Source organism: Papaver somniferum, chromosome 6, assembly GCF_003573695.1.
Source record: "Papaver somniferum cultivar HN1 chromosome 6, ASM357369v1, whole genome shotgun sequence".
Taxonomy (NCBI): Eukaryota; Viridiplantae; Streptophyta; class Magnoliopsida; order Ranunculales; family Papaveraceae; genus Papaver; species Papaver somniferum.
This window is the reverse complement of record NC_039363.1, coordinates 164,778,289-164,850,377: the sequence shown is the minus strand read 5'-3', so window position 1 is coordinate 164,850,377 and position 72,089 is coordinate 164,778,289. Positions and strand designations below refer to the sequence as shown.

At 38.0% G+C, this 72,089-nt stretch overlaps 2 long non-coding RNA genes and 1 pseudogene across 3 annotated transcripts; 2 read left to right on the top strand and 1 right to left on the bottom strand.

The window, feature by feature from the left end:
• The first annotated feature begins 19,308 nt into the window (after window positions 1–19,308).
• LOC113290000 lies at window positions 19,309–21,550 on the top strand. Of its 2 annotated transcripts, none has more exons than XR_003331317.1 (3): window positions 19,309–19,490; window positions 20,142–20,298; window positions 21,066–21,550. It is a non-coding gene; the product is annotated as an uncharacterized LOC113290000 (long non-coding RNA). The 2 variants fall into 2 exon arrangements; XR_003331316.1 differs by lacking the exon at window positions 21,066–21,550 and adding an exon at window positions 20,395–20,669.
• A 25,695-nt stretch (window positions 21,551–47,245) lies between these two features.
• LOC113289999 lies at window positions 47,246–48,917 on the top strand (annotated as a pseudogene).
• Window positions 48,918–49,134: 217 nt separating this feature from the next.
• Window positions 49,135–52,180, bottom strand: LOC113289998. Its single transcript, XR_003331315.1, has 2 exons — window positions 51,771–52,180; window positions 49,135–49,688 (listed from the first exon to the last, which is right to left on the bottom strand). It is a non-coding gene; the product is annotated as an uncharacterized LOC113289998 (long non-coding RNA).
• Between the last annotated feature and the right edge of the window lie 19,909 nt (window positions 52,181–72,089).

The window sequence follows — 72,089 nt, the reverse complement described above, 5'->3', positions numbered from 1 at the left end:
AACCGCCCTACTTTATAACACTTTCTTGTAACAGGCGTATTGCACGCCGCACGCTGTAAACCGCCAGACCAATACCCTGATGAGTATCCCCTAGTTTATGACATGTTTTGATGTCTCGAGTGTTTTCATGGAAAACATGAAGCACTTTGCTACGTGTGGCAAGTTAAGAATTGAGAGGCTTGCCGTAGAAAAATAGCATGTGATGCTATTTGGCTCGTCTTGGCCGGTCGCCTGCAACTTGCCACATGCCTGCCAACTCGGTGGTGAATTTGGATGGCTGAGATTGCATCTCATGAGGAAGGGTAACCGTTGATTATGGCTACCTTCTGTTAGCGCCTGACAACTTTGTCTGTTTAGGGTTTGGCATGCCGAAACCCTAATTAGCGCCCCTTACTAAAATCGTTGTAGAATTCTCGTACGAACTCTTATTTTGACGGTCCGCCCCTTCATTACGGTTGGAAAAGAATTTCCTATCTCCCCACGAGGGAATTTTTGGTTTTGAGCTCGTATGGGAGGTGAAAACAGCCTGACAATATATTTCAGGAAGAATTCAAGAGGGATGTTGTGGGCCCGAGGTGGCATAGTTGCGCTTGTGACATGGAGGCATGGCCAAGATGGGATTTGGTGTCGTGGCCAATTTAGGGTTTGGTTCCGTGGACAAAGAATTGGCATCGTAGCCAAATTAGGGTTTGGTGTCGTGACCAAAGAATTGGCACCGTAGCCAAATTAGGGTTTGGCGGCACAGCCAAGGTTTGGCGTTGTGGCCAAAGAATTTGCATCGTCGCCTAAAAGTTGCCACAAGTCTTTCAGTTTGGTGGCAAACTTGGACGGCTGATATTGCATCTCAGGAGGAAGGGTAGTCGTTGATTATGACTACCTTCCGTTTGGCATGTGCGCCTTGGATGCGCGTCTGGCATGTTTTGGCATGCGCGTTTGGCATGTGCGCCTTTTATGCGCGTCTGGTATGTTTTGGCATATGTGCCTTGGATGCGCATCTGGCATGTTTTGGCATGCGCGTTTGGCATGTGCGCCATTTATGCGCGTCTGACATGTTTTGGCATGCGCGTTTGGCATGTGTGCCTTGTATGCGCGTCTGGCTATGCCAAAGGAACTATGGAGACGCCGTAGTGTGGAAACTCCACGGGAGTAGGGATTGCCGTGTGGTGGCTATTTATGGCAGGTTGCCACGAAGTGGCATATTACCGCGACAGAGTGGCATGTTGGCATGTTACCGCAGTAGAGTGGCATGCTGGCATGCCGATCAATATGTTGGCGCGGCTGGGCGCGTTTGGACTTTAATGTATGGTGGAAAATTTAAAGCAACTTGGTTGGCCATGAAAAGGGGGTCGGCCAAACATAAGGCGCGGCTATGCTTCTGGTGAGAGTGTGGCAGCTTTAGAGCGACCTGATTGGTCGATTAAAAGAGGGCGGGCCAAGCATGGGCCGAACCATAATTTATGTGCGCGTGGCGAGTTTAAAGAGACCTGATTGGTCGAGGGAAATAGGGACGGATTAGGATGGGGCGTGGCCAATGGAAAGTGGCGCCAGCTGGCCTATGGCATGGCCACGCCTCCCTTTGCTGCTGCGGTTCCCTGTATTTCTGATTCTGGGCGAGGTTTTGCACCTTCTAATCCATGGCGGATTAATTACCTAGTTTTCCTAGGCTTAGTTTTGACAAGCAAGGTCTGGTATACTGCGGGAGGCGCGAAACCCTAACTTCTGCAAGTTAGTAAGGTCTGGTATATTGCGCGAGGCGCGAAACCCTAACTTCTGCAAGTTAGTAAGGTCTGGTATATTGCGCGAGGCGCGAAACCCTAACTTTTGCAAGTTAGTAAGGACAACTGATTGAATTCTATGTGTTGAAACAAAGTTCTTTTAAGTCCATTGCCAGATAGCATCATGCTTTTCTGATTTGAATACCTTATGCAAAGACCTTATCCTTGATACTTGGAGATTCGTGCTACTCTGCTGCGAGTGAACACAAATCGTCATGCCTTATCAACATTAAGAGTTCAGCCGAAGAACATAGCATAGAAGGCATTCAAAGGAACTTATATTAAGTGAATATAGGCGAGGCGCCGAAATTTACAGAACATCTGGGATGGTTGCTACATTCGCCAGTCTGGATAAATTTCATGTAAATATGTTGAATGGCTCAATAAATATGTCGGTGGAGAGGTTAGCACTCACGGCACCGTTTCCTTGCAGAGTGACATCACATCAGATGTAAGGTTTTATGATTTTAACCCTAAGCTAAAAACCATCATCAATACCTATATAAGGACAATCCTCTCTCTTATCCAAATACGATCAATAAAATACAACTTTATCTGTCATGGCATCAAGAGCCATGGAGAAACCTAGTCGTTCCTTGAATCCTTGGACCTACCCAAACCCGCAATTAAATCATAATCCTAAATCATCTTTACAGTTCACACCCAAATTTACAATATTTACCTAATTTCTTCAATTATGTAACAGATATATCCAAACCTACCTCAATATGTTTCCTAATTTTTATCAAGCAAATAAGTGCAAATCCAAATCAAAGATTGTTATTATTCTTTTTTTGTTGATTAAATTTGGGGTTATTTAACATTTGGTACCCAACAAATGTCCAACACCTAGCTTTGGTACCCAACATTTGAAATATTAAGGGTTAGTGCATTGACCAGTCAGAGACTGTCAAGTCAAACCGTTGACTCAACATATTAATATTTCTATAATTGTATTTGTGTTATTACCTTACTAACCTTATAAAGAAGGCTATTATTGGGGCGTCACATTCCATAAGAGGGGCGTCACCTAATAGGAATAAAATGGGTCACCAAAAATCCCTTATCTAAAATAATTTTGTAATGACTAAACAAACCTTATTTAATTTTAATTTAAGTAGATAAAAATTAAATTAATGAATTTTGTTGTTGTTGATGGTGGTTTTTAGCTTAACTTTAAAATCGTAAAACCTTGGTCTGATGTGACGTCACTCTGTAAGGAAACGGATCTGTAAACACCAATATCTCCACTAGCACATTTATTGAACCATTCAATATGTCTGCGTGAAATTTACCTAGACTCACAGATGCGACAACTACCCCAAATACACTATAAATTTCGGCACCTTGCCAGTACAAGAATCACTGGGTACCTTTATATATATACATACTATGTTCCGCGACAGAACCCTTAGTATTGGCTGGCATCATCTTCACTCATGCCAGCCGCCCGTGCCAAAGGTATTGGTGTGCCAATGGAAAACACACAGAAACTTGCAAGTATACAAGGCCAAGTTTATAGAATAGAAGGAAAGCAGGGGAAAGTCCACAGGGAGTGGGAGCACTATAAGAGAAACCTAAGCTAACAATGGAGACAGTGAGCAAGACAAAGTAATATGGCATACAAAGTGGCAGAAGTAAAGAACCAAAGCAGCAAGGTAAAGCAAAGCAGCAAAGAAAACAGCTAAGAACCAAGGCTTGGAAGCCAAGGGAAGAGGGAGATTTTGTGCACTGTTTTCAGTGCACAGAGACTACAAATTGCAAGACAATAGGCGAGCAACACAGCTAAGAAATATAAACTGAATTTGAAGCAAAGCAAGACTGAAAATTGTAAGTGACTGAAGAGGATATTGTGGCTAAGCCAAGGCTTAGATTCCACCTTGTGTCCTAATCAAATAACATATTCCTAGGTTGAGTTGAGTCCTATGCATACAATAGAAAGGAAAGAAAATCAGCTTGCTAACAGAAATACCCCTAGTATTGACTGTCTTTTGACAGCACAGTCAATCACAGGCAACCAGAGCACTGCTTTCTTCCCAATGCTCAAGCAAAACAGGGCATATGGCATCCTATCCTAGCAATTTACCATTTGACAATGCACCAAGGCTTCATCAAAGCCTCAGCTTGTTGCTAATTAGCTCATACTACACATGATAATAACAATAACATTCATAATATATGATAAATTAAACACAATAATCAACATTCAAAATAAATCAAAACATGCACAACTTTCACTGTTAACTGCATAAGATGAACTGAAATTTGGAATTGCATGAATTTTGTTTCAATTTTCTACTGGCTAGTCCAGAGATCATCCCCCTCTACCCCTCTACATCACCCCCTATTTATATCACCAAATACCCAATTTTTCCGAAACCCTAGAATTGAAATTAGGGTTTTCAATTTCCGAAATTTACTCACCAAAACTTTGAATTGACGTCGCCCCATGTCTTCTCTGCCTCTCTCGGTTCTTCTCCTGCTCCCAATCGCTACAATTGCTCCCTAATTTGAGGTGTTTTATCAACCCTCACCTAGGTCAGTTGGTGAGAGAGGTTAAAGCACTTCGAATTAGGGGGATGGGTCGTGTCGGGTAATGATGGAGATGGTGGTAGAAATGGTGGTGACAGGAGCGATGGATGATGGAAGTAGCAGGTGGAGGTGATGGTGGTGGAATGGGTGTTTCTGCAGAGGAATGGGGGAGAAGAAGATGGAGGTCGATATGGGTTAGGGTAGGGAGCTGTTTGGCTAGGTCATAGGGTTCGAGTATTAGTGTGTTAGGCGGGTGTATCAAGATGTGTGTACTACGAGCTGAAGCCGCTGGATATGGAGATGGTAGGTGGATCGGACGGCTAAGAAAGAAGCAGCTTGTAGCGACCGTAGGATGTAAAATACAACGAAGTCTACGGTGCGAGATTAGGTTAGGTGTTGTGTGTTTAGCGGAATCATCGGGATTTGATGAACAGGCATAGGAGCGACCGTAGGATGCTGAAATGCTTCGATCTGACGGCTGAAATTCGAGACGGGCTTGGATATAGAAAATGGGTTTGGGTGAGGGTTTTGGGCCTTGGGTATGCCAGGCCCATATCTTCTTTAAGAACAATTCTTCCTCTTCAAGCCCACTTCTAGCTTTTTGGTCTTGTGCACGACATTCTTCGCGGCTTCCTTGCGTAATTTCTTCCGGCTTTTCACCACTCTTCAGCTCTTTTCCGCTCCGCAAGTTATCCAGACTTTATTTATTACCTAAAAATGCAAAATTAAGTAAGAAAAATATTTATTCTTGAAAACAATGAAAATGCAGAATATGGGATATAATGTAGAATTACTGCGCAAAAGATGAGTTAAATGCCAACAAAAAGGGATAAAATTATACAATATTAGGCACTCATCAAATACCCCCAAACCTGAATTTTACTTGTCCTCAAGTAAAACAAAACTAAGGAAATCCTAACTATACCACTGTCGCTGGTCTCTCGAATGCATTTAGCGTATGCACTAAGCCTTTTAAACCACTAAGTGTCCCTAGTGGACGAGTTGAAGTCTCGTGAAGGTTTGCTTAGAACGTACCTACAAAGTTCTAGGTCAAAATATAAGTTCAGATTCCATCAAATGTGACATGTGCAAAACAGTTTAAGCTCACAGCAAAATGGAGATGTCAATCTAGCTATCAAAGGCACAATCCTAGCACTGATAACAAAAAAAGACATGTGATAAGAGTGTAAAGTGTATCTACACATGTGTAAAGAAAGATCGATTTATGACTAAATCACCAAGAGATAGTTTCTCAGGCTAAGAACCAAGGTCGAAATCTAGCTAGCTGTCCGGACTTTACGAGAATTGTGAATGAGTTGGAGGTATTTCACAATTACTCGCGTTGTACATCAATGGCATAAACCCTCCTTGCTTATTACAAAAACAACAAAATGACTATTTACATGACTCTTATTTACATTGACTATTCTCTTTTATTTTTGGAACAAGAGATGATGGAATTGATAAATACTTGATTTTTTTGTATTTTTCTGATATTTTTTTCTCTTTTTTTTTTTTTTTTTGAAGGAAACACTTTTGATACATATACAAAAGGAGACAAAAGATTGCATGACACTTTGCAAGAGGTAGCCCTTTCTGATGCACCCAGTTAAATTCGATGGTTGTCTTTCTTAATGTAACCTCCACCTTCTATCCCAACCAACCAAAGAACAAGCTAGTCAAGTTTCGTTCAGTATTATAAAGTGATTGGCAATCGTAACTTCCTATCCAACACCTTGAAGATCGAGGCCATACATGTATTGGTAGATCGTGCGCGTGCAAATTTCTTATCACTATGTGAATTGTGCTAGAATCAGGGTGCCTAAATATCTAGACTAAGACTCCTAATAATTACATATTTGCACAAGAGTCAACATTTCAAGGTAAATGAGCTCCATTTTTATGATTTTTCATTTTTTAATTTTTTTTGAATTTTTTTCGATTTTTTCAAAAGAAGATTTTTTCAAAAGAAGAAGGAGTTCGTTTTCAATTATAGCATATTATCGTGGTATCTACTCTATACCCCCAAACCTAAACTAAACATTGTCCTCAATGTTTCAAAATATGGAAAGAATTATAAAACAATATATGAAGAGGAACATGCTGAGTAGAGTAAAAGGAGAGAGAATACCCGATTGTACGGCGGAAGCTCGATTAAAACTCCGTTATTCAAGGCAAAAATCCATCATATTAGGAGTCACAATGGATGAGCACAAAATATATACAAAAGGAAATTTAACTAACACATTATCTACAAGAAAATTTGGTTTTTAATGGGATTGGACTTTTTGGGAAAAAATTTGGTTTTGTTGGGAAACATTTGGTTTTGATGGGAAAACGAAAATTTTTGGTTTTTAGGGAAAGATTTGGAAAACTTTTTGGTTATTTAGGGAAAGAGTGGACCAGTTTAGTCCACATAGACTGGGTCCTCCAGGTTGGTTGTTTCAATGTCGGGTGGAAATGGCTCAAGGAATGGCTTTAATCTCTGCCCGTTGACTTTGAAAACGTTCTTGTTGGAGACATCCTCCAGCTCTACAGCTCCATGAGGAAAAACTGTGCGTACTAGGTACGGTCCCTTCCATCTGGAACGCAGTTTTCATGGAAAAAGATGTAATCGGGAGTCATACAGCAAGACTTTCTGACCAGGAGTGAAGGATTTGCGTAGAATACGCTTGTCATGAAACATCTTCATCTTCTGCTTATATAACTTGGCACTATCATAAGCCTCATTTCTCAATTCTTCCAACTCGTTGAGTTGAAGTTTCCTTTGAATTCCAGCTTCGTCCAGAGAGAAGTTCAGCTCTTTGATTGCCCAATAAGCTCGATGTTCTAATTCCACAGGTAGATGGCACGGCTTTCCATACACTAGACGATAGGGGGACATGCCAATTGGTGTCTTATAAGCTGTTCTATAGGCCCACAAAGCATCATTCAATCTCAATGACCAATCTTTCCTGGACGGGTTGACCGTCTTCTCCAGAATGTGCTTAATTTCCCTATTAGAAACTTCTACTTGTCCACTCGTCTGAGGGTGGTACGGAGTAGCAACCTTGTGAGTTATGCCATACTTGCGTACTAAAGACTCAAAGTACTTGTTACGAAAATGTGAACCGCCGTCACTGATGATAGCTCTAGGGGTACCAAAACGTGCAAATATGTTTTCCTTTAGAAATGAAAGTACCACCTTGTGGTCATTTGTTCTGGTTGCTATGGCTTCTACCCACTTAGAAACGTAATCAACTGCGACTAGGATGTACAACTTGCTGTCAGACATGGGAAATGGACCCATGAAGTCTATCCCCCAAACATCAAAAATCTCCACAATCAAAATGGGGTTCAATGGCATCATGTTTCTCCTCGAAATGCTTCCTAGCTTTTGACAGCGTTCACAAGCAACACAATAATCATGGCAATCCTTGAACAATGATGGCCAATAGAATCCACACTGCAAGATCTTTGCAGCGGTTTTCTTGGCACTGAAATGGCCTCCACATGCTTGGTCATGACAGAAAGATATCACATCTTTCTGTTCAGTGTTGGGGACACATTCCTAATGATTTGGTCTGGGCAGTACTTAAACAAATATGGGTCATCCCAAAGGAAATGTTTAACTTCAGCCAGGAATTTATAGCGGTCTTGTCTCGACCAACGTGAGGGCATCCTACCTGCAGCGAGGGTAGTTAACAATATCAGCAAACCAAGGAAGGTCTGAGATAGACATCAGCTGTTCATCTGGGAATGATTCTCTAATCAGCTCAAATTCATCAATAGACTCTAAAGTTAATCTAGACAAATGATCAGCAACCACATTCTCACAACCTTTCTTATCACGGATTTCGAGATCGAATTCCTGTAATAAGAGTATCCATCGAATAAGGCGAGCTTTAGCATCCTTCTTGGAAAGAAGATACTTCAAAGCCGCATGGTCTGTGTATATGATGATCTTAGACCCTATCAGATAAGATCTAAACTTGTCTAATGCGAAAACGACGGCAAGCAATTCCTTCTCGGTAGTTGAATAATTGAGTTGGGCATCATTAAGGGTTTTGCTAGCATAGTATATCACATATGGTAGTCTATCAACTCGCTGTCCTAAAACAGCACCAACAGCATAATCAGAGGCATCACACATAAGTTCGAACGGAAGCTTCCAATCGGGTGGTCGGACTATAGGAGCGGTGGTGAGAAGGGTTTTTAATTCCTCCCATGCCTTCACACAAGCAGCATCGAAATTGAAGGCAACATCTTTGGAGAGAAGACTGCACAGAGGTCTGGAGATTTTGCTGAAATCTTTGATGAATCGCCGGTAAAAACCAGCATGACCTAGAAATGATCTGATCTCCTTCACAGAGCAGGTTGTGGTAGATGTTGAATGAGGTCAACTTTAGCTTTATCCACTTCAATTCCTTTTTCTGAGATGATGTGTCCTAGAACTATTCCTGAATTCACCATAAAATGGCATTTTTCCCAATTTAGAACAAGGTTCTTTTCTTTACATCTGGATATCACGAGGGCAAGATGCTTCAAACATTCGTCAAACGAGGAACCAAAAACAGAGAAATCATCCATAAAGATCTCGAGAAAACTATCTATCATGTCAGAAAAAATGCTCATCATGCAACGCTGAAAAGTAGCAGGTGCATTACACAACCCGAAGGGCATACGTCTATAAGCAAACGTCCCAAATGGACACGTGAATGTAGTTTTTTCCTGATCTTCTGGAGCAATGTGAATTTGGTTATAACCGGAAAAGCCATCTAGAAAACAGTAGTGACTGTGTCCAGACACACGTTCTAGCATTTGGTCAATGAAAGGGAGCGGGAAGTGATCCTTCCTTGTTACTGTGTTCAACTTCCTGTAGTCGATGCATACTCGCCATCCTGTGGTTGTACGAGTAGGGACTAATTCATTCTTGTCGTTCTGAACTACAGTAATGCCTGACTTCTTAGGCACAACTTGAATGGGACTAACCCATTTGCTATCGGGAATTGGGTATATGATACCCGCATCAAGTAGTTTCAGGATCTCTCCTTTGACTACATCTCTCATGTTAGGATTAAGTCTCCTTTGCATTTCCCTAGATGGTTTGGCATTCTCTTCAAGGTTAATGTGGTGCATGCAAATGGTGGGACTAATTCCTTTGAGATCTGAGATGGTCCATCCTAAGGCCTCTTTGTGTTCCTTAAGTACTTCTAAAAGCTTACTTTCCTGTTCCGTGTCTAAACATGATGAAATAATGACGGGTAAAGTATCAGAAGAACCTAGGAATGCGTACTTCAACGTACTAGGCAATGTTTTCAATTCAAGCTTGGGTGGCTCAACAATGGATGGAATAAGCTTGGAATCAGAGAGTAAGGGTGGTTCCACTTCATATTTCCTTTCAGTGATGTCCATTTGAGGTACAGATTCGAGCAGAGATAGGACGTCACTACAGTATGCATCATCATAGGAATCTGGGTTAAAGTTCTCCATACATGCTTGAAAGGGGTCGACGGATAGAATGTTAGTCAACGAATCTTGCATTAATCCTTCAATCATATTAACTTCATGCACATCATCATCATCAAGATTCACAGGTTGTTGACTAATATCGAACACATTCAATTCTACCGTCATGTTACCAAAAGACAGTTTCAACACTCCATTACGACAATTAATGATCGCGTTGGACGTAGCCAAGAAAGGACGTCCTAAGATGACAGGAATGTGACAGTCTGGGTTTTGTACAGGTTGAGTGTCTAAGACAATGAAGTCTACGGGAAAATAGAATTTGTCAACCTTGATCAAAACGTCTTCGACCACTCCACGAGGAATCTTGACAGATCGGTCTGCCAGTTGTAGAGTGATAGATGTTGGTTTCAACTCCCCAAGACCTAACTGCTCATAAACAGAATATGGCAGTAGGTTAACACTTGCACCTAGGTCTAATAACGCTTTATTGACCGTGTGTTCTCCTATAGTGCAAGAAATTGTTGGACATCCTGGATCCCTAAACTTGGGTGGAGTTTTGTTCAGAATGATGGAACTCACCTGCTCAGCTAAGAAAGCACGTTTTTGCACATTGAGCTTGCGTTTTTGAGTACACAAGTCTTTGAGGAATTTGGCATAAGCAGGGATTTGCTTGATTGCTTCAAGAAAAGGAATGTTGATGTTGACTCTCTTGAACAGATCTAACATCTCATTGTAATGGGTACTTTTCTGTTGATAGATCAATCTTTGAGGAAATGGGGCAACAGGAGAATGAGTTGGCAAAGGGACATTCACAGCAGTAGAATTGTCAGGCTTTCCAACTTGCTCAGATTCTTTGTTTTTCTGGGGTTGTGGAGACAGCGTGGAATTTGTATCAGATTCATTAGGTTCGCCCACGTTGTTCTCGATGACTTTACCACTTCGGAGGGTGGTAATCGCATGGACTTGATCGGGTGAGGTTTCAGTGCAGGATGTTGTGCCTGTTTGAAATATCCTCTTTGTATTTTGTTGGGGTTGGCTCGGAAGTTTACCCTTTTCTCTCTCACACATTTGATCCATCTTTTGATCTAGATTTTTCTGACTTTGCATCAAACTCTGGAACATTTCCTCTAGGGTGGATAATCTCTTGTCGGTATTGTGTTGAGGATATGATTGTTGTTGAGAGTTTGATTGTTGTTGAGGGTTTCTCGGGTGTTGATAACCTTGATTGTTCTGATATCCCTGATTGTTTTGATAGCTCTGATTGGGTTGAGATGGTCCTCCCTGAGTGGGTCCTTTTGACCATGAAAAGTTAGGGTGGTTTCTCCATCCTGGATTGTAGGTCTGTGAATAAGGGTTATGCTCTGGTTTTTGAAACGTGGCATGTGCCTGTTCAAGCCTAGATTCCTGGACTGCAAGCAAATCGGGATAATTTTGGAATTGATGGTTGGGATCGTTACAAGCGGCACAAACAGACGAAGCGACATGTTCTCGGAGAGTAGTGGTGGAAGGTTTTGAATTTTTATGTAGTTCTAACTCTTCTAATCTCCTAACTATTGATGCCATGTTTGCTCTTCCCTCGAAATCCGCTTCAATCCTAAAAGCCTTTGCTTCGGATGTAGTCTTTCTGGTTTCACGGATGGATTCCCACTGTTGCGTCTTTTCAGCTACTTCAATCAAGAAGTCCCAAGACGCGTCAGCAGTTTTATCTACGAATAGACCATTACACATCGACTCAACCGTTGTTCGGGTGGACACATCTAGACCTTCATACAAAATTTGCACAAGTCTCCATTTTTCAAAACCATGATGGGGACATTGGAGCAATAATTCATTGAATCTCTCCAGGTATCTAGCTAAGGTCTCACCTTCTAATTGCACAAAGCTATTCAGACTTTGACGAATTGTCGCAGTCTTGTGGTTCGGGAAAAACTTTTTGAAAAACTCCTTTATGAGGTCATCCCATGTCATGATGGATTGAGGATGTAAAGCATAAAGCCAGGCCTTTGCTTTATCTTTCAGGGAGAAAGGAAAAAGCCTTAACTTTAGGGTTTCGTCGGACATTTGAGTGAAACGCAGAGTTCCACAAATTTCCTCGAATTCTCTCACGTGGTGGTACGGGTTTTCATTCTCAACACCTCTAAAAATAGGAAGCATCTGTATTGTGCTTGATTTCAGCTCATAATGGCCATTAGCCTCGGGTAGCACAATACAAGAAGGTTGACTGGCTCTAGTTGGGTACATATAATCCTTGAGGGTACGGGGTTCTCCCATTGTTTCTGGTTGATCTGGACTGTCTCCCTCAGAACTTAGAATTTCGATAGGTTCGTCTGGGTTAATTCTAACAAGTCTGTTTGTTTGGTCTCTGTAGGTCACAATCATGTCCTAGTAGGTACCTTAACTAACATGTTGGTCAGACAGAGCAATCGGAAACAATTTGGCCCACAAGGGTTACGAAGATTTGGATTTGAATGGGTGTTGGACTAACAAGGGATTTTGGTTTTTGGTTTAAAATTGGGCTTTGGAAAAAAAAAATTTGAACTAAACCTAGCATAAATTAGCACAACTCATAAAAGAAAATAAAAACAATAATAATAATTAAGACAAGCCCATAAAAGAAAAAGAAAAAAAAAACAAAAAAAAAATAATTACAGTCCCAAATATGAAAAAAAAAAGAAAAAGAAAATAAATAAAAATTATTACAATCCCAAAGAAATAATTAAATTAATTATTACAAGCCCGAATTTGAATTTAAATGAGGCCCAAGTGGGTTAACTCATGGGTTAGGCTTACTTGGTTTTTGGAGGGAAGCCCAAAAATAGGCTTTTAGTCCCCTTTTAGTTGCACAGCCCAGTTGGGCTTTAGGATCGTCCTAAGCAGCTCACGTTCAAGCCCAGCAACAAAGGTTGGAACAGAGCCCAGCAGCAGAGGGTGCACAAGCCCGGCAGCAACAGAGCCCAGCTCAGTTGAAGTGGTGAAGCCCAACAGTAATGGTGGCACAAGCCCACCTCAGTTGGATGAGCCCAGCAGGCTTTGGCTTGGCAGCAGGCTTTGGCAGCAGCAGGCTTTGGCTCGGCAGCAACAGCACAGCATAGCTTGGCAGAGAAGGCACCAGCAGCAGCAGCACAGCCAAGGTGGTACCTGCAATGATCACAGAGTGCAAAGATAGTCAGGCCAACCCTGCAATGATCACAGTGCAATCATTGCAGTGCAATGATTGCAGGCAAGTATGCAATGATCTGCTGCAATGATTGCAAGCAGCGGGTTGCAATGATAGTGAAGCAGGCCTGCAATGATTGCAAGGCAGAGATGCTAATGGAACTCAGCAGTGGCAACACCACTCCCCGGCAGCGGCGCCAAAAACTTGGTGTGCCAATGGAAAACACACAGAAACTTGCAAGTATACAAGGCCAAGTTTATAGAATAGAAGGAAAGCAGGGGAAAGTCCACAGGGAGTGGGAGCACTATAAGAGAAACCTAAGCTAACAATGGAGACAGTGAGCAAGACAAAGTAATATGGCATACAAAGTGGCAGAAGTAAAGAACCAAAGCAGCAAGGTAAAGCAAAGCAGCAAAGAAAACAGTTAAGAACCAAGGCTTGGAAGCCAAGGGCAGAGGGAGATTTTGTGCACTGTTTTCAGTGCACAGAGACTACAAATTGCAAGACAATAGGCGAGCAACACAGCTAAGAAATATAAACTGAATTTGAAGCAAAGCAAGACTGAAAATTGTAAGTGACTGAAGAGGATATTGTGGCTAAGCCAAGGCTTAGATTCCACCTTGTGTCCTAATCAAATAACATATTCCTAGGTTGAGTTGAGTCCTATGCATACAATAGAAAGGAAAGAAAATCAGCTTGCTAACAGAAATACCCCTAGTATTGACTGTCTTTTGACAGCACAGTCAATCACAGGCAACCAGAGCACTGCTTTCTTCCAAATGCTCAAGCAAAACAGGGCATATGGCATCCTATCCTAGCAATTTACCATTTGACAATGCACCAAGGCTTCATCAAAGCCTCAGCTTGTTGCTAATTAGCTCATACTACACATGATAATAACAATAACATTCATAATATATGATAAATTAAACACAATAATCAACATTCAAAATAAATCAAAACATGCACAACTTTCACTGTTAACTGCATAAGATGAACTGAAATTTGGAATTGCATGAATTTTGTTTCAATTTTCTACTGGCTAGTCCAGAGATCATCCCCCTCTACCCCTCTACATCACCCCCTATTTATATCACCAAATACCCAATTTTTCCGAAACCCTAGAATTGAAATTAGGGTTTTCAATTTCCGAAATTTACTCACCAAAACTTTGAATTGACGTCGCCCCATGTCTTCTCTGCCTCTCTCGGTTCTTCTCCTGCTCCCAATCGCTACAATTGCTCCCTAATTTGAGGTGTTTTATCAACCCTCACCTAGGTCAGTTGGTGAGAGGGTAAAGCACTTCGAATTAGGGGGATGGGTCGTGTCGGGTAATGATGGAGATGGTGGTAGAAATGTGGTGGTGACAGGAGCGATGGATGATGGAAGTAGCAGGTGGAGGTGATGGTGGTGGAATGGTGTTTCTGCAGAGGAATGGGGGAGAAGATGGAGGTCGATATGGGTTAGGGTAGGGAGCTGTTTGGCTAGGTCATAGGGTTCGAGTATTAGTGTGTTAGGCGGGTGGATCAAGATGTGTGTACTACGAGCTGAAGCCGCTGGATATGGAGATGGTAGGTGGATCGGACGGCTAAGAAAGAAGCAGCTTGTAGCGACCGTAGGATGTAAAATACAACGAAGTCTACGTGCGAGATTAGGTTAGGTTGTTGTAGTGTTTAGCGGAATCATCGGATTTGATGAACAGGCATAGGAGCGACCGTAGGATGCTGAAATGCTTCGATCTGACGGCTGAAATTCGAGACGGGCTTGGATATAGAAAATGGGTTTGGGTGAGGGTTTTGGGCCTTGGGTATGCCAGGCCCATATCTTCTTTAAGAACAATTCTTCCTCTTCAAGCCCACTTCTAGCTTTTTGGTCTTGTGCACGACATTCTTCGCGGCTTCCTTGCGTAATTTCTTCCGGCTTTTCACCACTCTTCAGCTCTTTTCCGCTCCGCAAGTTATCCAGACTTTATTTATTACCTAAAAATGCAAAATTAAGTAAGAAAAATATTTATTCTTGAAAACAATGAAAATGCAGAATATGGGATATAATGTAGAATTACTGCGCAAAAGATGAGTTAAATGCCAACAAAAAGGGATAAAATTATACAATATTAGGCACTCATCAGGTATGCACCGGCCATGCCAGCCACGCCACCGTGCCAAAGGTATGCCAACCATGCCAGCCACACCACCGTGCCAAATGTATGCAACGGCCATGCCGCCACGCCACCGTGCCAAAGGCATGCCAACCATGCCAGCCACGCCACCGTGCCAAAGTCATGCCAACCATGCCAGCCATGCCACCGTGCCAAAGGCATGCCATCCACGCCACCGTGCCAAAGGCATGCCGACCATGCCAGCCACGCCACCGTGCCAAAGGCATGCCGACCATGCCAGCCACGCCACTGTGCCAAAGGCATGCCAACCATGTCATCCACGCCACTGTGCCAAAGGCATGTCGACCATACCATCCACCCAAACCATGCCAGCCACGCCACCGTTCCAAAAGCATGCAGACCATGCCATCTGCTCCAAGCCGCACCACGCCAGCGGCTCCATCCAAGCAGCACCATGCCAGCGGCTCCAAGCAGCACCACGCCAACGACTCCATTATTAGCCGCACAATGCCAGCGTCTCGAAGCCAAGCCAACAACTCCACACGAGGCTTGCGGCTCCATTTCACGCCAAAGCCATGTCGGTCATGCCACTGGATGCCAAACGGAAGGTAGCCACGATCAACGGCTACCCATCCTCCCGAAATGCAGATCTCAGCCGTACAAGCTTGCCACCAAACAAAACAACTTGTGGCAACCTCTTGGCTACGATGCAAATTCTTTGGTCACGATGCCAAACCCTAATTTGGCCACGCCAAAGCCATGCCACCAAACCAAACGACTTGTGGAAACCTCTTGGCTACGACGCCAATTCTTTGGTCATGGTGCCAAACCCTAATTTGGCCAAGCCAAAGCCATGCCAGCCATGCCGCTGGCTTCCAAACGGAAGGTATCCACGATCAACGGCTACCCTTCCTCCCGAGATGCATACCTCAGCCGCACAAGCTTGCCACCAAACCAAACGACTTGTGGCAACCTCTTGGATACGATGCCAATTCTTTGGTCACGGTGCCAAACCCTAATTCGGCCACGCCAAAGCCATGCCGGTCGTGCTACCATGCCACTCGCTGCCAAACAGAAGGTATCCACGATCAACGGCTACCCTTCCTCTTGAGATGCAGATCTCAGCCGTACAAGTTCGCCACCGTGCCACCAAACCCTAATTTGGCTACGCTGCCAATTCTTGGCAACGACACACTCTTGTCTACGATGCAAATTCTTTGGTCACGACACCAAACCCTAATTGGCCACTCCAAGAGCATGCGCAAGCCATGCCGCGGCCACTCTGCTGGCTGCCAATAAAGGGTAGCCATGATCAACGGCTACCCTTCCTCTTGAGATGCAAATCTCGGCCGTCGAAGGTCGCCACTGAATCGACAAACCTCTCAATCTTAACTTTCCATACGCTAGAAACACGCTACACGTTTTTCATGAAAACACTCGAGACATCAAAACATGTCACAAACTGGGGGATGCTCATCAGGATATTGGTCTGGCGGTTTACAGCGTGCGGCGTGCAATACGCCCGTTACAAGAAAGTGTCATAAAGGTGAAGCGGTTAGTAATGGCAAGAAATAAGTGGTGAAACATATCCTCATTATGGAAACATCACTTACATGCGTTACCCGTTACCACTTTCTTCCACCACTCAATCGTTTCCACTTCTTACGAAGCCAGTGTACATTTTACTACGACTTGTATAAATTGGTCTCACCTATTTCCACCAAACAACAAGTTTTTGGTCAGGAGAACATTACAACACTCAGAAATCACCTGGTAGATTCTCATCTTGGCTATACAGATTTACCTTCTGATACAAGTCGTAAAACAACCACACCTTTCAGAATCAACTATTCTAGCTTCAACACTCTCTTCGCTTACCTCCCTAAGAGCAACCACAGTCATGAGACGGACCAAATACCAAAAGCCAGACTAAAAGCCAAAAAAATTTGGTATTCTGGGTGTTCAAGCGCAATGGGGGACGACCAAAATTTGGTGAAGCGTAACTTATACGAACGCTTGGTGCGAGACGGAACTTATACTCACGTTTCTTGATCGAGCGTCTTTATAATATGCGTCTGAACGAAACGGAGGTATTACGTGCGCCTGATTGAGGCGCAAGTATAGTTCACGCCTAACATGGGACGGTGATGGAAAGTGCGTCTACTGGGACGGAGATGTTATGTGCGTCTGATACATACGGAGATAGAAAGTGCGTATGACTCGGGCGGACATAGAAGGTGCGTCTGGGTAGCCAAAGAAAAAAATCAAAAATGTTCGTGAGAAGTAAATGATTTGAGCACTGCACATTCGTTTCTTGCTTTCTCCTCAAAGCGGGTAGTTTATGATGTTGATATGGATGGGGGGCGTAACTGCTTAGAGCAACCACAGCCATGGTGAAAGAGGAAGTTAACTGGGTGCATATAATCAACGAAAATTAAAACTGGTATCAGGCGCACACTATTCTTCTGCCCATCTCATACGTAACTTAAAGTTGTGTTTCATCCAGACGCACGTATAATCAACGCCCATATCATACGTAACTTAAAGTTACGTTTCATCCAGACGCACAATAAAACTACGCCTGATATTGGGCGGATGTATTAGATGCGTTTGAAGGGGCGGAGTTTATACATGCGCCTGACTCATACGATGTTTATATGCTCGCCTGATTGCATACGGTGATTAAACTTACGCCTGGTTTCATACGCTCCTAATACTTCCGTCCCACTATATATTCTTTAGTCTGGACAGACGACCACATTTGGTCTCAAACCCTAAATTTTGCGACCAAATTTGGGTTTACTCCTCACCACTGCGGCACTCTCTAGGACCACATTTGGGTTTAGTACCCAAATTTGGTCGTGACTGTGGTTGCTCTAAGACCAACCCTTCTCCTTCACTTTTGTGACCAAAGCAAGTCTAGAACGGCCATTTCTTGGTTTAGGCCGGATTTGTACAGATTGATCTCTCGAATCTAAAGTACTCCCCTGCAGTACATTGTTTAGGGTTTAGACTCGTTTCTTACCCACACACGAAATTACTGAAATCAGCAGAAATTGTTTTCACCCTCAAACAGTTGTATACTTTGGTGAATTATGGGACAAAGTTTTTGTGGGAAGAAAAACTGGTCGTAAAATAAACTTCTACGGTTGGAAATAATCCAAACCTAGACGTAAAATCACTTCTACGGTTGGAAATAATCCAAACCCGGACGTAAAATCACTTCTACGGTTGGAGTTAAAAGAAAACTAGACATAAATAAGATTCTACGATTGGAATTAAAAAGAACCTGAACGTAAAATGAGCTACGGTTGGAACTAATTCAAACCTTGATGTAAAACTACATGCAAATAAAATTCTAAGGTTTGAATTAATCCAAACCTGGACGTAAAATCACTTACACGGTTGGAAATAATTCAAACCTGGACGTAAAATCACTTCTACGGTTGGAATTAAAAGAAAACTGGTCGTAAAATCGGATTCTACGGTTGGAATTAAAATAAACCTGGACGTAAAATGAGCTTCTACGGTTGGAACTAATCCAAACCTGGACGTAAAACTACATGCGAATAAAATTCTAGGGTTGGAATAATCCAAACCTGGACGTAAAATTACTTCAATGGTTTTTAAGTTTTTATTTTAGTTAAAGGGTAATCTAGACATTTTGTATATGTGATAGGATATCCCACAACCATTTTTTTGGACATTAAGAATCCAAGTGACGCCCCTCTATTGGAGTGTGATGCCCCAATAATAACCTTCCTTATAAATCATAAAGATGGCTAACATTGACCCAACCTCGGTTAGAGACATATACGTGGCAGAATATCTTCGACCGTCATGATCAAATTCTACCTTTGTCGTCCCCATTAAGAAATCCTTCACTGTGAGTTAATATTATCGAGTTCGTTACGGGTACCACGATTTTTCCAAGTAAAACCAAAAAATTGAGAAAAAACCTGTATCGAGATATCATCGTCTTCTCAAAAAATCAATCCTTGATGGAAAATCCTTAGGGTGTTCTCGGAGTTGGGTATTTTTTTTCAAATTGAGTGTTAAAACTAAGATTTTAGTAACTAGTTACTTAACTCGTTGGGAAAATAGGCAAAATTCCCCAAAATGGGGGGTCACCTTGCCAAAATGCCCCATTCTATTAATTTACCCGTTAAAGAGAGTTGACCCATCCTGACCACTCAACACTGTTATGAAAGGTCACTTTTAACCTTACTACTAGTTTATAACTTTATTTCTCTTCGTGGTCGGGATTCATTCACTTTCTGAATCCGTAATGTAATGTCACAGACAGAGAGGTAGAGATCGAGAGAAGGAGGAGCGAACTAATTGCAGAGAGAGAGTTAGATCGAGAGAGAAATGTGGACCGAGAGATGTTATCGCGAGAAGAGTGAAGGATGCGGAAGAGATTGAAGCCCTAATTCTTAAACAACGAGGAGAATAAGTAACTAAAACCCTAAATCCGTTTTAAATTGTTGTTGATTTTCGAATGGTTTTTCTGATGAGTGTAGTTGAATGTTTATTTGTTCTGAAATTGTCGGTTAGAGAAAGGAAATTAGGTTTCAATTTATTTGGAGATATAGGGTTTCAATTTATTTGGTAATTTCTTAATTCTGAAATTAGAGTAGTTTAATTGGCATACTGGTGAATGTATGGATGAAATGGGATTCACTGAAGCTGAAAGTAATATGCATGATTTGGTTGCTGCATATCAACAACGAATTTTTTTTTGTATGTTCGTTGTTTGTTTCTGAATCTTATAAATTGACATGTGATTGCTTATGGTACTACGATTTCTTTGTTTTTGAATTTTGTAGTTCGCAGTATATGATGTTTTACCCTTAATTGGGTGGTAATTTCGTGTGTACCAATGGATGAGGTATTTTTGTACCCTAAATTGGGTATTTTGTATGTACATGTCCTTTTTTTTTCCCTAATTTTTTGGTTAAATATTTTTAGTTTTCTTCAACATGTACTGTTCAAATTGAGGGAAGATATGTTCTGTTCTGAAGCATCTTTAGTGCTGCCAATTTAGTTCAATCCTGTAATTTGAGTTAGAGTTCCAGTACTTACTTTTTGTTTAAATATCATTCAGGGTTTGGCTCTCCCAAAGCTGTTGTTTTGAATGGAGGCTTCTATGGATTTTCTACAGTTGTTTAGCCGTGACTTATCGTTGAAAATTTTCTCGTATTTGTATGAACCAGCTGATGTTGTTCGTGCTAGTTCTGTTTCGCACTCTTGGCGCAAATTTGGTGAGTATAGTGACCGTAACTATTTAATTTATCTGTTTGCATTCCCCTAATTTCCTATTTTTTTGGTAATTATGCTATGACATGGTTAAACTGTAGGTAATGTGGTGCAATGCATATGAACAAAATACGTAGGTATTGGATGTTTCACTTAGTATTGGGATAGTTCTGTTTCTTGTATATGAACCGATTCTTATATGATTCCCTTTCGATGTAAGGGATCATTGAAAAATTTATGAAGCTTATTTCAGCTTTGTGTCTGATTTCAATTCAGAATTATGAGTATGGTGTGTAAACTCTGATAAAGGGCCATTTTTGTACGAGGAGTGGTGGATTGTACAGAAATTGAACTTTGATAAATGGTCATTTTAGTAGATGAAATGAGATTTGTAAGCATATTGATAAGCCACTGAAATCATATTGATAAGCCACTGAAATCATATCTGTGAAGGGTACCCGTTGGATCAAACTACCACGTGGCAAACATTGGTTCAATCCAATTCGAAAGATAGAAATGCAAAATTTTCCCACGTGAGAGTGTACATGTGCGCGTGTTTGACCACTTAACTCTATGCGACGGAAAAGCTAACAGATTGGGGCATTTTGACTTATTTTCAAAATGCCGGGGCATTTTGGCAAGGTGACCCCCATTTTGGGACATTTTGCCGGTTTGCCCTAACCCGTTTTCAACATTTATTTCATTTTGTTTGAATTTATAAGGAAAATTGAGATTTCTGATTAATAGGTTTTATGTTGTGTGATTGTATCAGGGATATTGAGAAAGATGGGGGTTCTGATGTTGCTCAAGATATTATTCTTGCTTGGGGTGTTAAGGATGGGATAAAAAGACTTTGCCTTGTTTTGTAACATTTTGATGCCGAGAGTAAAACAGATGTATGATTCTGTTTCCGTAAAAAGAAATGGTTCTTTGGCGGAGGTATTTGGGAAGTGTTCTTGTTCTTGAACAAGAACAAATGGAAAAAGGAAAAAGCCAATTGCCGTGAATTCATGGGATATGTTGGTGATTTAAGACTTCATTGAGAATCTTGTAAGGATTATGAGTGGTGGGTTGTGTATGGATTCATGAATACGGGGAAGAAGCTGTACAAGGAATCAATTGAAACTCCAACGATTCCGTCGATCACCACCAGATGAAATACATACATGGTGTTTGTATAAATGCTAACGGACCTTAAAAAACGTTAGATAATTATAATTTATTGTTAACTTTAATTATTTTTTCACAGAACTTTAAGTCAACAGTTTAACTTGACAGTCTGACTGGTCAAGGTATTAGCCATTAATATTTCAAATGTTGGGTATCAAAGCTAGGTGTTGGACATTTGTTAGGTGTTGGACATTTGTTGAACATTTGATGGTACCAAACATTAAATAACCCTTAAATTTGATCCAACTTTGTCTTCTGCCGGTAAGTTTCACCAACATTAATTAAAATCACTATTTATACACTTTTTTCATTCCTATTGAAAACCCCATTTCAAAACCTAGATCAAAACAATAACGATCAAAAATTACCAGTAGCATCTCCAAATGTGTCTCCATCTAAATCAGTACTGATACCTTTCTCCAACATCTCCATCACTAATTGCTGCAACTTCATTTCTGTTACTGTATCCTTTCACCGTCTCATCGTCACCAGCAAACCCCCAATTACTTTTTATTAGAGCATTGTTCGGTTGAACCCACCAAGCGTTGGTTGTCATATTTTAGTATCCAAAATCATAAGTCGCTTGATGAGATTACTAGAGTCAACTTTGTTATGTTAGACTCGGAAGTCTGAAATGTTGAGAGATACAAGTATTACTCTGAAGATTTGGAGATTCTGAAGACGTATCGACAACGGCGATAATATCATACTTGCACCCGAGGTTAGTAATACATGACTTGAATTGTTTCCATTCATATATCGTTAGCTTTCAAGTTGTTTCTGATTGAAAATATAATGTGCGAAGTTATAAATGTGACTCTCTAGTATAATAAACTTCATCATCATATTGTGATTAAAGTTCAAGGAAAAATGTATCAATAAGTGATAAGCGCTTTATATTGGTATGTTAAATTACGAAGTATAATGCTTATCTTTTGGACTTCGTAATTGCGACATCGACATAATCTTTGTAACTCGTTACTATATTGTGGAGTCAACATAGGTTTGATTTCATACCTATAAAACTATGTTTAACTATATAATTTTAAGGACGTAGACGTATGAACTTGTTTCATAGTCGAAAGGAAATCAAAAGGATTATGGTCTCGGTTTCCAATAGAGATCTTAAGTATGGACCGATCTGAACCTATATATGGAATCAAGGAAGAACCAATCCTAGCTTATGATGCGAATCAAGGTAGAACCAATCCCTACCTATACTGGGAGTCAAGGTAGATACGATCCTAACTTGCTTTAGGTATCATGGTAGAACCGGTCCCAATAGGCAAAACCGATTTTTATAAGCCACGTACACTTTAGGGTTTGTGTGATTCGGAAATTGGGTTTACAATACAGGAAAGTTCAAGATGGAGTAATTGAACATGTACTAAAATCTTATTTCCTAATTGTTCAAAGATATTCCTTGATACTCAAGGTGAGATCCCAAACCGAAAATAATGGATAATATTTTTGAGATTTTCGAAATTAATATGTTTTGTTTTACTAGCAATCAAAACATATCTCTGGAAACATATATTAGTTAATTGATAGCTAATATTGAGTTTTCCATTAAGATTTCAGTTATAGAGTTGGATATTGGTTGGATTTGATAAAACCGAATTTAGGTGCTTTATTACATATCTTTTGAATATCTTCGGTTATGGAAATTCCTTGGTGTCCAAACTACCTTGGTTTATAAATACTGAAGTTTGTTCTTCTTACAATCTTATATTGAGCCAGGTAAAATTCATCTTTGTTGTTTCTGGTGTATCCAACTAATAGTATTCTCGTAATACCATCTTGGAGAGAAGAGTAACCTAATTAAGAAAAATATCCTACGACCGCTAGTTTAAAGACTTCTTTGGGATCAAGAAGTGTCTACTAGTATCTTTGGTGGGAAACTAGAATCGTATTATTATTTTAGTTTTCAATTATTGATTTGATTAACTAATTGTATTTATCTCTTGATTTGCACCCAGTTTGATTATTCTTGATAGACTTCTCTTCTGACATAAGGTCACTTAAACTAGATCAAGAGTTTAACGTTGACTTTTGATCATCCATTGTTAACAGACTCCGTTCTTTGTGTGATCGATCATAAGTCAGGAATTAAGTTTTTTATTGTGAAGGTACAAAAGACTATTGAAGATTGAAGACAAGAAGATTTTTCTTATTGGTTTTGTATCTTTGTGCACAAACTTGATCAGTTGGGATCCGACTAAATCTGGTTTATCTTTGATAGTTCAGTATCTGAATCTGACAGTTATGGATCTGGTTAACTTGTTTAATCTAGATATAAAACCTGACAAAGGATTTAATCTATTTTAAATAGAAAATCCTTTGTCACACTCAACAAGATATATCTCTGATAAACTTCTTGAGACGGAAGAGTGGTTACCAAACAGATTAGTCATTTACTGTTTGGAAGATGATCCAAAAGGTTAAGTCTTCAGATAGACTGAAACAACTTAAAATAGTGGACTCTATCTTAAGATTCACGTGCACTGGACAGATTGGTTGTAGGCGCTGGGATACTGAGGAAACTAGGTAACTAGGGGTAGTTTACTTGGTCTCAACTATGTGAAGTTGGTAGTGTCTTTGTATAGCGGCTTAATTCTGAGAGTATTCAAAACTGGACTAGGTCCCGGATTTTTCTGCATTTATGGTTTCCTCGTTAACAAAATTGTTATGCTTGTGTGATTTTACTCTTTTCCCATTAAAAATTATTTAATTGTAAAAGCATCTCTCTACTTGTATGCTTGAAGGCCATTAGCTATGGAAAGATTATAGTGTACTTGGTACCCTCGTCATTTCACTTTTCACACTAAAATGCTTTCAGCACCACTCTAAAAGAAACCTAAAAAAATTCAGATCTGAAACTTCAAAATCATATTTGAAACTCACCTTTTGTACAAGATCAATGCAACTAATGTCTCTAACGGCATATCTAGTGCTTCCGGCGAATCATTTCTGACTGATACAATGTTGTTCTTTATTGATTGAAAGTTCTTTGCTTCTTGGTCAAAGTTGTTGCATCAAATTAAGTTTCATATCAAGGTGATCTATCTATCTCTTAACCGATCTCAACAACACATATCAGATACTAGTTATCTTGTTTATGTACTCTAATAACATCTTCAATCTCATCATTAAAGGGTCGACATGCGAAAACCATTTCTCATCAGAATCACCACTTCGTTGAACATTTTGAAACTACAAATTTTTATTACCTAGTTTACAATGTTTCATCTGGTTAAATATTTAATTCTCAAGTTGTTTGATTGCTGACGGACATCTATTGAGTGCTTAAGATTTTGGTGGATTTTTAATACCTTTCAAGACCAGTTAACGACCTGTTATATATTAAAAATTTTCAATACCTGTTTATAACATCTTGATCAATGTTTTAAGATCCACACCAGACCGGCCGGGCCGGTAAACCGGTGAACCAATAAGAAAAACTGATTTAAACTGCTGGTAAAAAACGCTTCGAAATTCCTAAAACGGGTGAACCGGGTGGTTCAGCCAGTGAACCGGACTGACCCAACTAGTTCTGCGTTACATTTTTTTTATTTTTTTTTTATAATTTTTATTTTTGAACTCAACTTGTTTCATATTGATCAATTGGAAATTCAAAATTGAGATATCGATGATGGTGATGTATTCTCAAAGCATTCCAATATTATAGTTTTCAATGTTCTTTATTTTTATCAGGATTCGATCATTTACTTTGATCAATAGGTTTTATCCCCCAAAGGGATTCATCTTTTGGAGGTTGTTAAGAAGGTATCAGATGCTTTAAGTTAAGGAAGCACGGATCCTAACTTGTGTTATTGAAAGGTTGAAGATAAAATCAATTGCTTGAATTTCTATTGGGTTAAAGTTAATTTTGGATTTCTGCTGGATCGACTGTTTCGAACAATATAAGATAAACATTTCTTCCATAGTTGATTAAAGGCTTTTTCCCCAAAAGGGTTCATATTTTTGAGGTTGGGAATATGAAGGCTTGTAATATTTCTTCAAGATTAATCGACAAGGACCGCCTTTGCTCAATAAAAGCAGAAGATCTACCACATAATCTTTCTTAGCTTTGTTAGGTTATAGAGGTTACTGCCCTTTAACTACTCTCATTTACATGGATCTTCCCATATAAGTGAAATAAGTAAAATATAGAAGATCAGACACTGCAACTATTTTATCTATGATTGGATTATAAAGGTCATATCTCTCAATTGTTTGCATACAAGTTTCATTTCTTTTGTTCTTATTATTGGTCTAGGGGTTTCCACAAGGTGATCATGGAAATCGATAATTTGTGCAAATATTTTGATCTACTATTCATCTCTGATGATATTCGTGGTTTATTTGAAGAGGAAGAATTACTTGGCCGTCTGAAATTGTTGAGCAATGATTATGGAGGATCTCTTGATATGACAGATGTGGAAAATCTTTGTTCCTTCTTTGATCGGCTCAAGATTGCCGATGAAGATCTAATCAGTTCTCCGACAGCTATAGTCCCTTGCACTTATTACCTGATTTCCCAAAATTGCTACACATAGAAACATAATTTAATTTCTTTAAGCACAAAAGGAGCAGGTAATTCTTCTTTATTGGCATATTCAGGAGTCAATTGACCTTTTGAAGTGGAATCTTATAAAATAGACGCTTCTTTCTATAAGCATTTTTTCGATATTCTCAGAAGTATGTCTAAGAGGAGTATGCTTGTTCTTAGGCCATCAGATCCAATGGGACTTTTATCTCTTTATAATGGATAAATGAAGTAATATCACAAAAGCTTGGGAGGAGCATGATCGACTGATTGTCAGATGATTGATTTTTCTACATGAACTCCGAGATATTATGAATCTCTATATGGTACTGTAAGCTTTATTCATATTTATATTATGTTTATAATAAGTTTTATAGTAATGGTATGTTCAATTATAAACAAATTTGAGTTTGATAACGATTCTCGGTAGGTACAAGGTCTTTATTAGCGTATCATCTATTTCCGATGGAAATGTAAAAGATTGAGAAGGATTAGGACTTATTACCTTCCTACTTCGCACATATTCTGAGATTGTATCTTGTTGAAATGAACCTCTATTGTTGCTATCCTTGTTTTGTTTGGGTCTTGGGACCTTTGCCATTTTATTTTTTTTATTATTTGAGTTTGCGATTTAAAAAATTTACAAATTTACCAACTTTCCGCGGAGAAGACTGGTTCGACCCCAACAACTTAAACTCTCTGTCACATAGGCCTCTCAGAGCATCTCCACTAGAGGGTAAATCTCATTTGTTTTAGTGACATGTAGGATTTTAGACCTTCGTTTAGCATAAATCAATTTCCAATAGTAGGGTTCTACAAGTTAGGAGGGACCAATTACTAAATGTGAAAGTGTTTAAGAAAGTGTTATCTACACCTCCGACTCCACCTCCACCTCCATGTCATTTTTTTTAAAAAAAATTCTCTACTGTTGGAGATGGTTTTTTAGATATGAGGTCCTATATTTATTCTATGTGTGTACCCCATAAATAAAAGGACTAAATTAAAAGCCACATAGGATTTTTTGCACCTTCTGTTAGAGATCCTCTTAGGAGGTCTACGGATCATCTTTGGATTAACATGAATCCTATGAAGTCTGTTAATCTTCTTATCTTGATAGATTTATGTCATGGGATAACACATACGTTGTTTCAACAAGTATTGGTGGGGGTTTTATTTTTGTGATTCCGGCCCATGATATTGATTATCTACTCTACTATTACTATATGTGTTGTATTTCTATTTGCTCTTAGTTACAATCCTGGTTATTTTCAGTATATGTTGTAATGTTGTGGAGTTTGCTACCACTTTTATGGACGGAACAATTCCGGTGACTATCTATCCTAAGAACCGGGAAAAATATTATTTACACTAGCATAAGAATTAGGAAGTTCTGGTTCGCCAATTTGCCAATATATATATATATGCATTCCAAAACCTTGTGAGATTAGGGTATACCCAGATTAATTGAGGTATTACCAAATTTAAATGGACCTAGTGCCCTTACTAAGGGATGATAAAATATGGGTGAGTTTACTTTAATACCCTTGAACTAATTAAACTTAAAAACTAAATCCTATTTAAATTGGTAAACCCTAAAATTAAAAACTAAAACAATTCTTAATCTTCACTTCCCCTTAATCTTCTTCCATCAACCTATCTGCAAAATCTTCAACTTTGATTTTCCACAAAAATGGTTGATTCTAAACGATCAAGCAACAATACAGATTCAACAGGTAATATCAAAATATCCAAATCAGAGAAAAACGGTAAGGGAAAAGTTGGAACCAGTGAAATCCCTGAACAAAAATATCCAATCCCTGAGAATATTGAAAAGAACCCTCTACGAGCGACAAAGATGACTGTAAGTGATATCTAAACTCAAACTCATTCACTTGTTGTGTGTTTCCATTGTTATATTAGGTTAGAAATCGAAAACGATGATTTTCAGGGTCTTTAGTCGGCAGGTTTTTTATTTAAATATAAGATATCGGCCTTAGGATGTAAGTGGTAGTCGACAGGGTCTTAACATGAATCACATGCCGACTTTTCATAATTGTCATGGCGACTGTGAAACCAGGGCCGGCAGGGTAATCAATAACCAACCATTCCGACTTTTCTTTAGTCGTAATATTCTTATCCTTGTACCATCACGACTTTATGTCACATAAACTTGATTTTCCTGAGTTCAATTTTGTTAATAGTCGGCATCTTATATGAATAGGACCATGCCGACTTTTCTTTAGTCGTCATATTTTTAGACTTGTACTGTCACGACTTTATGTTACAGAAACTTGATTTTCCTGAGTTCAATTTTGTTAATAGTCGGCATCTTATATGAATAGTACCCTGCCGATTTTATATTAGTCGGCCTTGTAAATGAATATAACCATGCCGACTTAGTATTAGTCGTCTGGGTTCTATATTATAGACCATGCCGACTAGTAACTGACCAAAACCATATTTCCCATACCCATAAAGTGCGGGAGAGAGATGAAAATTGTTATCCAAATTCATGAATGTACCGACCAATATCGTATGTTCAACACTGTTGTTTGTTTCCATATCTTTTATCTGTGTATTGTTTAGGTTCCCAAAGGAAATCATAGAAGATATTCCTTGTCCTAAAAATACATCAGAGCTATTAGAATGGATTGACAAGATTCATCCTTCTTTAGAAAATCCTTCTGATGAAACTGAAGAGAATTGCCCTATAAAAAAGTTACTTCTGATGGGTAAGAAAGATCCTGAAGAATTTCTAAGGTTTATGAAAAATCCTAGCAATCCCCTCAACTATGTTGAATGCACATCATCAAAGGAAGAAGAAGAGGAGATTGATCCAAGAACTTTTTTCAAGACATCTGATGTTTATGGAGTGAACCCCTATTACAATGAGGCTGGTGACTACATAGGTCCAATAAAAGGGAAAAGCAAAAGCTGATGCTGGTGAAAAAGTTAGTGATAGTGGAAAAGCTAGTGATATGGAGGAAGATACCAACAATGAGAAGGATCCATGAAACTCTGTTTGATATGTTTGTGTTATTATATTTCTAATATTATGTTTTGAACTCTTAGATTTTGGTTTTAGACTTGTTAGTAACTCTTAAACTTATGTTAATTTTCAGTTTCATTTGCTTTAGAAACTTAGTCTTTTTTCTGCATGTTTAAACAATATCAAAGTTGTAGTAAGTCGGCATGGTTTGAAATGCTCGACCTTGCCGACCATCCCAGGATCTCTTTTACATTGTCAGTGATAGGTAGTCGGCATGGTTTAATATGCTAGACCTTGCCGACTTACTACAACATGTTAGAATTTTCAAAATATTATTTTAAGTACAAAGTACAACCTATTGAATGCTCAACGGCTAGGATTTTCAGAATCAAGACATTAAGTGTGTTGTTATTATAAAAGCACTTTCAACTTCATCTTCAACCATGCATAAAGAATGGAAGTTTCAAGTGCAACACAACCAATTATTTGTTGTCTTTGTACACTAAGTGGTTATTTTGCAAATGATTGTCCCTTTGAAGAAAAAAATTCACCATTGATGGTTGTAAGGGGTTCTTATTTCTTATGAAAGCTACAGTAGGAGATGTATATCAACCGTATGCTTTAAAATGCACCTGCTGTGGGTTTTTCTATTGAATAGATGAGCACCTAGCTCCGTATGAAGATGAAGTTGCTAAAATCAACCTTCTTGAATGCACAGATCCATGTTGCGACGGTAAGATGAATCTAATTACCTTTCCTGAAAAATTTTGTACCGGAAAAAGATACTATCTATGTCCCAAATGTGTTAGGGTTAAGTTTTTAAGGTTTGTATGCTCTAATTAAGTGTTGAGTGCATTTCAATGTTCTTAGAATGTTACAGTCTGCATGTTTTAGTTTATATAAAATGAAGACTTCTTCATAGTCGTCAAGGTTGATCCATATTACTATAAGTTATTTAATTTCAATTTAGTCGGCATTATTCAAAATTCTAAGAATGCTGACGGCGAAACAGTCGACATTGTGTTTATCATACTACAATGACGACTATTGTGTGAAGAACAAACAGGAACAATAACATTTATGTCCCTTTTAGTCGGCATAGTACAAAATTTTAAGCGTACCGACGGAAGTATAGTCGGCGTTGAGTATTTATATTACCCTGCCGACTATAGTGTGAAGAACATCCAGGAACAATAGCATTTTTTGTCCCTTTAGGTTGGAAAGGTTTTCTTCATCAACCTGCCGACTAAAAATTAGTCTGCATTGTAGGAGGACCACGACCATGCCGACTGTCCCATGCCTTCTTTTCCAGTGCTGTCAGGCATACCAGTCGGCAACCTGCCAAAATTCTAACCTGTCGACCCTGGAGAAAATTCAAACTAATTTTGTGTTATACGGTTTGGTCGGCAAAGTCGTGCGATAATTACAATGTAAATTGGAAGGATTAAATACCAAAAAAACCACATCCATTTCATTCATTTGTAGTACTCCAAAGCACATTATACAAAACACGAATGCAATTACAAAAACATTCTTTATTTCCTAATCACAATCACCCATCGCTCAAATCTATTGGAGGGAGTTCATTCAAATCTATTGAACATTCTTTAGTCAAATCTATGGGACCTTTGATAGACTCATCTAAAGCATTCCAAAGGTGCATTTTGTCCTCATAAAGTTTCACCCGTTCCTTGCTCTTGTGGTTTATGAGCTTTTCCCAAAAACTAAACCTTCAAAGAGGAGGTAATGGACATTCCTTGTTTAGTTGTAGACCAATAAAATGATTGTTATCCACCAAAGCCATAACAATTCTTCTATGCTTGAGCTGCACCACACAAACCGAATGTTTCGGCGCAAATGCTACACAACATCCCTTACTAAAAAAATGTATTACGCATGACCACGTATCTGCCAATAGATGGCCACACTCAGGCATTCTCATCCAATGCTCCCATTTAATCGGTGTATTTCCCCATAGGACTTTAACACTAGTAAGCAATTCCTTAAAAGTCGCTTCTTTGTCCTCCATCGAATCTACTAGCATCATTGAGATATAAAATTCATTGTCTTTTACTAGCCGGGCAGCCATCTTCTTTCTTATGTATTGACATTGGGTGAGATTCTCCTCAACTGCTCCACTTAAGTGTCCCAATTGTTGGGAGGCAACATGAAACCCACAATTTCCATCATTTGGGACGTCGTTGGTACCAATAACGAACTCTCGAATAATTTGAGGGAGTTGTACGTGATACTATTCCAACACCGGTTTTACTGCCTTCCTCGGACGACCTCTTTTCTTCACAACATCTCCTTGACTTTCTTGACTCTCAATAGGTGTAATCTTTGGCTCCATGGGTTTTTATATTGGTGTGGGTGTTTTTTTTCTCGACCGACCCCTTTTCTTTACAACAACTTCCACACTTGCTTGACTTTCAAGAGGTGGAGTGCTATTTGGATTCAAGTTTGAAACCATTGGTGTAGTTGTTTCTTTCCTCGAGCGACCTCTTTCTTTTTAGCCGACTCCTCTTTTTTTTCCGCTTCGGTATATTCATGTCCGGATGGATCGCATGTTGTACTCAAATACTCTTTAATTTGTTCCCTTTCTTCCATCCTTGTCTTTGTGGTAGGTGGTCTACCCGTTGGATATTGTTTCAAGGGTTCTTGAAGTTCTTCCATAAAAGGGTAAACAATCGGTATCAAATTGTGCTTCATAGTTTGCTTGTCCAACCTATATTCAATGTGGGGTACTTGTCGAGGGTTATTCTCCCAAGTTCCGTATCGCCAAACTCTTCACCGGGATCTTCTCTTGGAGCCAGTATGAAAGATAGTTGCTTCCAATAAGGATCGATATCTTCAATCGAAATCGGAGTTTTATACCTACCAAGCATATGGAGACATGGAAGTCCGATAGCCTTCATTATCCTACACTTACAAGGAGTGCTCCAGTCGTCATATTTTTGATACAACTTGAGATGTTTCATCATGAAACATATTTCCCAATGCGGGACGTTGCAATGTATCCTTCTTACACTCCTTCAACTTCCGGTACCTACTTTCTTCGAATTGCTTTCTTATCTTGTTGATATCATTATTAGTGTACTCATGGATAGCATGTTGCACCGTCACAATCCCATTTTGACTCGTGAAAAGTAGACATTTTAGTCGCCCATGAGATTGCTCCACCATACTTGTGGACTCAAGTTTGAAATGTTTATAGTCGTAAGTAAAAGCATACCCAAACCTCTCTTTGTGTAGCGTCAAACATTGTCTATTGCTATATGCCACTACTTTGGGATAATTAGTGCCCCAATCATCCTCGAACTCCTTCAAGTTTGTCTCATATATTCCTACACTCATAGACCAAACCAACTTATCCCACGTTTTCATGAGTAACCCAAATTTAATCCCGCCTTCTTTCCATTCTTCATATTCTTTCTTTTTCTCTTCCTTTCTCCCCTCTGTAGTTAGTTTACTAAGACGTTCATCTTCCTCTTTTTCACGTTTACTACTTTTCTTTTCCTTTGGCTTTTGGATATGACTCCTACTATTCTTTCTAAGATTACATTGTATGTGCCACGTGCAAAGAAAAATTTGTGCCTTGGGAAAAAATATCCTCACGACGTTCATTATTGCTTGCTCATTGTCGTTCACTACAACCCCGGGTGTCTCGTCTTCGTGGTAGAGAAGCTTCAAAGTTTCCAATGCCCAAATATAGCTATCATCCTTCTCACGATCCATAAAACACTATGCCACCGGCTTGTCTGAGGTTTGTCCTACAATGTTCAACAAAGGCATGTTGTACTTATTCGTCTTATAAGTACAATCCATGAACAACACTTGGTAGAAGCACCGGGCCAACTGAATCATATAGGGATGTGCAATAAAAATACGATCTAGCCTCCCCTCCGATAACTCATGGTGTCTCATCGTGTAGTTATATTTGTGGGCCAACCATTGTGATTCTTCCATTACCTTTCTTCCATCGCATTCAATTCTTTTGATAGTTTCTTTGGCCGCATAAATTGTAGAAAATAAAGAAAGGTTATGCGGGTCGTCCCTTGGTAGGTTTTTAAGAAAGCCTACAACTACACCTGCAAGTATACAGGGTCGAATGTAGATAGTGATGGGAAGAAAGGGAAAGTCCTCAGGGACTTGGAGGGAGCTATTGTTGTTTTCCTAGAGATTTCTGACAAAAAAAAGATTTTTGTGTTGTGTTAAAACACAACTGAGCTGTTTTGGTGTAACTGAATTAGTGACAGAAAGCAAAGAAAGGTAACAGGGTACTAAGGCTTCAAATCCACCATTTTACCTATGCTAAGGCAATCTCAGTTCAATACTGCTCTTGTCCCTTGTTAGTTATCAGTCAGCTTCTAGGCTTTCTGACTAACTAGATGGCAGTGGAGGTTCTATGCCTGCTGCTCATCAAAGGGTTGGGTTAGAAAGGAGGCTAAAGGCACTAAGATAATTCTAAACCTTGTGATAGTTGGGGCTCTCACACTGCAACTACCCGCAGAGAAGCCACTTAGGTGTTTTAACAACCTAAAGGATGTTCTTTGATTAAGACTATCCTAAGCATTTCAGCACAACAAGCACAATATCTAGCTTGGATTGAATTAGCAGAAGCATCATGATTTCATCTCCCCCTTAGCAATTAAACTAGAACATGATGAATTGAACAACTGAAATTTAAAATGAACTGATATTGAAAACAAAATTAACAGCTGAGGTCCTGGCTATTCCAGGCCTCTTGATGGTGCTCTGGCTAGTCCAGGCATACCTTCTACAACACCCACAACCCATATTTATACCCAATTACACTTTACAAGCAAAACTCCCAAAACAGTAAATTAGGGTTTCTGAAAATTGAAATTAAATCATACAAACTCTATGAAATTTGATTTTGATTTCGACCCATCCCTCTTGTGCGTCTCCTACATCTCCTGTTGCTTTCAATTTGCGTCTTTAGCTTAACCTAGTTTACCATTTGTACACGCCTAGGGTTTCAGAGAGCCGTGTAAAAATGGAAAAGTAGACAGCTAAGAGAAGGGGTATGTGATGATGGGTGTGGAGCGGTGTACGTGGTGATTATGGTGGTGGTTGAGGAGTTGGTGGCGGACATGGGTGTAGCAGGTGGAGGAGCAGGTGGTGGAGGTTGCTGTGAAGAAGAAAGGAGAAGAGAGGAAATCGAGTGAGAGAAAAGTGTGATCGGTTAGGGTAGATAGGGTTTGGTGTTCCGGTGTTGAGCGGACTCATCAGATTTCGATGTTCGGCGAGTGATAGGCGTTGGATCGATCCATCTGAAATGCATCCAACGATAAGATGGAACATAGCCTTCAGCAACCGTAGGATGAAGAGATACAACGAAACTAACGGCGTGAGATGGAGTTAGGTGTTGTAGTGTTGGTCAGGAATTTCAGACTTTGATGTACTGGCGATGCTGCGACCGTAGGATGCTGAGATGATCCAATCTGACGGCTGAAGATGAAGGCGGGTATGGATATAGGAAATGGACTTGGGTGAGGGTTTTGGGCATTGGGTATGCCAAGCCCATATCTTCTTTAAGAACAATTCTTCCTCTTCAAGCCCACTTCTAGCCTTTTGTTCTTGTGCACAACATTCTTCGCGGCTTCCTTGTGTAATTCCTCCCGGCTTTTCACCGCTTTTCTGCTCTTTTCCGCTCCGCTATTCATCCAAAATTTATTTATTACCTAAAAATGCAAAATTAATTAATAAAAATATTCATTCTTGAAAACAAAGAAAATACAGAATATGGGATAAAATGTAGAATTAATGCACAAAAGATGAGTTAAATGCCAAGAAAAATATATATAAATATGCACTTTTTAGCACTCATCAAATACCCCCAAACCTGAATTTTACTTGTCCTCAAGTAAAACAAAACTAAGGAAATCCTACCTATACCACTGTCGCTGGTCTCTCGAATGCATTTAGCATATGCACTAAGCCTTTTAAACCACTAAGTGTCCCTAGTGGACGAGTGAAGTCTCGTGAAGGTTTGTTTAGAACGTACCTACAAAGTTCTAGGACAAAATATAAGCTCATATTCCATCAAATGTGACATGTGCAAGTCAGTTTAAGCTCACAGCAAAATGGAGATGTCAATCTAGCTATCAAAGGCACAATCCTAGCACTGATAACAACTAAAGACACGTGATAAAAGTGTAAAGTGTATCTACACATGTTTCTAGAATGACCTGAAGTTATGACTACTAATCACCAAGAGATAGTTTTTAGGCTAAGAACCGAATTCTAAGCCAAGCTAGCTGTCCGGCTTTACGAGAATTGTGAATGTTCACCCAATGCGTTGGTGATATTTCAGTTTACCCGCGTTATACATCGATGGCTGCACCCTCCTTGCTTATTACAAGACTATTTACAACAAAAAGATGACTCTTTACATGACTCTTATTTACATTGATTACTCTCTTTTATTTTTGGAACAAGAGAGAACTATTGTCTTTAACATGACAAAACATGGAATAAATAAATACTTGATTTTTTTTTATTTTTTTTTATTTTTTTTTATCTTTAATATATATATATATATATATTTTTCAAGAAATAACTTTGATCTTTACAACATAGTGACACTTTTGATACATGAATAAAAAGAAAAACATAATTACATGACTCTTAGCAAGAGGTGGCCCTTATCGAATGCATCCGGTCAAATTCTATGGTTGCTTTTCTTAACGTATCCTCCAACTTCTATCCCAGCCAACCAAAGAACAAGCTAGTCAAGTCTCATTCAGTATTCTAAAGTGATTGGCAATCTAACTTCCTATCAAACACCTTGAAGATCGAGGCTATACATGTATTGGTAGATCGTGCGCGTGCAAGTTTCTTATCACATGTAAATTGTGCTAGAATCAGGGGTGCCTAAATATCTAGACTAAGAATCCTAATAAAAATACATATTTGCACAAGAGTCAACATTTCAAGGTAAATGAGCTCGATTTTTATGATTTTTCATTTTTTTAATTTTTTTGGAATTTTTTAAATTTTTTCAAAAAGAGGGAGTTCTGTTTTCAATTATAACATGTTATCGTGGTATCTACTCTATACCCCCAAACCTAAACTAAACATTGTCCTCAATGTTTCTAATGATAAACATATTCATAACTTGGACAAATCAGAAGAACATGTTGAGTTTTGAGAGAAAGGAAAGAGATTACCCGATTTGACGAAAGAAAGAACCGAACTCCATTGTTCATTGTTAGAATCCAACATATTTCAGCCGCGATCACCATGGAGTAGCAAAATATAAAGAAAACATAAAATTTCACTAAAAACTACCTACCAGATTATATACAAAAAATTCACTATATACATAAAGTCTAAAGAGTTGAGGATCAACCCAAAAGACAAAGTGTTGAAACATAGACAGTTTCAAAACACTAAAATTGGACTGAAATGAGAGCGAGAGTGAAAAACCGGATGAATCACCCCCAAACCTGTAATTTTCAGCAGGTTTACTTTTAAGCACAAAATCTTTCCATTTTAGGGGTGCAGGATTCACAAGGTCTAACTCAAAATGGACTTTGTTTGGGATGGAAAAACATGCATATTCCAACTGTGGCTCCTTAAAAGTATTGTATTTAGATGCAAAATAGTCCAAGAGGACTTGAGAGGCACACAGTTCCAATCCTAGGTTGGGAATCTTCAGAAAAGTTGGTTTAAAATTTTTGTTACAAACCAAATCTAGGTTGGGTGGAATAATCTCAATCTGTGACTTAGGCAAGAAGGTGACATCTAAGTTTCTCACATGCATGAGATCAAAAGTACCAATATTATCAGTCACATCAGCATTTTCTAAATCATAATCAAGTTGTGTAGCATGCTCATCATCACAACACAATTTCACAAGTCCAAATTCAGAATCATGGTTATCCGAAATATCCAAATTAACATCAAAAGAAGCAATATATTGTGGCTTAGGTATGGAATCAGACACATCAACTATATTTTCATGCATAGGATCATTAGTGTCAACAGAAGATTCAACATTACCTAAGTCATGCTCTTCACAGGATAACTGCACAATATCTAAATCAGTAGCCTCATCACATGTATATGGAATACTAGAAGAAACATCATTCATGAAGGTCGGGACAGAAAATCCTAATGTATTTGAACCCAAAGGTTCCATAACATTTTCAGCATAGACATGTTCTTCTAATATAACATCATCATAATCACCATCATCACAAATACATGAAAATCCTACTTTGTCAAAACCATTAGTGTTTTTCGTCCATACATCTGCCTCTAAAATAGGTGAATATGGATTGACATTTTCAGCAATAGGGTATGAAACACTATATCCAGAATTAAGCTCATTGGGAAAATCAACATCTGACTCATGGTGATTACCCATATCATGTGGCATGGTCCTAGTTTCCCTATAGGTTTCCCACTGATGGGTTTTCTCTGCAACTTCAGCTAGAAATAACCATGCATCGTCCACAGTTTTATCAATGAATTCACCATTACACATAGATTCAACCAAGGATCGAGACTTAAAGTCTAGTCCCTCATAAAGAATGGCGACCAGTCTCCACTTCTCGAGGCCATGATGAGGACACTCAAACAACAAATCATTAAGTCGTTCAAAATAATGAAAAAGTGTTTCTCCATCTAACTGGACAAAACAATTAATACTTCGACGAATAGAGATGGTCCTATGATGTGGAAAGAACTTTCCGACAAATTTATTTGTGAGTTGGTCCCAAGTGGTGATTGACTGCGGTCTCAGATTGTAAAACCATGTTTTAGCCCTTTCCTTTAAAGAAAATGTAAACAAGCGCAATTTCAAAGAGTCTTCGGATATATGGTCAGGTTGTAAAGCCCAGACAATTTGTTCAAACTCTCTTACATGGTTATAGGGATTCTCAGAATCGAACCCTCGAAATATAGGAAGTATTTGTATCATGCTTGCGTTTAGTTCAAATGGGCCATCAGTCTGGGGTAAGACGATACATGATAACTGACTTATTATGTTAGGGTACATGTATTCATGGAGACTACGGAGTTTATTCACACACACGCCCATTTTTTCAAAAAATTTGGTTTTAATGGGTTTTGAAAATTTGGTTTGAAAGGGTTTTGAAAAGAAAATTTGGTTTTGCTTGGGATAAAATTTTGGTTTTTAAATAAGGAGCAAATTTTTTTTTTTTTTTTTTTTAGCCCAAAATTTAGTTAAGTTTGGTTCACAAAAGAGGCAAGCCCAAAATCCAAAAAGTTAAGTTTAGAGCAAGCCCACTATTAAGAAACTACAAGCCTAACAAACAACTAAATTACAAGCCCAAATAAAGAAAGAAATAAAAATAAAACTAATTATTACAAACCCACAAAAAAAAAAAGAGAATAAAAATAAAACTAAAATTATTACAATCCCAAACAAAGAAAGAAATAAAATTAAAATTAAAATAATTATTACATGCCCACAGATTAAAAATGGAAGCCCACAGGTTGGGTTCTCTTAATGGGTTTAGGCTTACCTTTGAAGCACAGCCCAGCTGTTCAGTTTGGTTGCAAAAGCCCAGTTGGGCTTTGGATCATCCTTAGCTCTTGTTGAAGCCCAGTTGGGTCACAACTTCTACTCCAATAGCACCAGCCCAGCCCAGCCCAGCTCAACAGATCAGCAAGGCAGGTTCAGGCTTCAGCAACAGGCCCAGCAGGCTTCAGGCAGCAGTTCTGGCACCAGCAGTGTTTTGTTTAACTCAAGCCCACAGAACTGACTGTGTAGCAACTTCAACAACTGCAGTCTTTGGTTCTCAGTGCTGCTAGCAACAACTTCTCAAGTATCCCTTGATTGCATTTGCACAAACCAGTTGCCTTTTGCCTTTGCAGCTCCTCTCCTCTCCTTTGCAACACCACAATGGCTTCACAAGGACAATTTTCAGCTCTTTTCTCTTTGCACCAGCTACCTGAACACTCAAATTATGAGTTCAGTTCTAGTTCAGTAAGCAGGTTAAGTGGCAGGGGAAATGGTAGAACAAAAGTGCTGGTTACAGCTACAGATGTGCAGTGCAGTTGGCAATCAAAGTGAGATGGCAGTTGCAGTTTCAGGTTAATATGCAGAATGACAAGAAGCTAAGAAAGCAGATGACTATTGAACAATGCAGAATTGCAGAGTGCAGAATGCAGCTAAACTAAGATGCAGACTAAAACTACAGAATGCAAATATGAACAGATGCAATATGTCAAAAAAAAAAATGGTTGGTATGCAGTTTATGCCAATGCAAAGACCAAATGCAAGATGTAACTAATATTTACAAGGTTACAATGATGCAAACTAAGCTAAGATGAAGATGCGAACAGCAAGAATGCAATGTAAACAGCAAATGATGCAAGGAAATAAAAACAACATATGCGCCGCCACCGAGTCCCCGGCAGCGGCGCCAAAAACTTGGTAGGTTTTTAAGAAAGCCTACAACTACACCTGCAAGTATACAAGCTCGAATGTAGCTAGTGATGGGAAGAAAGGGAAAGTCCTCAGGGACTTGGAGGGAGCTATTGTTGTTTTCCTAGAGATTTCTGACAAAAAAAAGATTTTTGTGTTGTGTTAAAACACAACTGAGCTGTTTTGGTGTAACTGAATTAGTGACAGAAAGTAAAGCAAGGTAACAGGGTACTAAGGCTTCAAATCCACCATTTTACCTATGCTAAGGCAATCTCAGTTCAATACTGCTCTTGTCCCTTGTTAGTTATCAGTCAGCTTCTAGGCTTTCTGACTAACTAGATGGCAGTGGAGGTTCTATGCCCGCTGCTCATCAAAGGGTTGGGTTAGAAAGGAGGCTAAAGTCACTAAGATAATTCTAAACCTTGTGATAGTTGGGGCTCTCACACTGCAACTACCCGCAGAGAAGCCACTTAGGTGTTTTAACAACCTAAAGGATGTTCTTTGATTAAGACTATCCTAAACATTTCAGCACAACAAGCACAATATCTAGCTTGGATTGAATTAGCAGAAGCATCATGATTTCATTTCCCCCTTAGCAATTAAACTAGAACATGATGAATTGAACAACTGAAATTTAAAATGAACTGATATTGAAAAAAAATTAACAGCTGAGGTCCTGGCTATTCCAGGCCTCTTGGTGGTGCTCTGGCTAGTCCAGGCATACCTTCTACAACACCCACAACCCATATTTATACCCAATTACACTTTACAAGCAAAACTCCCAAAACAGTAAATTAGGGTTTCTGAAAATTGAAATTAAATCATACAAACTCTATGAAATTTGATTTTGATTTCGACCCATCCCTCTTGTGCGTCTCCTACATCTCCTGTTGCTTTCAATTTGCGTCTTTAGCTTAACCTAGTTTACCATTTGTACACGCCTAGGGTTTCAGAGAGCCGTGTAAAAATGGAAAAGTAGACAGCTAAGAGAAGGGGTATGTGATGATGGGTGTGGAGCGGTGTACGTGGTGATTATGGTGGTGGTTGAGGAGTTGGTGGCGGACATGGGTGTAGCAGGTGGAGGAGCAGGTGGTGGAGGTTGCTGTGAAGAAGAAAGGAGAAGAGAGGAAATCGAGTGAGAGAAAAGTGTGATCGGTTAGGGTAGATAGGGTTTGGTGTTCCGGTGTTGAGCGGACTCATCAGATTTCGATGTTCGGCGAGTGATAGGCGTTGGATCGATCCATCTGAAATGCATCCAACGATAAGATGGAACATAGCCTTCAGCAACCGTAGGATGAAGAGATACAACGAAACTAACGGCGTGAGATTGAGTTAGGTGCTGTAGTGTTGGTCAGGAATTTCAGACTTTTATGTACTGGCGATGCTGCGACCGTAGGATGCTGAGATGATCCAATCTGACGGCTGAAGATGAAGGCGGGTATGGATATAGGAAATGGACTTGGGTGAGGGTTTTGGGCATTGGGTATGCCAAGCCCATATCTTCTTTAAGAACAATTCTTCCTCTTCAAGCCCACTTCTAGCCTTTTGTTCTTGTGCACAACATTCTTCGCGGCTTCCTTGTGTAATTCCTCCCGGCTTTTCACCGCTTTTCTGCTCTTTTCCGCTCCGCTATTCATCCAAACTTTATTTATTACCTAAAAATGCAAAATTAATTAATAAAAATATTTATTCTTAAAAACAAAGAAAATACAGAATATGGGATAAAATATAGAATTAATGCACAAAAGATGAGTTAAATGCCAAGAAAAATATATACAAATATGCACTTTTTAGCACTCATCATCCCTCCTGAACTTACTAAGGAGCTTGCTTGGTTTAATTCCCCAACTTTTTCGGACTCGTGCGGTTTCAACTTGGCAACTTGGGGGTGTCCAACAAGACTTAGCGGATCTTTATGGTTATGCCAACCAACATCAACTCTACATGTTATTGGTTTCTTTGTTACTCCAAAAAATAATCTTGAATGGGCATCTACACTTCTTTGACTTGGTCTTGTACACCCAAGTCGTCTGCCTATCATACACATAACCCTTCTCTTGTGACTTACGTCCACTCCACTACACTTGAAAACCATTTCAAACCGCATATCTCTTTGTTGGGTGTTTTCACCAGAACGCACATCTTCTCTTTTGCTTTCTCAACAACCCAATTGACTGTGTCGTGTTTTTCCTTCCATTCCAAATCATTAGCACAATGTGAGGATGATACATGTGTATCTTCCTTTCCCGGGAACTAGTGATCCTCAAGACGATCGAGAATATAATCCTATATTGGGAAGGATTCCTTGTTTAGGAAAAATTCCTAGTTTAGGAAGGAGTATTGTTTTGAGCAGTATTCTTAGCTTAGGTAATATACCTAGAAAGGCAATTAGTCATACAAAAGGAAATAGATTCCTAAGACATTTGGGAAAACAAACCAAGCCTATAAATATGGATGTTTATCTCATAACTAAGCACATCTAGTTAGGTGTTCTTGATATTGACTCACCTAGACACACAGATACTAGGCAGAGAAAACCTAGAGAAGTTTGTGAGACAATTATTTATTGTAAAAGCAAGCTTAGCAAACAGTTTAGGGTTAACTACTGTTTAGAGAGATTGTGAGCGTAACAAAAAGAGAATTGTAAATCGTTTTCTTGTTCATAATCTAGAGAAGATAAATTTCTTCGAATCACTACTTGTGTTTTGTTTTCTAATTTCTCGTCTATTATTATTCTGAATTCCGCCTTTATAGTAATAGCTACAAAGTATAGAGATCATACGTATCAAGTTGGCATCACGAGCAAGGTTAGTTTTTTGGGTGAATCCATGTGGTTTATGGTTTTCACTAGATCTCTCTACGTAAAGCTTGGTGAGGTACTCGAGAAGATAGAAGACGTTAAGAAAACAAGGGGATCAAGGATGACAAATTCAGATGATGATCCTAAGGAAGGCAAACCAAAAACTACGGAAGAAAAGGTGGCTACGCTGCAAACAAACATGAAGCCAATTCAAGTTACCCTTCAGAAGCTGAGTGAATGTATTCGTTCTCATACACCCAAGACGAATACGAAGAAAAAGATTACACCTTCACCTGAAGCTTCGGAAAAAGATGATTCTGAAGAAGACGATTCAGAAGAAGAATAATAAGAGGAAAAAGATGAGGATGACGAAAAGAAGAAAAATGAGTTTCTTAAAAGTCCTACTTCAACTAAACCTCATGGTAAGAATATGAAAATTGATTTTCGTGTTGATATTCCACTTTACGATGGAAGTGTCGATGTAGAAAAATTGGATGATTGGATTGAACGTCTAGAGACGTATTTTTATTTCTTTGAATATGGTTCAAAAGGAAAAGATTGCTTTCGCAGCATTGAAGCTACAAAAGCATGCTCTAACCTGGTGGAAAGCTTATCAAAGACAGAACCTAGGTAAGGGAGCATTGTCGTGGAAAAGATTCAAGGCAGTTGTAAGGAAACAATTTTATCTGGTTGGCTACCTTGAGGAGAGATGGTTCAAGTGGTACAACTTGAAGCAGAATTACAACCAAACCGTACAAGGATATACTACGGAATTTCATAATCAAGTTATGATTTTGGATTTAGACTTGGAAGATCATGCTATCTATATGAAGTATATTTCCGGGTTCTATGAGTATATACGGAAGGAGTTGAAGATGTTTTCAGTTGATAATATTGCTGAAGCAAGTATAAAAGCTAATGCTATTGAAGGCAGGCTTAAGAAAACTGATGTTGAAGGAAACACCAAGGGGAAGTCTGGAGGTTTCGTCGCTAAAGGAGATGAAAAGAGCAAAGAGGATAGGAAGTCTAAAGACAAAGAAGGGTTGACTTGCACTCATTGCAAACAAACAGGACATGTTGTCGACAAGTGTTGTATGAAATACCTAATCTAAAACCAAAAAGGTTACAGAAGAAATAAGCCATGATGGCAACACTAGTCGCACAGGTTCCAAAAGAAGTCAAAAGACTAACAGAACCTAATCAAAAGCTCTCTCTAATGGCATGAGGCGTAGAAGAACTTATGGAGGACGATCCTAGGGAACGACTCTTTACGGTTAACATGCAGGTTAAGACAACACTAATAGATGTTGTTATTAACCCGGGAAGTCAGAAGAATTTACTTTCAAATTCTTTGGTGCAGAAGTTAGGATTGAAGACTTTTAAACATCCGAAACCCTATCCTTTAGGGTGGCTTCAAAAGGAAGGTGGTCTACAGGTTGCAGAGCAGTGCACGTTCAAGTTTTCTTTTGATGAGTCATACATTGACGAGGTTACATGCGACGTGGTTTCATTGGATGTTTGTCAAGTTGTACTTGGTGGTCCTTACTTATGGGATCGAGATGCAGTTTTACATAGGAGGGAGCAGAAGTATACCTTTACCAAATATGGGAGAACTTTTGTAATACGAGCTATTGACTCTCCTCTTGAGGGAGCAATCTTGATTACAACCACTCAGGCTAAACGGTTGGTGAATGCTAGTACAAAGTTCATTCTCCTTGTGATACGTTCTCTTGACGAGAAGCCGAGTAGAGTTTGTTTGGAAGTTCTAACCAAACAACAAGAAGAAGACCTAAGAATGTTAAGTATGTTTGAACCACCACTACTAGATGATGATAGAGATGACAAGATGATCTTGCTACATGTGGAAGACTTGTGGTTTTATAGAGAATAATCACTCGAAGAAGATTGCAATATGGAGCGAAGAGCGATAAAGACACGCAAGGAAGAGTATGAGACTTTCCTAAGTAGATGTCAAGGTCAAGTTCCAGACAAGGAGAGATAGTTCAGGAGGGTGAAAGGAAATCACGAGTTCCCTAACCTAAAAATATAACTTCCACAGGAGTTCAAGTTCTTGAGAGGGGGCGCATGATACATGTGTATCTTCCTTTCCCGGGAACTAGTGATCCTCAAGACGAATCAAGGATATAATCCTATATTGGGAAGGATTCCTTGTTTAGGATAAATTCCTAGTTTAGGAAGGAGTATTGTTTTGAGAATTATTCTTAGTTTAGGTAATATACCTAGAAAGGGAATTAGTCCTACAAAAGGAAATAGATTCCTAAGACGTTTGGGAAAACAAACCAAGCCTATAAATAGGGATGTTTAGCTCATAACTAAGCACATCTAGTTAGGTGTTCTTGATATTGACGCACCTAGACACACAGATAGTAGGCAGGGAAAACCTAGAGAAGTTTGTGAGACAATTATTTATTGTAAAAGCAAGCTTAGCAAACAGTTTAGGGTTAACTACTGTTTAGAAAGATTGTGAGCGTAACAAAGAGAGAATTGTAAATCGTTTTCTTGTTCATAATCTAGAGAAGATAAATTTCTTTGAATCACTACTTGTGTTCTGTTTTCTAAGTTTCTCTTCTATTATTATTCTGAATTCCACCTTTATAGTAATAGCTACCAAGGTACAGAGATCAATACGTATCAGAGGAAGTATCAGGACCCCTAATACTGTGAGTTTGAGGCCGATCCGTCATCGGTACCAATGCAATCTATAAAACATCACAAGTTAGTTGATATATACTACCATAGTCGGCACGGTCAATATATAAAACAACTACGACCAAATAAGAGCCGACAGGATCGAAGAATACCACAATGCCGACCAAACTATAGTCGGCATGGTCGACTATCTAAAACAATGTCGGCTTAAGCATGTTTAACAACCCAGTCTTCTGTGCTGCAAAAACCTTATAGTTGGCAGGGTTCTTATTTATGACCTTGCCGACTAAAATATTGCTTATGAAAAGTCGTGGCATTATGTAACGAAGACCATGCCGACTCTTATAGTCGGCAAAGTCCGACCATCGTCGACCTTGCCGATACTGGGCAGCAAAAGTGAAAAAAAAGTCCATCATTTTGCATGGAAAAATCACAATCTTCACCACGTAAGTTGTGTACCTGATTACTTGCAGCTCCCTTTTCTTCTTCTTGGTCATTAGATTCCACGTTTGGCTCAAGACATTCATCACTTCCATATCCATCTTGAGTTTGAGGAAAATAAAAGTGAGGATAATGCATATAATTCATTTGATCATGATTTGGTAGATCATCATACAAGTACTCATCTGTAGGAGGAAAATTAGAAGACTCCCCCACTTCAAAACAGGATTAGAATCACTCATATCACAAATTTCTCAAAAATCCTAACTTCACCCCTAAAACTTCTTTTACTACTTCACTCTCTTTCTTATTCTCAATTATTTCCAAATCCACTCATATAAATCAACTAACTAGTCTAACTAATTTAACTAATATAATCATATCAATTAAATTAGTGTTAATCATTGCAGGCCAATTTAACAATTTAGAAAATACGTGATTAAGGGGTGTCCTATTTTACATCAAAATAACCTAGGTTTTGTCTCATTAGATATACCCCAATCTTGCCGGGTTTCGAAAAGCATTTACTTGTATTTCTTTCAAGCTTATTATAGGGGCGGCATGGTTTATTAGAGGGGCGGCATTCTAATAGGGCAAAAAGAGTCATTACATAATCATTCAAGGTGTCCCTTATCAAAAAACTGGAAATGACAAATTAACCCTCATTATTGATAACCTAATTTAGTGATGATAATCAAGTTTAGTGTTAATGATCAATTTTACTTATATTAACTCTAAAATCAAAACAAAATCAGATTTCTAGAGTTAAAAAAAAACAAAAATTTCAGAGGAGAAGAAAAAGAAAAGCTTTTGTGATATTCATGAAACCCTAGATTTTGATTCACTCAACCAAAATTAGTGATTCCAGCGACCCGGTATACTTCTAAATTAGTTCCCATTAGCTTTTTCTCGCTCAAAATTTCCAAAGTACGTAACAAAATCAAAAGTTTTAAATTTTCAGAAGAACTTACGGTTGCAATTTTGCTCGTGACCAACCGTAACTCTTAGTTACGATTCGTAAATTATCAAATACCAATCGTAAATGGTTAAATTTGGGGAAGATCCAATTGTAAAACCAGTTACGGTTGGTAATTAAATTTGGACAACAACGTAACTAAATTACGGTTGATAACTAATGAATCGAGACCAACCGTAACTACCCTACGGTTGGTGTGTCAACTTAACTTTTGAACCGTAAATCATTATTTGATAAATTCTTAAGACACAAGATTATTTACGGTTGGTATGGTTGTTTGAGTAACAAACCATAACTCAATTACGGTTGATAAATATGATGCAAATACAAACCGTAACTGAACATATTTCTCAAAACTAAGAACTTACGGTTGGTATTTGAGTTAAAACCAACCGTAACATCAACCCAATCTACAGTTACGGTTCGTATTTGAGTTATTACCAACCGTAACTCACATGCAACCAGAAATTTTAATTTCAATTTTCATACAAAACCCTAATTTTTGATACAACATTAACTTAAATCCAACACGATAAATAAATCCAAACTGGGTTTTTACAAACATTTTTCAAATCGCCGATTAATCGTAGACGATGAAATTTTCAATTTTAATGGAGGTTACGATTGATGGAGGAGAAGAAAAGATGAAGAAGAAGATGAAAAAAAACTAATTTGATTTTTTATGATTCACTAGATTTTAAAAAAAATTAATTTGGTTTTGTTTGATTTAAGGTGAGAAGGATAATCTGGTCAATTTACATTTCTCTTAGAACATTTCCTAATCAACTAAAAGAACATTACTATCAGGATGACACCTCTCTAATAAATCGTGCCGCTGTAATAAGCTTGATTTCTTTACATAAAAAAAACAAGACAACACTAAAAGTACAGTATAATAAAGAAAAGGCACTATCTCTCCGTGCGTCACCAATGCAGCATCTCTCTCTCCACGAGGCCCCGTTCTCCTGAACATTTTAATATTCCATCACTATAAACAACACACTTATCACTAATTCACTATCACTTTGTTTTCATCAGCTTCATCAGAGCTGAAATCTCATTCGTTTCTCTATCCATCTCTCACCAGAAAATTCAACAAACTCTGAAAATCTCAAACACCATGGCAACAGCATCACAAATCCATTGCTTTCATAGTCTCCAGAAGTGGCCGATCAGAAGAACAACTCCATCATCATCATCATCATCATCACTGAAATGTAGAAGATACTCCTCCATTATCACCTGCAACTCCTCCAAAAACATCTCAGGGGGTCGAAAGCTACGCGCAGCTGTAATCGGTGGTGGTCCAGCTGGTTCATCAGCAGCAGAAGCTCTTTCAAGAGGTGGAATCGAAACATACCTCATCGAAAGAAGTCCATCTGGTGCTAAACCATGCGGCGGTGCAATTCCTCTGTGTATGCTTGATGAATTCTCAATCCCTCTTGAATTAATCGATCGAAAAGTCACTCAAATGAAAATCATATCACCTTCAAATCTCACCGTTGATTTTGGTAAAACCCTTAAACCTCATGAATACATTGCCATGATCCGCAGAGAAGTTCTTGATTCCTTCCTCCATTCTCGTGCTCAATCCTACGGTACTAATGTCATTAATGCTCTCTTTATACATCTCGAGGTGCCTGATTCACCTGATTCTCCGTACACCGTGCACTACAATAGCAATGGATCTAAGGAATCTATTTCTGTCGATGTTGTGATTGGGGCGGACGGTGCTAATAGCAGGGTGGCGAAATCCATTGATGCTGGAAATTACAGTTACGCCATTGCTTTCCAAGAACGAATTCGTCTGCCGGACGACAAAATGAGATATTACGAGAATCTCGCCGAGATGTATGTTGGTAACGATATCTCTCCCGATTTTTACGGATGGGTTTTCCCTAAATGTGATCACGTGGCAGTGGGAACTGGAACGGTGTGTTCGAAGCAGGATATTAAGTTGTATCAGAATGGAGTTAGGGAAAGAGTGAGAGAAAATCTACGGTGGGAAAGTGATTAAAGTGGAGGCACACCCGATTCCTGAACACCCAAGACCTCGACGAGTTAGAGGACGAGTTGCTCTGGTAGGCGACTCAGCTGGTTATGTTACAAAATGTTCAGGAGAAGGTATATATTTTGCAGCTAAATCGGGCAGAATGTGTGGAGAAGCAGTCGTACGGTCATCATTGAATGGAGTTAGAATGATTGATGAAAAAGATTTGAGGAAAGAGTATCTGAGAAAATGGGATTCACAGTATATTAACACATTTAGGTTTTTGGATATACTGCAGAAGGTATTTTATGGTAATAATGCAGCTAGGGAGTGTTTAGTAGAGATTTGTGGTTGTGATTATGTACAGCGTATGACGTTTGAGAGTTATTTGTATAAGAAGTTAGCTAGAGGGAATCCATGGGAAGATGTTAAAATGGTGGTCAACACTGTTGGTAGTTTGATTAGGTCTAACATTATCAAGGAAGAGATGGAAAGGCTTCAATTTTAATTCATCAGGTTGATGATAGACAGACAGCTACTTGATCACATTGTACTTGGTGTTTAGTATGTCATGTGTGTTGTTTTGCTCTAATATAGGATTTTGTTTTGGGTCTATTTTTCTGCATTTTCTTTTCCTGTAAATAAAATTTTGGGCTCCCTCATCTGTTAGCATCATTAGCCATTTGGATATAATTGGCTGGTTATGGTGGCCAACAGAAATGCTTGTTCTTGGCAAGTGTATTTGCCCAAGGTACTTCCTGTGGGCACAGTTATTCCAACTCTTTCAAAATCCATGAAACATGCAATTTCTCGTGGAGAACATGAATAGGTAATGTAGAATCAGACTTGAAACAAATTGAAGTCCACTATTGGGGTGTTAACTGGGGAGTGCCAGGCGGCCACGCAAAAACAAATATACTGAATCCACTTGAAAGCAGCAACCCACAGGAGACATGACACAACATTTAATATGATTAATTAAGCTTGTAAGAAGACAAGAAAGAAGTGTTCATTTAACCACCACCAGGCTGCACGAATACTTCCCATAGACCACAAAGTGAATAGAAACTTGACAGTGTAAATTTCTACATCCAAGAATTCCAAACTACTCACCTCGGCCTCCACAGATTACTCTCCAGTTATCTGAGTACTCAGCCAAACAACCAGTTCCCAAAGCTCTATACAAGGTTAGGTATCCCTATTATCTATGGGGCCTTGCACACAATTGTCAAGGAACACAGGTCCCATAATTGTGATCCACAAACAGTCACGTGATCCTCAGCAACTGTTTCGTGAGCCTGCAAATATCTTGGAAAAGATAACGGGATATGTTGCTTGACAGTAAATGCTGCTTCCAAAGTACAGCCTTGACTACTCCTGAAATCTGCAGTGACAACCATAAAACATTCAAATAAAAAGAAGTGATAGATGGCTTCTGCTAAACCTATCAGGTGATAGTGACTAGTCACATTTTTTGAGGAAAAAGTACTCCTCCTCTGTACCAGAAAAGCAATACAAAAATGGCTCAGTCAATGCTACGTGAACTTCATTTGTAGTCTGATTGGTACAAACTTGGGTCAAAATGCCTTAGTATTTTCTTATTCACTCTACAAATTAGAGTAACTAATGTATATGTAACAAGTCAGCATCCTGAACAGATCCGGTCTATTAGTAAATCACTCGAATAATATAACAAATTAACTAGTTAAGTTCTAGAAATTGGCAAGGTTAAACGATATTTTGCAGAAGCTACGACTCGATAACTGTTGATCTTGAATCTCAACCTGACAAATCGCTGTTATCTCAATACCAATCTCCATATCTAACAAACCCTAACAAAAGAAGTAGCCATGTTTGAGAGTTGGCTCTATACAACTCAAGTATATGGAGCTAAGTTCACTCAATCTCAACCCTCAATAAAAGTATACAACAAAAAAGTGAGCTCCACCATGCCAAATTTACGATGAAATAGCTTGAGTTAACCTTGAATTGAACTTGCTTATTCATTATAGACTGGCCGAGCTAGCTCTATAAGCACTCACGTATTATCAAAAAAAAACCAAACAAGACTTGTTACTCAGATAGGAAACATATTACAGGGTTTAGATAAGACATATATAATAAAATCTCGTAACTTCCACATCAGCCACATATAGGTACATCAATCAACTCTTTCCTGGCACAACATTAACTGACATACTACTCTACTAAGAGAACTCCACACAGAAATATCTAACAGTCTCATTCTTATCATATTTTCTACTCTGAACTACCTTAGTTAAACTTGCATCAGATATATATTACAAAAGATGGAAACCGTGATCATGGGACCACCAGTCGCCCTCCCCGTGGCATGAAGATAAAAGTTAATATGTAAACCTCTGAATCCCTTGTGAGAGAATAGGGGTAATAGGCAAGGACCCATGAGAAGAGGAACATATATCATCTGACAAGCAGTAAAAGAGAGACCAGACAGACCAAGCCTATGCAGACACCTAGTGGCCAGATTATGTTACGGAAGAGAGCATGAATATGATTACTGAAGAAAATTATAGGTCGGAGCTTATGAGAATCTTAAATTAAGATGGGTAACAATTCTAGTATAACATGGAATTTAATTTCAACTTTCTAGATAGTTTTGAGTCTTTTGACATAAAATTATCTGGATTGGTTAAGAGGCTGTAATTTCAAGAATAACAGTGTTCACATCTAGATTTATCTCCACATAGTCGGTCCATTTTGTGTCGTAGAGAGTTGTTAATGTTACTCCTATACATATAAATGTAATTTGCTGGGAGCAGGTAGAAAGTTAATTAAGAATAAGCCTAGAAGCTCTTCACATCTCTTGTAATTAATGGCAATACTTCCCTAATATAATAATTACAAGCACTTTGCTTAAAAGTCTTTTCGTAACGTATGTGTTCCAGTAGTATAGCTTTATACAAACCACACTAGCTCAAATATATACTGTATCATATATCTCCACCTTCAAATGGGTAGCTAACTACCTATCACTTAAACCTCAGCAACTTTTACATTTAATATCGGCTCATGGTTTCGTGCTTGTTCATATAGATGTGAAAGAACTAAACCAAGGTTAAGCAACAATAAGCTCATCAGACCAAATACCTAAGCTCGGGCATGAATACGAACATTTAACCCCAACTTGAAGACGAAATTAAACGTTCATTCATTAGTAGCTAAATTAACACATATTGAACATGAAACAAATATACTTATCTGCAAAATCATCACTATATACAATCTATTAAATTATCAAATAAGTGGCCTTAATTCGATCCCAATCCTCAATTTCTCATGCTTTTGACTTCTATGTTTATTGTTTCCAATTGATTTCGTTTCATAATGTAGTGAAAATCAATTAATCAAATCTATCAAAAATCAATTTTGCAACAGAAATCATAACATTCCATTTTTTTTAGGAAAAATCAGAAGTAAAACTTACCAAGACGATGATAATGCTGGTGCAGAGATTCACAAGCAAGCAATTAGGGTTAGGGTTTTCAAGGATTTTGGTGAGAGGAAAGACAGACGAAAAGAGAAAGCTGCGCCTGTTGACATTGAGAACGTTTCAATGATGTACCACCACTAGAACAGAGACTACGAACAACTTCTGATTCGGAAGGACACGCCACAGATACGAGGCATTGTGCAAGTGAACGATTCAAATGGCGACAGGCAGAATCTCTGGTTGGACCTGCTGGGATACGCTTGTGACACTCACATAGAGCTCGATGGAAGCGCTCGCATTTTGCAGTCTCCGTCGTCATGGATGTATTCTCTCTAATTCCTCACGGGATGAGAGAGGGTGAGCTGAGCTCCTTCAGTCCTTCCTTGTAGACGTCAGTACTATTAGGAAACACGAGTGATTAAAAGGGAGCCACGACGCCGTCTGTTCAGCGGGCCAAACAAAGTTTTTCTCACAATTTATATCACTGAGTCTGATCCAATGACCCTACAGAACTTCACCAATGACCCTAGAGAACTTCACTGGGGACAAAACCGGGATGTTGACCCAATGTATTTTATCCCTCACTATCCCATCTCATTTGCGCTACTCTATTGCCAAAAGAGTTAGAGCTTCAGCTACTGATTTGCTTAAGTTTGATAATTTTGGGCAGGATCTTGATGATCTCTTAGCCCAAGATCGAAACATTAATTCTGGTTAATCAATGAATTTTCTTTCGTATCTAAAAAAAGAAGATGAAATTTTCGTCCATTCTTGTTTGATTGAACTCATCCAAATTTTTGGCAAGTTTTAGAGCTCTCAAACCAACAATAATAATATAAGATTACGGTGAAGTTTTTCTTATAAAACGTTAATAGTAGCTTCGTAAGTTCCTAGTATCATGTAGTATGAAATAGGATAACAATATCGGGTGGGTCATCAAAATAAGTTTGATCATGTTATTTCCCGAAAGAACACAAAGAAAAGTTGAAGACACGACTAATAGCAGAAGAATTTTTTTTGTTCGGTCCATTAACGAGGAACATGGTTGAACTTGTGATGTTTCGTGTGAATGGACAAATATCAGGTCTGACAATTTTTATTTTACGAGACCATTGTTTCGCACTCAACAAACTTCTTGATGATCGAACCGTGGTAATTTAATATTTTGTATCAAGAAATTACCTTAATGTACTCCTGTTTTGACCGTTTCGCACTCAAGAAACTCTTCATTCCCTGTACCCCGGTTTCCTCATACAAAGCTTATGGTGTTGAATTCTCGCAGAGTCTTTGCTTTACTTCTTTAAGCCATCTCATTGTTCAATAGGTTATGCTATCCATTTTTTGCCGCTTTTTATATCAGATCCTAATTTGTTGGATACATTCCTTAGTTGTTTTATAAAACCATCATCACAAATACCATGATGATAAAATTAAAAAATTTAGTATCAGTCACAGTGAAGCATACACAAGAATATAAAATTTTCACCTGATTTTCATGCAAAGATCTTTCGATTAAGGAAAAATATACCAAATAACCCACACTATTAATAGTAAGAAATGAAATCAAATATCAATACATAAAACGAAATGTATCAACCGATTAGGGAAAAGTACAACTGTGAAGCCAAAATAATCAGAAAATGAATCCAATATCAATTGATTTGTTAGAGCATTGCTCGGTTGAACTCACCAAGCGTTGGTATGTCAAGGTTGTTTGTCATATTTTAATTTCAGAAACTCATAAGTTGCTTGATTAGATTACCAGAGTCAACTTCGTTAGGTTAGATTAGGAAGTCTAGAAATTTTAAGACATACAAGTATTACTCAAAAGACCTGAAGATTCCGAAAACGTATCGACAACGGCGATAACCTCATTATTTCACTTGAGGTTATTAATACATGACTTGACTTATTTTCATTTATATATCGTAAGCTTTCAAGCTGAAACTGATTGAAAACATAACATGCGAAGTTGTATATATAAAATTCTAGTATAATAGACTTGATCATTATATTATGATCAAAGTTCCAAGGAACATACATCAATAGTAATAAGTGTTTTATATTGTTATATTGAATTACGAAGTATAATGCTTATCTTTTGAACTACGTAACTGCGACATCAACATAATATTTGTAACTCGTTACTAGATTGTGTGGTGAACATAGGTTTGATTTCATACCTACAAAACTATGTTTATTACATGAGTTTAAGGAAGTAGACGTCGAACTTGCTTCGTAGTCGAAAGAAATCAAGAGGATTGATGGTCTCGGTTTTCATTGAAGATCTTAAGTATGGACCAATCCTAACCTATACAGGGAATCAAGGTAGAAACAATCCTCGCTTATGTTGGGAGGCAAGGTAGAACCTATCCCTACCTATATTAGGAGTCAAGGTAGAACAGATCCTAACTTGCTTTAGGAGTCATGGTACAACCGGTCCCAATATCCAAAACCGATTTTTATAAGTCACGTACACTTTAGGGTTTATGTGATTTGAAAATTGGGTTTGGAAAATAGGAAAGTTCAAGATGTCGACATGGTGAGTAATTTGAACATGTGCTTAAATCCTATTTCTTAATTGTTCAAATATATTCCTTGATACTCAAGGTGAGATCTCAAACCGAATTAGAAGAGAATCTTTTTGAGATTTGTGAAATTAATATGTTTTGTTTTACCAGGAATCAAAATTTATCCCTGGAAACATATACTCCCTCAGTCCCTTATATATAAGCGGAGTTTTGAAATTTTCTTGTCCCATTAGATAGGCGGAAATCTAATTCCAAGAAGTCTTTTTTTTCACTTATAGTCTTATACCCTTAATTAAATAACATAAATATCATTAGAATCAAATTTATATCTCAAGCATTAGAAACATGATAAAGGTTAAAACAGGAAAAACATTGGATTTTTGTGAAATCAAAATTATTTCTTATTCTAAGAGATTTTACATATTTCGCATGTATAAAGGGTACAGAGGGAGTATTATTTAAGTGCTAGATAATATTGAGTTTTCCATGAAGATTTTTGTTATACAGTTGGATATTGGTTGGAACTTATAAAACCGAATTTAGGTGCTTTATTGCATAACTTAAGAATATCTTCGGTTATGGAAATTCCTTGATATCCAAACTACCTTGGTCTAGAAATAGTGAAGTTTGTTCTTCCTGCAAACCTCTCCCGAGGCATGAAAACTTCATCTTTGTTGTTTCTGGTGTAGCCGACTAATAGTATTCTCGTAATACTATCTTGGAGAGGAGAGTAACCTAACTAAGCGAAATCTCTTACGTCTGCTAGTTCTATGACTTTTTCGGGATCAAGAAGCGTCTTCTAGTACCATTGATGGAAAACTAGAATTATATTATTATTTTAGTTTTCAATTATTGATTTGATTGACTACCGGTGGTTATCTATTGATTTGCACCTAGTTCGATTATTCTTGAGAGCCATCTCTTTTGACATAAGGTTACTCAAACTAGATCAAGAGTTTAACATTGTATTTTGATCACCCATTGTTATAACAGAATCCGTTCTTTGCATGATCGATCATAAGTCAGGAATCAAGTTTGTTATTGTGCAGGTACAGAACACTATTGAAGATTGAAGATAAGAGGATTTTTCTTATTGGTTTTGTATCTTCGTGATTTGCTTCGTGCACAAACCTGATCGGCTAGGATCCAACTAGATCTAGTTTATCTCTTGATAAACTTATTATTGACTAGTCGTATTTAGATTTACAAGCTATCATTTGGTGGTACTCTTCAGTGTATGATTCTGGTAGTTCTGTTTGACTCGATCTGATTAACTTGTTTAATCCAGATCTCGGAAGATCTAAAACACGAAAAAGAAGTTTAATTGATTTTAAATATAAAAGCCTTTGTCACACTCAACATACATATCTGATTGATTTCTTGAGATGGAATAGTGGGTTACCAAACAAATTAGTCTTTTACTGTTTGGAACACGACCTAAAAGGTTGAGTGCTTAAAGCCTTCAAATAGACTTAAGCAACTTAAGATAGTGGACTCTATCTTAGGATTCACATGCGTTGGCCAGATTGGTTGTAGGCGCATGTATACTGAGGAAACTACATAACTAGGTTTGTTTACTTGGTCTCAACTATAAGAAGTTGGTAGTGTATTTGTACTGCGTCTTAATTATGTGAGTAATCAAAACCGGACTAGGTCCCGGGGTTTTTCTGAATTTGTAGTTTCCTCGTTAACATAATCTTGTTGTGTACTTTTCCTTTACTTTCTGCCTTATATTTTTTTTAAGTTATAATTAAAGTAATTGCACTTGTATGTTAATCTCAAGCACTTGATATTGATCATATAGTAAATCGGTCTTGTACGATAACTATTATCAAGTGGTTATCTTGCTATTGTATTATCTCGACTTCTTTGTCCATAGACGATCACATAAGGTATCATACTTATAGATTGATATCGAAAAGATTATGGTGTACTTGGTAACCTCGTCATTTCACGATTAAATATAAATCTTTAGGGAAAATGAATTATGTATCAATCGATTACGGAAAATACATCAAAAAAATGAAAACTGGAATACATTTAATTCTTAAGGTTAAAGAAAATAAAACAACAACAAAAAATTTAAAGATCAACTCACCAAATTAAACCTTCTCACCATCATAATAGCACATAAATAAAGAAACTCATAATAAAATTAGTCTATACAAACATAAATTTCAAATTGGGCAACATATTAGTACTTGGGGTCTGGAATTTAGGAGAAAAGTAAAAAGAAGAGTAAGGTACAGCTGTGCTGGTGGTTGTTGTGAGTGTAACAACGATTACATGTTTGCGTGTTGGTACTTGAGGATGAACTAAGGAAGAAGAATGAAGGTGTTGCTGCTCGAGGAGGAATTGACAAAGAATGAAGAAGAAATTGTTTCCTTCTTTAGGGTAAGATACGTATTAGGTATTGATGGAAGGATGAGATTCAATCTCCAATTTCTAATCAATGGTAAAATAATTCCACTGAAGGTTATAATTATAATATCTATTTTTTAATTTTTCATCTTGGTCAACGAGAGGTTGACTAAATTCACTAGAAATTGACTAAACAAACGTATTTGGATGGAAAAAATAGATGATAAAAATGCATATATTTGTAAAAATTAAAAAAATGGGGATATGCTTGTCTATTGGTATAATAACAGGGGTATATAAGTTTATAATCCTTAATTAATATATAACCCTAAATGCATATTTGGTGTTTTGTCAATTTAAATAAAAGTGATGTACTAGTTCGTAATCATGAGATATCTACTCCCTCTTTCGGATCAGTACTATATATATGTAGGAACCAAACACAGATCGTATTGAGAAGTATGTGAAGGGCTATTGTTAGAGCATTTCTCGGTCGAACTCGCATGCGTTGCTATCTCAAGCATTTTTGTCAATGTTAGTGATCAAAACTATATGTCTTGATTTCTAGCCTATTTAAAGATGTCTCCGACTAGGACATAGATAGTGTAGTTGAGCTTAGATCTCTCGGCGTTCATCATTTATAGACGAAGAACTACTAAGGGGAGCTTGTGGAACTTCATCAACAAAAGGTATGTGGAGACTTAAACTCATCTATCACTTGGAAATTATATTTCTACTCTATCTCCTATATTGAGACATAAGTCGTGTTACGATATAGTTTTCTATTATACACATTTGAGATATCGAGCTTAGTTTATCTCACTTATATATTTCTCGAAATATGTGTTGGCAAGCTTTCTCTTTAGCCATATTCATCTTACATTCGTGATGAAAGTCCAAATAAGATCATATGAAAATTTCCGAGTTACATCTAACATGGTTTGTGTGATACAATCATTTGGTGTTGCCTTGGAATGTTTCATTATGATAATTTCAATAACTTGAAAATCGCTTTGACGAAAAATAGTTCGTGAACGACAACTATATAACGTCCTTTAAGAAAGTTTCAATGATTGAAATTAAGAGTTGATGAGATAACCATCTTTGGATATAAGCATATACAGTGTGTTCGCACATTAGTGTATAAATCCATAAACCGGGAACCAAGTGTATGCATATGTGTATATAAAATTGGTGAAGGAGACAGCATAAGTATGCGTACCCGTACGCATACTAGAGGAAGTTTTCGAACCGAAAATATCATCTGAGTTTGGGAATTACAAACTCCTAAACTAGTCACCTTAAGTATGCCTACCCGTACGCATACTGGCGGAAGTTTTCGAACCGAGAATTTCTGCTGAGTTTGGAAACTTAACAAACTCAAATCTGGTTGCTTAAGTACGCATACCCGTATGCATACTTAAGCTGATTTTTTTATCAAATCGGTCAGTTCATGAACTTAAACACTTAAATCTTAAGGAATGCAATCTTTGCAAACCGTGGCTATAATGTTCATGATTGATTCGAGTGAATCAAACCGATTTGGTTTCAATTGTGTTCTTCTATGTAATTGCACAACTCTTTAACTAGTTTCATTTGAATCATTTGAACTAGTTATGGATAAGATGAATAAGGTTAATATGAGAGTAAACATATGGCTAACCTCGATTAACTAATTGTTGAGCCAACATGAGTGTACACGTTTGGGTACGGTTACATAAACCTAGATGAGGGTATATTTCATTTGTGTGTAACAAGTTAAGTTCGTTCTAACGGTTGAAAGATATTAGCTTGGTTGAATAAGGTTTTTCATCTAACGGTAAATATTGAATGCTTTTTTACCAAGGTAACTTGGATTGCAAACCCTGATTTGAAAACTATATAAAGGAGAACTCTAACAACTGGGAAACCTAATCCCCACACTTTCTATGTGATACTAGTTGTATAGCTAGAGTCGATTCTCCTTTAACCTTAGGTTTCTTCTCGATACCATGTAGGTTAACGACTTGAAGACTTCATTGGGATTGTGAAGCCAGACTGATAGCTAAGGAATTATACCTAAAACTATGTTCTAATTTTCCTGCAAGTATACAGAGCTGTTATAGCTAGTAAATAAGCAGGGTAAGTCCTCAGGGACAAGGAGGGAACTGATGTTGTTTTTCTAATATTTTCCTAACAAATTTCTAACCTACAGTGACAATGACTAAGGAATTTGGGATATGGGAGGGACTGCTAGGCTTTGAATCCACCTCTAGCCCTATACTAAGTATTCAACTGAGTATGATACTCTTTTCCTTGTAACAAATAAGGAAGAAGTGTCAAGTCCATCACTTACCTAAGGTGTTTCAACAATGGATAGTTCAATCGCAACTAAAGTATTAACCCGGAGCACTAATTGTCTAATCAAGCACAACTAGTCAAAGGATTAACAATAATCTATCAAACATGAATTGCAGTTCAATCAACACAATGTTATCCTAACTACAATGGATGCTTGACATACATTGTGAGAGAAGAGTATTGATGCACTGAGATTAAATCTATCATACAACATTTTAAGCATTCAAGAATAAATCATATAACATGAATAACATAACATAAAGCTAGGGTTTCATCTAAACCCTAGCAAAATGGATTAGAACATAACAAACATGGTAAACCAAATTGATATGCACTGTTGATAGAATAAAAATTGAGATACAAAAATAAAAATCTAAAATTAAACCTAATGACACACTTGCTAGTCCAGGTATGCCTTATACAACAATCCAAGGTCTCAATTTATAGTTACACAAACTAACCCTAAAAATCCCCAATTTCAGAATTAGGGTTTCATAAAAAATAAAATTAACTCTTACCTAATCTCTGAAAACACTCAATCATCTTCACCCATGCTTCAATTGCTTCTTGTCGTCCAACTGCTGCTCCAATTGCGTGCTATTTCTCAACCTAATTTACTAATCTCACACGCCTAGGGTTTCTGAGAAGAGGCGTGAAAAATTAGTGAATTAAGTTGCTGAAATGGTTGAGGAAGTATGTAATGATGGTGGTAGTGATGGGTTATAGTGGTTGATGGATTTGATGGCTTTGGTGGTGGTTGGAGAAGCGGCAGGAGGAGTTGGTGGCGGAGGCGTGGGTTTCTGCAGAGAAGAGATGGGATGAAGAAGAAGAACCCGATGGGTTTTAGGGGTTGTTTGTTTTGTTTGAAATAGATTTGGGTGTTGTGGTGTTGAGCGGGATCATCAAGTTTTGATGATTGGTGAGGGGAATCCGTAGGATGAGAAGATGATGGATTGATCCAACGGCGCGATGGAAATGGGTTTGGGGCGACCGTTGGATGTGATATACATCAAAACTGACGCTCCAAGATGGAGTTAGGTACTATGATGTTAGACAGGAACTTCAAAGCTCGATGTACTCTGATGAAGTGACCGTTAGATGATGGAATGGATCCAATCTGATGGTTAAGAAGGGAAACGGGTTTGGGTTTTGAATTTAGGCTTAGGAAATGGATTTGAGTTTGGGAAATGAGTTTGTGCTTGGGATAAGCTGAGCCCACTTCTTCTTTAAGAACAATTTCTTCCTTTTTAAGCCCATTTTTATCCTTGAATCTTCCATAACACATTCTTCACTTCTTTTCCGCTAGAGTTTCCACCGGCTTTCTCCCGTGTCTTTGCTCTTTTGGCTCCATAACTCATCTAGTCTTTATTTATCACCTAAAAATACAAAATTAAACAATATTAAGTAATTATCCTTGAGGAGAGTAAAATACATAATTCCTTATAAACGGCTAATTAATGGTATGCAAAATGGGATAAGTGCCAATAAAATGATAAGAAATAATGCAATATTTGGCACCTATCAAATACCCCTAAACCTGAATTTTACTTGTCCTCAAGTAAAACAGAAACTAAGGAAATCCTAACTATACCACTGTCGCTGGTCTCTCGATTGCATTTAGCGAATGCAATAAGCCTTTTGAACCACTAAGTGTCCCTAGTGGACGAGTTGAAGTCTAGTGAGGGTTTGCTTAGAACATACCCACAAAGTTCTAGGCCAAAATATAAGCTCAGATTTCATCAAATGTGACATGTGCAAGACAGTAGAAGCTCACAACAAAATGGAGATGTCAATCTAGCTATCAAAGGCACAATCCTAGCACTGATAACAAATAAAGACATGTGATAAGAGTGTAAAGTGTATCTACACATGTGTAAAGAAAGATCGGAAGTTATGACTACTAATCACCAAGAGATAGTTTTTTAGGCTAAGAACCGAGGTCGAAATCTAGCTAGCTGTCCGGATTTACGAGAATTGTGAATGAGTTGGAGGTATTTCACAATTAATCGCGTTATACATCAATGGCATACACCGTTCCTTGCTTATTACAATAAAACAATAAAAGATGACTCTTTACATGACTCTTATTTACATTGACTACTCTCTTTTATTTTTGGAACAAGAGTGAACTATTGTCTTTACATGACACATATGGAATTGATAAATACTTGATTTTTTTTTTTTTTGATATTTTTCTGAATATATACATCATTTTTTTTCTTTTTTTAACATGGTAACACTTTTGATACATATACAAAAGGAAACAAAAAATTACATGACTCTTAGCAAGAGGTAGCCCTTTTTGATGCACCCAGTTAAATTCGATGGTTGTTTTTCTTAACGTAACCTCCACCTTCTATCCCAACCGACCAAAGAACAAGCTAGTCAAGTCTCGTTCAGTATTCTAAAGTGATTGGCAACTAAAACTTCCGATAGAACACCTCAAGGTTGAGGCTATACATGTATTGGTAGATCGTGCGTGTGTGAATTTCTTATAACGATGTAAATTGTGCTAGAATTAGGGGTGCCTTTATTTCTAGACTAAGATTCCTAATATTACATATTTGCACATGAGTCAACATTTCAAGGTAAATGAGCTCCATTTTTATGTTTTTATCATTTTCTATTTTTTTATTTTCATTTTTTTCAAAAAGAAAGAGTTCTATTTTTCGATTATAGCATGTTATCAAAGTATCTACTTTTTACCCCAAAACCTAAACTAAACATTGTCCTCAATGTTTCAAAATATAAACATGATTATAACACATACCATGAGAACGATGCTAAGTGTAGAAAAAGGAAAGAGATTACCGGATATTGGCGAACGCAAGTGAACTCCATTATTCAAGGCAAAACCCAACAGTAACTCAACTGAATTCACATTGGGTTAGCACAATATATACAAGAAACATATGATTCCACTAAACATTACCTACCAGATTATATACAAATAATTCATTATATACATACAGTCTAAAGAGTTGAGGATCAACCCAAAAGACAAAGTGTTGAAACATATACAGTTTCAAACAACTATAGGTGGACTAAAATGCGAGTGAGAGTGAAAAACCAAATGAGCTACCCCTAAACCTGGATTTTACACTAGATATACTATTGGATACAAAATCTCGCAGTTTTGGGGGTTCATCATGCACAAGGTCTAACTCGAAATGGACTTTGCTAGGGACGGGCAAACATGCATATTCCAACTGTGGCTCCTTAAAGGTATTGTATTTAGATGCAAAATAGTCCAAGAGGAATTGGGAGGCACACAGTTCCAGGCCTAGATTAGGTATTCTCAGAAAAGTTGGTTTTACAATATTGTTACAAACCAAATCTAGGTTGGGTGGAAGGCTATCAGATTGTGACTTAAGTAGGAAGGTGACATCTAAGTTTCTCACATGCATGAGATCAAGAGTACCAATATTATCAGTCACATCAGCATTTTCTAAGTCGTAATCAAGTTGTGTAGCATGCTTATCATCACAAAACAATTGCACAAGTCCAAATTCAGAATCATGGTTATCCGAAATATCCAAATCAGCATCAAAAGAAGCAATATATTGTGGCTTAAGTATGGAATCAGACACATCAACTATATTTTCATGCATAAGATCATTAGTGTCAACAAAAGATTCAACATTACCTAAGTCATGCTCTTCACAGGATAACTGCACAATATCTGAATCAGTAGCCTCATCACATGTATATGGAATACTAGAAGAAACATCATTCATCAAGGTCGGGGTAGAAAAGCCTAATGTATTTGAACCCAAAGGTTCCATAACATTTTCAGCATAGACATGTTCTTCTAACATAACATCATCATCATCATCACAAATACATGAAAATCCTACTTTGTCAAAACCATTAGTGTTTTTCGTCCATACATCTGCCTCTAAAATAGGTGAATATGGATTGACATTTTCAGCAATAGGGTATGAAACACTATATCCAGAATTAAGCTCATTGGAAAAATCAACATCTGAATCATGTTGATTACCCATATCATGTGGCATGGTCCTAGTTTCCCTATAGGTTTCCCACTGAGGGGTTTTCTCTGCAACTTTAGCTAGAAATGACCATGCATCGTCCACAGTTTTATCAATGAACTCACCATTACACATAGATTCAACCAAGGCTCGAGACTTAAAGTCTAGTCCCTCATAAAGAATGGCGACCAGTCTCCACTTCTCAAGGCCATGGTGAGGACACTCAAACAACAAATCATTAAACCGTTCAAAATAATGAAAAAGTGTCTCTCCATCTAACTGGACAAAACAATTAATACTTTGATGAATAGAGATGGTCCTATGATGGGGAAAGAACTTTTTGACAAATTGATTTGTGAGTTGGTCCCAAATGGTGATTGACTGCAGTCTCAGACTGTAAAACCATGTTTTAGCCCTTTCCTTTAAAGAAAATGTAAACAAACGCAATTTCAAAAAGTCTTCAGACATATAGTCAGGTTGTATAGCCCGGACAATTTTTTCAAACTCTCTTACATGATTATAAGGATTCTCAGAATCGAACCCTCGAAATATAGGAAGTATTTGTATCATGCTTGCGTTTAGTTCAAATGGGCCATCAGTCTGGGGTAAGACAATACATGATAACTGACTTATTCTGTTAGAGTACATGTATTCATGGAGACTACGGGGTTTATTCACATACTCGCCCATTGTTTTCAGAAAAATTTGGTTTTGATGAGTTTTGAATTTTTTTGGATTTGTTGGGTTTTGAAAAGAAAATTTGGTTTGAATGTGGGAGAAAATTTTGGTTATTGGGAGCAAATTTGGTTTTAAAATTGGGAGCAAGCCCACATTGGTGGGAGAATGCACAACCGACTAGAAGTTTGAAAAACAGCCTACAACTGTGAATTTGGATGAAGTTTGAACAGGCCCAGTTGGTATTTTAACAGGTCCCAAAGCATAACCCAGTAGTCTTCAGAAGGCCCAACAGGTTATTTGGAAAGTGAGGAGCCCAACAGGAGTTTTTGAAATTGGAAAACTTGATAGATTTTCAAAGATTTTAAGCCCACTGTTCTCAAAGTTCCAAAGTTGTTGTTTTGAGTACAAGGCCCAGTTAATGTTCAAAGTTATAAGCCCACAGTCCAATTAAAATTACAAGCCCAAAAGTCCAAAAACACAAGCCCACTGTTGGGTTTAAAATAATATTACAAGCCCAGAAAAAAATATAAACCCAACAGACAATAAAGAAGGCCCAGTTGGGCTTTGCTAATGGGTTCAGGCTTACTTGTTTTTGGAGGGAAGCCCAGTTGGGCTTTTATCCCCTTTTCTTTTGTTGCACAGCCCAGTTGGGCCTTGTTCAATCTTTCAACTCCAACAGCAGCAGGATCACCTCTTCAGTGGCAGTAAGCTAGCTCACAGCCCACAGAAGCAACATGTCATGGTCTTTGGCCCAACAGCAGAAGAGAAGGAACAATATCAGCTTAAGAGTTAAGAATGGAGATGCACTACTAAGATGGAGTGAAAAACAATGCAAGAACAAGTTGACAGTGCAAATGACAGATGAAGAGTATGTAATGAAGGGGATGCAAGATGTAACATGATTCAAGTAGAGCAAAATGCAACAACAAAACAAGATTCAAGTAGTGACAGTTATGCAGTGAACAATAGAGCAAGGATAAAGAAGATGCAAGCAGTGACATGAGTGAGATGGAGCAAGTGAGATGAAGGTGAAAGAAACATCAGGTTATGCAGGAATGATGCAAATGTATTTATAAGTTACGTTAAATGAAATGAAATGATTTTTTGTAAACAACAAAGAATATGCTACCAGAATGCAATAGAAGCATGGGATGAATAGATGCAAGAAAATGATGCAGTGAAGACTACAAGATGATATAATGCAAATAAGATGCAAGAAACAGCAAGACAAGGGAATGTACAGCAAGAACAGGACAGTAAAGATCAAGATCAAGAGCAAACAGTGAGCAAAGAGTGAACAACATATGCGCCGCCATCGAGTCCCCGGCAGCGGCGCTAAAAACTTGATAGCTAAGGAATTATACCTAAAACTATTTTCTAATTTTACTGCAAGTATACAGGGCTGTTATAGCTAGTAAATAAGCAGGGTCAGTCCTCAGGGACAAGGAGGGAATTGATGTTGTTTTTCTAATATTTTCCTAACTAATTTCTAACCTACAGTGACAATGACTAAGGAATTTGGGATATGGGAGGGACTGCTAGGCTTTGAATCCACCTCTAGCCCTATACTAAGCATTCAACTGAGTATGATACTCTTGTCCTTGTAACAGATAAGGAAGAAGTGTCAAGTCCATCACTTACCTAAGGTGTTTCACCAATGGATAGTTCAATCGCAACTAAAGTATTAACCCGGAGCACTAATTGTCTAATCAAGCACAACTAGTCAAAGGATTAACAATAATCTATCAAACATGAGTTGCAGTTCAATCAACTCAATGTTATCCTAACTACAATGGATGCTTGACATACATTGTGAGAGCAGAGTATTGATGCACTGAGATTAAATCTATCATACAACACTTTAAGCATTCAAGAATAAATCATATAACATGAATAACATAGCAGAAAGCTAGGGTTTCATCTAAACCCTAGCAAAATGGATTAGAACATAACAAACATGGTAAACCAAATTGATATGCACTGTTGATAGAATAGAAATTGAGATACAAAAATAAAAACCTAAAATGAAACCTAATGACAAACTGGCTAGTCCAGGTATGCCTTATACAACAACCCAAGGTCTCAATTTATAGTTACACAAACTTACCCTAAAAATCCCCAATTTCAGAATTAGGGTTTCATAAAAAATAAAATTAACTCTTACCTAATCTCTGAAAACACTCAATCATCTTCACCCGTGATTCAATTGCTTCTTTTCGTCCAACTGCTGCTCCAATTGCGTGCTATTTCTCAACCTAATTTACTAATCTCACACGCCTAGGGTTTCTGAGAAGAGGCATGAAAAATTAGTGAATTAGGTTGCTGAAATGGTTGAGGAAGTAGGTAATGATGGTGGTAGTGATGGGTTATAGTGGTTGATGGATTTGATGGCTTTGGTGGTGGTTGGAGAAGCGGCAGGAGGAGTTGGTGGCGGAGGCGTGGGTTTCTGCAGAGAAGAGATGGGATGAAGAAGAAGAACCCGATGGGTTTTAGGGGTTGTTTGTTTTGTGTGAAATAGATTTGGGTGTTGCGGTGTTGAGCGGGACCATCAAGTTTTGATGATTGGTGAGGGGAATCCGTAGGATGAGAAGATGATGGATTGATCCAACGGCGAAATGGAAATGGGTTTGGGGAGACCGTTGGATGTGATATACATCAAAACTGACGGTCCAAGATGGAGTTAGGTATTATGATGTTAGACAGGAACTTCAAAGATCGATGTACTCTGATGAAGCGACCGTTAGATGATGGAATGGATCAAATCTGACGGTTAAGAAGGGAAACGGGTTTGGGTTTTGAATTTAGGCTTAGGAAATGGATTTGAGTTTGGGAAATGAGTTTGGGCTTGGGATAAGCTGAGCCCACTTATTCTTTAAGAACAATTTCTTCCTTTTTAAGCCCATTTTTATCCTTGAATCTTCCATAACACATTCTTCACTTCTTTTCCGCTAGAGTTTCCACCGGCTTTCTCCCGTGTCTTTGCTCTTTTGGCTCCATAACTCATCTAGTCTTTATTTATCACCTAAAAATACAAAATTAAACAATATTAAGTAATTATCCTTGAGGAGAGTAAAATACAGAATTCCTTATAAACGACTAATTAATGGTATGCAAAATGGGATAAGTGCCAATAAAAAGAAATAATGCAATATTTGGCACCTATCACAGACCGATACTACTCCTCTTGTAGTTGTGTGATATGATCTTCATGTTTCTATCGTACGAGTACAATTGTAAAATTGGCTTGAAATTTATTTCTCCGTTAGGCAAGATAGAAAAGTAATCACAAACATATTTCGTCTCATTGTCTGTGATCCACATTATCTAGTTTCGCCACCATACAATTTAGATTATTGTGAGGTGATTGATAATACTGAGATGTTCTTCGGGAATATAAGTCTGGTTTATCAATTGGTTCCTGTTCACCTTGATTTATCAAAAGCTGGAACAAAAACTCTTGGGTATTTCTGTAGGAGACAGATTTATTCAATCCTATATAATTTTCTGTGTGAGACAGATTTGTTTATCAAGTATTCGACTTTATGTCGTAGCAACTCTTGGTTGTGGGTGAGATCAGCTAAGGGAATCAAGTGCATGGTATCCTGCTGGGATCAGAGACGTAAGGAGCGCAACTGTACCTTGAATCAGTGTGACATTGATTAGGGTTCAACTACAGTCCAGTCCGAAGTTAATTGGTAGTAGGCTAGTTCCTTATCGGCTTAATACAATGTGGTGTTCAAAATGGACTAGGTCCCAGGGTTTTTCTGCATTTGCGGTTTCCTCGTTAACAAAATTCTGGTGTCTGTGTTATTTCTTTTCCGCATTATATTTTGTTATATAATTGAAATATCATAGGTTGTGCGTTAGATCAATCAATTAGAATATCCAACCTTTGGTTGTTGATTTACATTGATTGACACTTGAACATTGGTATTTGGTACCGTTCAAGTTTACTCCTCCTCTTATATTCAATCGGGCTCCCAGATTTCTATTTTCTGATTGCGGATTGAATTAAGAGTTAGAGATATTACACTCTTTGATATACTTTATTCTAGATTGAGTCTGACTGTCTAGTTGATTCTCTAGAAGGTGTATTGGAGTAAGCCCTCTTAGATTGCCAAACGAATTGTTGGGTGTGGTTGTTAGAACCCCGCATTTTTAGTTACAAAAGATGAAATGAGGTTTCACTATTTATAGGACATAGTGAACCACTAAAGCGCATAACAAGTCATAAGATAACGCACAAAAGAAAACTAACATTGTGCTTACACTTATATCATCTAACACTCCTACTCAAGCTAATGGTTCAAAAAAAGTGCATTAGCTTGCGAATACAAGATTGAAATATAAATACCCCAAGCCATTTAGTAAACACATTTTCGAGTTGGTGTTGAGAAGGAATATATGCTAACTGTAGAAAGCCATCTTCAACCAGTTCTCACATGCAGTGTTATACAACATGCTTTGTACGAGCATGAAAAACAGGGTTTGCAGTCAAATTGTTAGCTCCAATATTATAACAATGAAGAGTGGTAGGTCTAGATAAAGAAATACCCAATTACCTAAGTAAGTAAGAAATATAAATAAGCCATGTACTGGTAACTGCTAAAGACTTATACTTTTCCTCAATGGTAGAACGAGAAATAAACGGCTGCTTTTTGGAGGACCAAGAAATAAGAGAATTTCCTAAGTAAATGCAGTAACCACTAGTTGATTTTCTAGTGTCAGAGCATCTTGCCCAGTCAGAATTAGAGTATGCTGTGAGAACATCACATTTTCCAGTGGATAGAGTAACACTAGAACTCAGATTACCTTTGACATATATTAAAATCCTTTTAACTAGTTGCATATGTAGGTGCATGCATAAAATGAGAGACATAGTTGACTGAGAAACTCAAGTCAGGTCTAGTAATAATTAGGTGCAAACCTCCCACTAAACTTCTGTAGAAACCAACATCATCAAGGGGATCAGTGTTATAGAGATAGTCTTGATTCTGCAATAACAGGAGTACTTGCAGAACTACAAGTAAGAATATCATCTTTTCCAACACTTGTAGAGCATATTTCTTTTGTGTGAGAAGAATAGAAGCGGAAGATCTATAACATTCAATACCAATAAAGAAATGGAGAGAACCTAGTTCATTCATAAAGATTTCCATGCTCAAACTGCTACAAAAGAATCCAGTAAAGCTGAAGAAGAACATTAAATATTATATCATCAACATATAACATCAAAATATTATATCATCAACATATTATTTCCGCTGCTCACCAGAAGTATAAGAAAATAATGAGTGATCACAAACTGACTTATCAAATCCATGGTTGTCGAGAAACTAACTAAATCTCCCAAACCAAGCTCCTTGAGCTTATTTGAATCCATAAAGAGATTTCTTTAAGTGGCACACATAGTCAGGTTTTAGTTCATCAACAAAACCTTTGGATGATTGATGTGATTATAGAGGTGGTAAGAAAAGTATCATTCACCCGGACTTGTGAAAGTTTGATTTAAGACCTGATTAAACTAATATATAAAAAAGATGATAATAATATCGATAGATACTCGGGTTCAGGAATCCACCCGACTTCGTATTCATGTGGTTCAAATATCAATTCTAGACAATTTTAACTCATTCAATAAGAATTTCGACTCGAATTCTTTTTCTAAGGCAGATTTTGAAAGTAATGACTATAAATCGAAAGCATGGAACATCAAAATTCTTAAAATAAGCATCATCCATCAATTGCAATCAAATCATTCAATAAAAATCATAAATCTATTAATAACTAATGCAACAAGTCATAAAATAATTTAATAGAATTACCATACTTGTGAAATTTAACTCTTCCATTGTCCCAGTGATGGGGTTTATCTCCACATGGTGAAAACACTCTCAAAATATTTTTTTTTATAACTGAAATGGTGTTTACAAGGACAAAAATGAAGAAAAATAATATAAACCGGGAATTCACAATGGTTATTGACCGTTACAAACTCACCGTTACAACTCAAATGTCTCAAAGATGTTGTTACAAGAACACTATCGCTCAAAACTGTCGTAGAATAACTGTAGTTATGAATAGAAAATATGGTGGTTTAAGAATGATAGTTATTTTCAGCCTTATGTCCTTCAGCTTCTTCTTCTCTGCAGCAGCAGAAAAATCTGCTCTGCAGCTCCTAATTCTTCTCTATAGTCTCCTAGTCACTCGATATCCTCTCTGTGACTTCCCAGAAGACTTTATATAATACCACAACACCTCCTATAATTGCAAAAAACTTCAAAATATTTTATTCTCTCTACCTGCCATTTACGGGAATAATTTTCTTTTTATTTATTTTCACGCGTTTGCAGCTATCAAATCTCTTCAAACTCATTGACTACACGTTCTAGATTGCGTCCAACTCTCTCCAGCCATACGCAGACTACAAAAATAACTCGACAAAATCCTGAGAGTATGTCCATCTATGTTTCGTCGTGATTTTCTCTTCCTTTCCACGAATCAAAACTCATTACTACCCCTTTTACTCGAAACAGGGTAATGCAAATCAAATCTCGTGAGTAAATATCCTTGAATCTCGCCCATATCTTCTTAAAATAAATGCAGTGACTGGAATTCAAAAATTAATTTTCTCGCCAAAACTTGGGGAAGAAAGTAGAGTCCCCTTATCCTGTACGGGTGTCCATTTAGAAGTTGTCTTGCGGCGCCCTTAGTAATTCTGTGGGTGCCTTTATAACTTTTTTGGGGTGCCTCCACTATATTTTCTGGGTGCCTTTAACACTTTCCTGGGTTGCCTTTAATAATTTTCCCGGGGGGGGGGGGGGGAGGTCTAAACATCACTTTTCGAGCCAATTTCTCCACAAGAGTTTATTTCTCAAAAAAAAAACCCTACAAATACACAAAGTAACAAAATAATTAAAAAAATAGGTACTAACAAAATAGATAATTAAGATCAAATCAGATACAAAAATGTGTGTATCACTGATCCATATAAACATTTTCTTTTAGAAACCCATGAAGGAAGGCATTGGATACATCCAACTTCCTAATATCCCAGCCATTCGTAACTGCAACAGTCAACACATACCTAATAGTTGTAGTTTTTACAACAAAGCCAAAGGTCTCTGAGTAGTCAACACCATCTTGTTGATTGTATCCTTGAGCAACTAACTGAGTTTTATACCCTCTCACAGAACGATCAGAATTATATTTGATTTTGTAAACCTACTTGCTGCCTCAAACATTCATTCCCTCCACAAATGGCTCTAAAACCCATGTCTCATTGGTCTTTAGAGAAGTATTTTCATTCCTTATTGCTATCACCCACTTCGAATTCCTTGAAGCTTCTTTATAAGACTTGGGGTCCACATCATAAGTAAGAATATATTGTAAATGAAAAAGCGGGGGTCTAACAACACCACCCAATATTTTTCTTAGCAATCTGTATGGACATCAACAAGACTCAATCAATTAAGAGAATCAACAAGACTCAATCAATTAAAAGTACATCAACGAGTTTATATCTCTCTCTCTCTTGATTTGATTTCCTCAAACAGAAACTGCGAGTACTAACCAAATATAAGGAATAACTTGGATGGTACCGAAGACCAATATCCAAGGATCAATCAATGACAATCCAAGGATCAATCAATGACAATCAACAACCAAAAGTTGGATTATTGTTGATTGTATCCTTGAGCAACTAACCGAGTTTTATACCCTCTCACAGAGCGATCAGAATTATATTTGATTTTGTAGACCTACTTGCTGCCTCAAACATTCATTCCCTCCATAAATGGCTCTAAAACCCATGTCTCATTGGTCTTTAGAGAAGTATTTTCATTCCTTATTGCTATCACCCACTTCGGATTCCTTGAAGCTTCTTTATAAGACTTGGGGTCCACATCAATAAATGACAATGAACAACCAAAGGTTGGATTACTCTAATTGATGATCTAACAGACAACCTGTATTATTTCAATTATAAAGATAAAACAATATAATGCGGAAACTGAAACAACACAGACACCAGAAATTTTGTTAACGAGGAAATCGCAAATGCAGAAAACCCCCGGGACCTAGTCCAGATTGAACACACACTGTATTAAGCCGCTATAGACACTAGCCTACTCCAAGATAACTTCGGACTGGACTGTAGTTGAACCCCAATCAGTCTCCCACTGATCCAAGGTATAGTTGTACTCCCTACGCCTCTGATCCCGGCAGGATACTGCGCACTTGATTCCCTTAGCTGATCTCACCCACAACTAAGAGTTGCTACGACCCAAAATCGCAGGCTTTGACAATAAACAAATCTCTCTGACACAGACAAGTCTATCAAAGGATCAATCTGTCTCCCACAAAAAAACCCTAAAGTTTTTGTTCCGTCTTTTGATAATAATCAAGGTGAA